Below are 72,089 nucleotides of genomic sequence, written 5' to 3'. Positions count from 1 at the left end.
TTCCTGTCTTGCTAATTTTGGCCATTCTAACTGGTGTAAGGTGATATCTCAATGTAGTTTTAATTTGAATCTCCCTGATGGCTAGTGATGATGAACATTTTTTCATGTGGCTGAGGAAGATGTGGTCCATATACACTATGGAGTATTATGCCTCCATCAGAAAGGATGAATACCCAACTTTTGTAGCAACATGGATGGGACTGAAAGAGATTATGCTGAGTGAAATAAGTCAAGCAGAGAGAGTCAATTATCATATGGTTTCACTTATTTGTGGAGCATAACAAATAGCATGGAGGACATGGGGAGATAGAGAGGAGAAGGGAGTTGGGGTAAATTGGAAAGGGAGGTGAACCGTGAGAGACTATGGACTCTGAAAAATAATCCTAGGGTTTTGAAGGGGCAGAGGGTGGGAGGTCGGGGTACCAGGTAGTGGGTATTATAGAGGGCATGGATTGCATGGAGCACTGGGTGTGGTGCAAAAATAATAAATACTGTTATGCTGAAAATAAAAAAATAAATTTAAAAAAATGACCCATATTGACATCTTAACATATAGATAATGAGATGTATTATACAAATTTGCCTCAATTTCTGAAATAGGTTTGTTATTGAAAACATTATTATTTATTTAGTAAATACTTTTATGGCAAAAAAAATGTATTTAACTAATTAAGAAAAATATGTAATTATTTTTCAAATAAAAGGCCACAAAGTAAAAAAATAACTTGTCTCTCTTGGGCAAAATAAAGAAGTATTTAAGAGATCCATGGGTATGAATTAAGATCATGTGTTTTAAGTTAAGGGAAAGCATCTTAGCTTTCAAAATAGATGTGTAACTTTCAAACTTGGCTTCCTGCCAAGTAGGGAGCCTGATGCAGGGCTTGATCCCAGGACTTTGGGATCACAACCTGAGCTGAAAGCAGATGCTTAATTGGCTGAGGCCCCAGGCACTCCAATTCTCAGTAAATTCTAAAAAAGAAATATGTGTGTGTTTTCCACATATGAACTATGATGCATGTAAATATTTTCTCTAACTGTAATGCTCTAAGGTTAGAAATTAATAATTAAAGAAAAGCTTTAAAATTACCAAATATCTCGTAATTTAAGAAGGTGTTACTAAATATGAGGTGAAGTATACTAAATAAACTTTGGGTTCAAAAGAAAATTGTGAGAGAAATTATGGAATAATTAAAAACAATAAAGAAATAATAAAGAGAAACAAACTATAAATCAAAAGCAGTAATAAAACAGATAGCTTTAGTTTTAAATAAACTCACCAGGAAAGAACTGCAGCTGGAACAAAGGATCTGAGTATTCAAATTAATAAAGTGGGAGACAAAGCAACAAGAGTAATCTTAAAGGAACAAAGAAAGGGAAGAAAGATAATGGCAGAAAACAGTAAAATAAAGAATTGCAAAGCAGCAGAGATCCTCAGCAAAGTATTATCAAATAGAACTTAGCAAATTGAAAGTTTGTATAAAAAGAATAATACATCATGACCAAGTAGTGCTTATTCTGAGAATGTAAGGCACATTCAACATTTAAAATTCAAGAATTTCAGGGACGTGTGGGTGGCTCAGTTTGTTAGGCATCTGTCTTCAACTCAGGTCATGATCTCAGGGTCCTAGGATCGAGTCCCACCTCGGCCCCCTCGTTCAGCAGGGAGCCTCCTTCTTCCTCTGCCACTCCCCCTGCTTGTGCCCCCCCCCCCGACAAATAAATAAATAATAAAATCTTTAAAAAGTGTAATATAAAATTCATGAATTTAGTTCCCTGTATTATCACTGAAGAAGTGCACCAGATTTGTATGTAAGATAATCCATGCGTTTTCACTCAGATCCGTAAGCTTCCCATTTCATTCATCTCTCGTTCTATATAATATGGGGGCTCCAGTTGTTGTTAAAATGCACCGAGCCTCGCTTATTCCCAAGTAGGGTAGGTAAACAACTCAATATTCTTCAAGGTGTTGGCCAGTATTAGCTGGAAAGTTTTAAGCAAAAGAGAAGTGAAACAAGTTACAGTCCCCCTTACTGTAGATTGTCTTTTTTTTTTTTAAAGATTTTATTTATTTATTTATTTGACAGAAAGAAATCACAAGTAGATGGAGAGGCAGGCAGAGAGAGAGGAAGGGAAGCAGGCTCCCTGCTGAGCAGAGAGTCGGATGCGGGACTCGATCCCAAGACCCCGAGATCACGACCTGAGCCGAAGGCAGCGGCTTAACCCACTGAGCCACCCAGGTGCCCCTGTAGATTGTCTTAAAGTTATAAATAAAGTTTGTCATCTCTACTCTCTGATACTCTTTCTAGATTCCTCTCACCTTCGCTACCAGTTTGGCAGGCCTGTGTTGATGCCTGGTGGAATATATAAGGCCTTCATGCCTTACTCTCCTCTTTTTGTGGTGGGTGACTGAAATTGCTCATTAGCATTCATTACTGTTCATAGAAGCACTAAGAAATACCCAAGAGAAACTCTAGGTTTAAGACGTATTATCTCCTGCCCCTACATGGAATAGCAAGCATAAGTCTTCATGCTAATCCTTGTCAATCATCCTAGTTAGAAAAATGACACCCGTCTTTCCCTGTGGGCTTGCTGCACAAAATGTCAGAAGGCAATTACAGATTTTATTTAGTGGATACTTCAAGGGAGTAAGGTTTTTATACTTTGTTCAAACTGGTGAAAAGGACAAAGGACTAGTATCTAGAATGTATAAAGATTTCTCAAAAACTAAACAGTTAAAAAATTACAATTGGGAAATGAGCAAAAGATATAAACAGTTTTTTACTGAAGAGGATACACAGATGGCAAATAAGCACCTGAAAAGATGTTCAACACAAGACACCATTGGGGAAAGGCCCATTGAACCACATTTGTCAGAATAGCTAAAATAAAGTGACAACACCAAATTCTGGTGAGGATGTTGAGAAGCTGGATGACTCATACTTTGCTGGTGAGAATGTAAAATGTTACAGTCAGTCTGAAATGTAGTTTGGCAGTTTCTTATAAAACTAAATACACAAGCACTCTACAACCCAGCAGTTGCACTCCTGGGCATTTATCCTAGAGAGATGAGAACTTATGTTTACTCAAAAACCTGGACACAAGTGTTCATAGAAACATTATTTTAGGACCAATAAAAGATTAATATCTAGACAGTAAGAAGCTTCTTCCAAAGAAAGGTAGAAAGGAAGTCTAGAACAAAGATGGGTGAAGTCTATGAGATGGAAATTTCATAAGGAGAAGCCCAAATTGTTAAGTAGATACAAAGAAATGTTAAACCTTACTGGTAAATCAGAGAAGTGATGAGATGATCTTTATATTGATCAGATTGCCAAACTATACCTGATGATGCCAAGTTCTGGTGAGAATAGAGAAAGGGAAAAGCATCATGTACTGTGATGAGAATATAAACTTGAAGAGACAATCAAAAGAACAGTCTATCAGGACATGACAAATATTAAAATTAACTCTATATAGAAAAATTAAAATTAAATATATAGAGATATATTTTTATATTTGGATAGATACACTTTTAAAAAATTAAAATGAACTATATATAGCAAAATTAAAATTAAATATATCTATATATTTAGATATATGTATATGTATGTGTAAAATTCTGCTAAGTACCAATAGATTGCTCTCTTGATTCCCTGGTTGTATTTATATACATATATGTATAATATATACACACATATCCATCTGTCCATCTGCCCATCCATCCATCTATTCATCTATACATCTATCTATCATCTATCACCTATCATCTATCTGTGTAGATCTTAGATAGATCATCTCTCCTATTACCTAGCAATATCATTCCTGGGCATATTAGAGAATGTCTTTTCTTTTTTTTAATGAGGATACACAGATGGCAAATAAGCACCTGAAAAGATGTTCAACACAAGACACCATTGGGGAAAGGCCCATTGAACCACATTTGTCAGAATAGCTAAAATAAAGTGACAACACTTTATTTATTTATTTGAGGGGATGAGTGGGGGGTAGGGCCAGAGGGAGAAGCACACTCCCTGTTGAGTAGGGAGTCTGACCCGGGGCTTGATCCCAGGATCCTGGAATCATGACCTGAGGTAAAGGTAGACACTTAACTGACCGAGCCACCCAGCCCCTAGAGAATATATCTTTTTTTAAAAAAAATTTTTTTTCACTGTTCCAAGATTCATTGTTTATGCACCACACCCAGTGCTCCATGCAATTCGTGTCCTCCATAATACCCACCACCAGGCTCACCCAACCCCCCACACCCCTCCCCTCCAAAACCCTCAGTTTGTTTCTCAGAGAATATATCTTAAGTTCTATAGAGAAACATACACAAGGCTATTCATTACAGTGTTGTTTGTAGCAGTATGGAGTTAAGTCTTCATCATTTGGGCAACTGGATAAATAAAACCTGGCAGATACCTACAGTGGACTACTATGTAAAAGAAGTATCACTCGGGCGCCTGGGTGGCTCAGTGGGTTAAGCCTCTGCCTTCGGCTCAGGTCATGATCCCAGGGGCCTGGGATCGAGTCCCGCATGGGGCTCTCTGCTCAGCAGGGAGCCTGCTTCTCCTCATCTCTCTCTCTGTCTGTCTCTCTGCCTATTTGTGATCTCTCTCTCTGTCAAATAAATAAATAAAAATCTTAAAAAAAAAAAAAAGAAGTATCACTCTAGCTATACATAGAACCACATGAATAGATGTTCTCTGTCATTTTTACAAGTGTGATTACAAATATAAGGACTGGCACATAGAATAAAAATAATTTTGTATCTACTACTCAGTTTTATTAAATCTTAAAATGTTATCCTTGCTCTGAAAAACAATCTGAGGGGTTTGAAGTGGCAGGAGGGTGGGAGGTTGGGGGAACCAGGTGGTGGGTATTAGAGAGGGCACGGATTGCATGGAGCACTGGTTGTGGTGCAAAAATAATGAATACCGTTATGCTGAAACTAAATAAAAATAAATTAAAAAAATGTTATCCTTGTATATGTGTGTGTATTTAAATAAAACATTACAGTTACAGCTGAGAGAACTCTTGAATTCCTAATTCCATTCCAATTTCTCCTTCCCCAGAGGTAACCACTATCATTAACTTTGGGTTTGTCATTCTTATGCATGTTTTTATAATATTACTTGAAAGTTGTGTAACCACAAAAGGATTTAGCATGGTTTTTTTTTTTTTAAGATTTTATTTATTTGACAGAGAGAGAGATCACAAGTAGGCAGAGAGGCAGGCAGAGAGAGAGGTGGAAGCAGGCTCCCCACTGAGCAGAGATTCTAATGTGAGGCTACATCCCAGGACCCTGGGATCATGACCTGAGCCCAAGGCAGAGGCCCAACCCACTGAGCCACCCAGGTGCCCCTAGCATGTTTTTCATATTTCAAAATTTTATTTCAATGGTATCATCCAGTGTGTATTCTTAAACTTAATTTTTTCACTCAGATTATGTTCTTGAGATTTGACCATGTTGATACACATACTCAACGTCATTATTTTTACCACTATAATAGGTATATGCTACTATTTGTCTATTCTCCTGTTGAAGAACATTTAGGTAATTTCTAGTTCTTCACCATTGTAAACAAAGTTGAAATAAACTTTCTTGTACATTTCTCTTTGGGTACATGAATGAAAGTTCTCTAGAATATACTGATAAGAATGAATTGCTGGAAGGCAGGCCAGGTGCACTTTAAATCTTACTGGCATATGCTGTTGGTGCTTTTCACTGGTTAGGTCTACCCCCAGCTGATGTGAATGTTGGCTGCTAATGGCTTATGACTGGTCTTTCTCTAGCTGGAGAAGTTAGGCACTCTCTCTTTACTGCCCTGGGAAGTGGAGGGGCAGCCAGTGGCCAAGGGCTAACACTTGGTAGACAAAGCTGGCTCCTTACCTTTGGATAGAATTGATTCGATGGATGCAATTCATGTTCTTGAGCTCCTTTCGAGACCAGGTTGGAGTTAATATGCTTACTCCCTACTTACCTCCATCTTCTTCTGAGGGTATGGTTTCAATAAACTGCTCTCACACTTTCATGGGCCATTCTGCCTCCAGGGAACCTGACCCAAGATAACAATAATGTATTGCTAAAGACTCTCCAAAATGGTTGTATTGACTTATACAGCTAAAGCTCAAAGGCTGAGAAAGAGAAAGCCATTCAAAGAGTTGAGGGAAGAGTGTTCAGGCAGAAGGAAAACAAAGGCAAAAACCCCGAGATGAAATAGCTCTGTGAATTCAAAGAACTGAGAGAAAATCAACATGGCTGAAGTTCTGGGAACAATAGGAAGAGAATGACAGTGTTTGGGGTTGCAGATATATGTAGGAGTGAGACTAGGTAGGGACTTATATTTTTATATCTATATCTACATATATACATATGTGTAATATATATTATATTACTTACTTTTTTCTTTTTTCTTAAAGATTTTATTTATTTGAGAGACAGAGAGAGAGAGAATGGGGGGAGGGAGGGCAGAGGGAAAGAAAGTCTCAAGCAGAATCCCTGCTGAACATGGAGCCCAGTGTGGGGCTTGATGCAAGACTCGATGTAGGGCTCAATCCCAGGACTCTGGGATCATGGCCTGAGCAGAAGTCAGACTCTTAACCAACTGAGACACCCAGGAACCCCACATTTTTTTTCTATTTGTGATAGGAAATTCTTGAAATGAGTTAAGCAAGAAAGTGATAGGAGCAAAGTTAAGCTTTAAGCAAATTACTCTGGTGTACAAGAAAAATGGATTGGAAAGAGGTAGGAGTAGCAGGGAGTTGTCTGCTGAACAAGGAAAATGAATCATAAAAAATAGTGCAAAAATAAGAGACATGATGGGATCTATAGTACAATACTATTTATGTATATAAAATACACTGACATGCAAAGACACGTATTCTTCCGGTTTACATGGGTATACTGAAGTGGTTGTCTATGTGGGGGAAGAGGGAGTGAGTGGAGATTGGAGCCTATAAAAGTCAATAAAGCCAGAGACACACCTGGAAAGGAATAGTGGTGATAATGGGCTATGAACTGAGGGTCTAAAATTTACTCAACTCTGGACTCAGAGGAAATAAAAATCAAGACTACAGCAACCATACACTTCCCCACCACTCTTCAGTTTCCTTCTGAAGAGCCCGGTTTGGGATGTGAAAGAGCAAACAAAGATGGTTCCTCTCTTTGCTTCAGAGAGTTGTAGTAACTTGCTGTTCTGAGGGTCTCCAGGACCAGCTTTTCAGAGAGACATTCAAATAATTCAACCTTTTACTTACTATGTGGACTTCACTGTGTTGCAGAGACCTTCCCTCATGACTGACTTCAGCATTGGAGTCAGAACCTGAAGGCCAGAGGAAGGAGAAATTCCCTGGAGTCTCATTAGTGAGGAAACAGATGCAACCCTGAGGATTCTGGAGGGACGCTCCTGATGCAACCTTGCAGGTTCCTCATTCCCCTGGGGGTGTCCATGGAGCGGGTCCTGTCTCTGGGCTCCAAGAGAATCCAGGCTGGGTTGTTTTGTTATTTCCTCTTTGCACAAGTTTATATCCTGGTCCCAGGAGACTGAATACTTAACTTCCACTAGTGTGCTATGGTTCTGTGCCTCAGTGCCCAGGGCAGAGAGAAATGCCTACTACGTATCAGCAAATGTCTGTGGATTAAAAGCAATTGCCTGAATGCTCGACTGAGGGCAAGGGCCTTGATGTTCTCCTTTAAGTGCTCATGGAAGCATACGGCATACTCTGCGGATGTATTTCTCCATTAGTGTTCAAAGAATTTGTTACAGTGGTTCCTTTGTTTCTCTGTGTAGCTTTGGGAGAGTTAAAGTCCTGGAACCAGAAAGCGTGTTTCAGAAGGAGTGTGTGTCCGTTTTACCCAATGTCAAGCTGCTCTGAGGGGTTTCAGAGACACCTTCTCAGACGCTGTTAAAGAAACTTCCAAACCTAAATCTGTGGAACAAGCTTCTGTGGGCCCTAGTAGTTTCTTAGTAATTAACATCTGAACTGAGGGGTATGTAGGGAGACAAATATTGCTGGATGGAGCCTTAACCAAGTAATCTCCCAATAGGCAAAGTCGAGTAACATCCTCTAGCCCCATGTCTTGGACTGGGCCCTGGGGATTTTTAGAGGAATGAATGATTTTTTTTAAATTTCTTTTCAGCGTAACAGTATTCATTGTTTTTGCACCACACCCAGAGCTCCATGAAATCCGTGCCCTCCTTAATACCCACCACCTGGCTCCCCCAACCTCCCACCCCTCCCAACCCCTTCAAAAACCTCAGGTTGTTTTTCAGACTCCATAGTCTCTCATGGTACACCTCTCCTTCCAATTTCCATCAACTCCCTTCTCCTCTCCATCGCCCCATGTCCTCCATGTTATTTGTTATGCTCCTCAAATAAGTGAAACCATATGATAATTGACTCTTTCTGCTTAACTTATTTCACTCAGCATAATCTTTTCCAGTCCCATCCATGTTGCTACAAAAGTTGGGTATTCATCCTTTCTGATGGAGGCATAATACTCCATAGTGTATATGGACCACATCTTCCTTATCCATTCGTCAATTGAAGTGCATCTTGGTTCTTTCCACAGTTTGGCAACCGTGGCCATTGCTGCTATAAACATTGGGGTACAGATGGCCCTTCTTTTCACGACATCTGTGTCTTTGGGATAAAAACCCAGTACTGCAATGGCAGGGGCATAGCGCAGCTCTATTTTTAATTCCTTGAGGAATCTCCACACTGTTCTCCAAAGTGGCTGCACCAACTTGCATTCCCACCAACAGTGGAAGGGGGTTCCCCTTTCTCCACATCCTCTCCAACACACGTTGTTTCCTGTCTTGCTAATTTTGGCCATTCTAACTGGTGTAAGGTGGCATCTCAATGTGGTTTTAATTTGAATCTCCCTGATGGCTAGTGATGATGAACATTTTTTCATGTGTCTGATAGCCATTTGTATGTCTTCATTGGAAAAGTGTCTGTTCATATCTTCTGCCCATTTTTTGATATGATTCTCTGTTTTGTGTGTGTTGAGTTTGAGAAGTTCTTTATAGATCCTGGAAATCAACCTTTTGTCTGTACTGTCATTTGCAAATATCTTCTCCCATTCTGTGGGTTGCCTCTTTGTTTGGTTGATTGTTTCCTTTGCTGTTCAGAAGCTTCTGATCTTGATGAAGTCCCAAAAGTTCATCTTCACTTTTGTTTCCTTTGCCTTTGGAGACATATCGTGAAAGAAGTTGCTGTGGCTGATATTGAAGAGGATACTGCCTATGTTCTCCTGTAGGATTCTGATGGATTCCTGTCTCATGTTGAGGTCTTTTATCCATTTTGAGTTTATCTTTGTGTATGGTGTAAGAGAATGGTCAAGTTTCATTCTTCTACATATAGCTGTCCAGTTTTTCCAGCACCATTTATTGAAGAGACTGTCTTTTTCCCACTGTATATTTTTTCCTGTTTTGTCGAAGATTAATTGACCATAGAGTTGAGGGTCCATACCTGGGCTCTCTACTCTGTTCCACTGGTCTATGTGTCTGTTTTTATGCCAGTACTATGCTGTCTTGGTGATCGCAGCTTTGTAGTAAAGCTTGAAATCAGGTAACGTGATGCCCCCAGTTTTATTTTGGTTTTTCAACATTTCCTTGGCGATTCGGGGTCTCTTCTGATTCCATACAAATTTTAGGATTGTTTGCTCCAGCTCTTTGGAAAATACCGGTGGAAATTTGATCAGGATGGCATTAAAAGTATAGATTGATCTAAGCAGGATAGATATTTTAACAATGTTTATTCTTCCGATCCAAGAGCATGGAATAGTCTTCCATCTTTTTGCGTCTTCTTCAATTTAATTCATGAGTGTTCTGTAGTTCCTCAAGTACAGATCCTTTACCTCTTTGGTTAGGTTTATTCCCAGGTATCTTATGGTTCTTGGTGCTATAGTAAATGGAATTGATTCTCTAATTTCCCTTTCTGTATTATCGATGTTAGTGTATAAGAAAGCTACTGATTTCTGTTCATTGACTTTGTATCCTGCCACGTTACTGAATTGCTGTATGGGTTCTAGTAGTTTGGGGGTAGAGTCTTTTGAGTTTTCCATATAAAGTATCATGTCATCTTCGAAGAGAGAGACTTTGACTTCTTCATTGCCAATTTGGATACTTTTTATTTCTCTTTGTTGTCTGATTGCTGTTGCTAGGACTTCTAATACTATGTTGAAAAAGAGTGGTGAGAGTGGCATCCTTGTCATGTTCCTGATCTCAACGGGAAGGCTGTGAGCTTTTTCCCATTGAAGATGATATTGGCTGTGGGTCTTTCATAGATAGATTTGATGAAGTTCAGGAATGTTCCCTCTATCCCTATACCTTGAAGCGTTTTAATCAGGAACAGATGCTGGATTTTGTCAAATGCTTTTTCTGCATCAATTGAGAGGACCATGTGGTTCTTTTCTCTTCTCTTATTGATTTGTTGTATCACATTGATCAATTTGCGAGTGTTGAACCATCCTTGTAGCCCAGAGATGAATCCCACTTGGTCATGGTGGATAATCTTTTTAATGTGCTGTTGGATCCTGTTTGCTAGGATCTTGTTGAGAATCTTGGCATCCATATTCATCAGTGATATTGGTCTGAAATTCTCCTTTTTGGTGGGTTCTTTGCCTGTTTTGGGGATCAGGGTAATGCTGGCTTCATAGAGAGAGTCTGGAAGTTTTCCTTCTTCTTCAATTTTTTGAAACAGCTTCAGGAGAATAGGTGTTATTTCTTCTTTGAAAGTTTGGTAGAATTCCCCAGGGAGTCCGTCAGGTCCTGGGCTCTTGTTTTTGGGGAAGTTTTTGATCATTGCTTCAATCTCGTTACTAGATATCGGTCTATTCAGGTTGTCAGTTTCTTCCTGGTTCAATTTTGGGAGTTTATAATTTTCCAGGAATGCATCCCTTTCATCTAGGTTGCTTAGCTTATTGGCATATAACTGTTGATAATAACTTCTGATGATTGTTTCTACTTCCTTGTTGTTAGTTGTGATCTCTCCCTTTTCATTCATAATTTTATGAATTTGGGATTTCTCTTTTTTCTTTTGGATTAGTGTGGCCAATGGTTTATCGATCTTATTGAATCTTTCAAAAAAACCAGCTTCTAGTTTCATTGATACGTTCTACTGTATCTCTGGTTTCTGCCTCATTGATCTCAGCTCCAATCTTGATGATTTTCCTTCTTATGTGTGGAGTTGGTTTGATTTGTTGTTGGTTCTCCAGCTCATTAAGGTGTAGAGACAGCTGGTGTATTCCAGATTTTTCAATTTTTTTTGAGGGAGGCTTGGGTGGCTATGTATTTCCCCCTGAGGACCGCCTTTGCTGTATCTCATAGGTTTTGGACTGAAGTGTCTTCATTCTCATTGGTTTCCATGAATTGTTTCAGTTCTTCTTTGATCTCCTGGTTGATCCAAGCATTCTTAAGCAAGGTGGTCTTTAGCTTCTAGGTGTTTGAGTTCCTTTGGAACTTTTCCTTTTGATTGAGTTCCAGTTTCAAAGCATTGTGATCTGAGAATATGCAGGGAATCATCTCAGTCTTTTGATATTGGTTGAGTCCTGATTTGTGACCCAGTATGTGGTCTATTCTGGAGAAGGTTCCATGTGCACTTGCGAAGAATGAGTATTCTGTTGTTTTAGGGTGTTTTAGGAATGTTCTGTATATATCCATGAGGTCCATCTGGTCCAATGTGTCATTCAATGCTCTTGTTTCTTTATTGATTTTCTGTCAATGATCTGTCTCTTACTGTGAGTGGCATGTTAAGATCTCCTACTATTAATGTATTCATATCGATATGACCCTTTAAATTGATTAATAGTTTTCTTATGTAATTGGTTGCTCCCATATTGGGGGCATAGATATTTACAATTGTTAGATCATCTTGGTGAATAGTCCCTTTAAGAATTATGTAGTGTCCTTCTGTATCTCTGATTACAGTCTTTAGTTTAAAATCTAATTTATCTGTATGAGAATCGCTACCCTGGCCTTCTTTTGAGGCTCATTGGCATGAAAGATGCTTCTCCATCACTTCACTTTCAGTCTGGGTGTATCCTTAGGTTCGAAATGGATCCTGTCATTTTATCCAATCTGCAACCTTGTGTCATTTTATGGGCGCATTTAGGCCATTCACATTGAGAGTGATTATTGATAGATACGTTTTTATTGACATCGTGTTACCTTTGAAGTCTTTCTTTCTCTAGATGGTCTCTATATGTCTGTTCGATGATATTTTTAGGATTTTTCTCTTTTATAGAACCCCCCTTAATATTTCCTGCTGTGTTGGTTTTCTGGTCGCATAGTCTTTTAAGCCTTGCCGGTCTTGGAAACTTTTTATCTCTCCATCCATTTTGAATGTCAGTCTTGCTGGATAAAGTATTCTTGGCTGCATTTTCTTCTCATTTAATGCCCTGAATATATCTTGCCAGCCCTTTATGGCTTGCCAGGTTTCTGTGGTCAGGTCTGATGTTATTCCAATGGGCTTTCCTCTGTATGTAAGGAGCTTCTTTGTCCTAGCTGCCTTCAAGAGGGCCTGCCTACAATTCTAATTCTTCATTCTTTCTATTAAGTGTCTCAAGGACTTTTGAGAATCTGTAATGTTGGGGGGAGACCATCCTGCTTCTAGTACATGAACACTGGTTCCATTCATGAGATTGGGGAAATTTTCATGGAGATCTTGTTCCACTATATCTTCTAGACTTCTTTCTTTCTCCTGCCCTTCAGGGATTTTGATAATTCTTAAGTTGGAATGTTTCATGGCATCATTTATTTCCCTGATTCTGTTTTCATGGTTTCTAAGCTGTTTGTTCCAGGCTTCCTCCTGAGCCTTTCTCTCTATCTGTCCTCCAGATCACTAATTATATCTTCTGTCTCAGTTACCCTAGCTTTGAGAAAACTTAGATTAGATTGGAACTCATTGAGAGCATTGTGAACATTATCCCTGGTGGCTTTCAGTTCTGCCCTAACATTGTGAACATCATCCCTGGTGGCTTTTAGTTCTGTCCTAATCAATTCCTTTTATCATCCATGGCTTTCTCCAACCTAGGTATTGCCTGGATAATTGTTAGCCTAAATTCCCTTTCTGACATATTATCTATGTTGATAGCCATTAGCTCTGTTACAGAAGGCCTATCCTCTGTATTTTTCTTCTGTTGGGCATTCCTCCTCCTAGTCATTTTGGTGAGAGATGGCTGAATCGATGTATGCTTGCAACATATTGGTATATTTACTTCTAATATTTTTTGTGTGCATGTAGAAAGAGTTTTCCTTTTGTCATCTTATTGCATAAGAAATTTCCCTTGCCCATAAACATGCTGCATAATATTTCACCTGTTATAGGTGGCATCATAGGCTTAAGCATTTCCTAACTGATGGGCATTTAAGCTGTTTTTATTTTAAAAAGTATAAATAATATTGTGATGGATTTTTTTTTATAAAGTTGATTTCATTTTGGATGATTTATTAGGACATGTATTCATAGCAGTAGAATTATAAGGTCAAATTATATGTCCCTATGGCTCGAGGTATCTTCTATATTTATGCCATATCAAATCCATGCCACCATCTAAGAGGTCTTATACCTAAACATCTTCTTGCCTGTCGGGGTCACGCCCCCAAGATGGCGCCGGTCGCACCCCTAAGATGGCGCCGGAACAGTATGGACAGCCTAAAAAACATCTGCCCTGGCCACACGTAACCTCGTGCTCGTCACATGAGCACCGTATGCCACCACTGCCTATGAGCCCCAGATACCTCCTGTTCATGTGAACACCTCTGTGATTGGCTGTTATGCCCTATATAAGGCAAGGAAACTTCCCCGCAAGGGGAGGAAAAAGATCGACTGTTATGCAGTTTATGTTAGTACCAGTTCATGTTAAAGACAGCTTAAATAATTGGTATATGTGATACTATAGACTTTTAATCTAATATTTAAATTAAACAAGAGCTTGTGCATCAACCTGTGTGTGTGTTGGTGTTGCGTCATCTCCGCAGGCAGGGAGGGAACTGTGAGTATATTTAAAAATAGCAAAGATACAGTGAAGGTAGAAATTATGATACTGGTTGAGATATGTTCTGATTTACTGATAATATTGAGGTATATTTAACTTTTTAATTTTATGTGCATTGATCTCACATTGAACAGTTTTGTCAGAGTGAAATACAATGTTTCCATTTTGTTTACTTGATTTTTAGAAGAGGTAGTTCTAACAGGAATAGAAGTTGTGCAGCTTTTTAAACTTAGCATTTTAGGGAGAAGGTGAGAGAAGGCAATACATGAGTACCTTTTCCCCTTCGTCATATTGCACGTTCATCCCTAGGATGACTACAAAGGAGAGGTTAGAAGTTTGCTGAAGAGCAACCACAAAGGGATTGCAGCTGTATGTTCGCGGGTCGCGACTGTAAAGGTAAAGACAATGGGGTCGGAAATTTCTAGACTCCGAATGGAGAGCCCCTTGCAGGCACTTTTGAAAGCTAACGGAACCCCTCTTGAGAGTTATTTAAGAAGTTGTTTTTCAGGAAGTGGGAATTTGAGTAGTAAACCTGTGTCATCTCTGTGAAATGATGAAATAGAACCTTTCTTTGTTCCTATTTCTTTAGTTATCACTGTCTTATCGAACACTTTGAACCAGTTAACTTAGTCAGAGCATGGTGCTAATGTGGCTAAGGATGGGAGTTCAATCCTTTTATAGGTCCCTTAACTTTACACACTTACACAGAACTCTTCATAGCTACAGATTGCCACTTCTTGTAGGTATATATCTCGCAATTCAGCTCTTAGTCACAGGGAAGTAGAGGAGTATAGCTTAGCATAAGCCTTTCATCTCAAATGGAAAGACAGCTTAAATAATTGGTATATGTGATACTATAGACTTTTAATCTAATATTTAAATTAAACATAATAATGTAATATCTAAAATATGTGTCACTATAATTTTCTCTGGGTAAGACCATTTTCTAAATAGTATCTTTTAAAAATTAAATTTCAATAAATTAAGTTTCAGTAAAAATTAGGTACAAATACAAATAAAACATAGTAAGAAAAGGTGAAATCTTGTTAACACTGAGTTCTTGTGCCTAAGTTTGGGCTTATCAAAGGAAAGTATACTTGGTGCTATACAAGGCAGCAGAGTCTTCAGTTCACATATACTATTCAGTATCACACAACTCCTAATTTCTGTTCTTGGCCTTTGCAGTTTATGTTAGTACCAGTTCATGTTAGTATTTTTCTCAGTTATGAGTTATGATTAGTATTATTTTTAGTTCAATTTTTTGGTAAAAGATGTTAGATAAGTAAATATTGTTAAACACTTCAGTTGCTCTTAAGCTCCTCACATGCTGTTTAATCAGAAGAGTGTTGATTTGATCTCCAGAAAGAACCAGAGAAAGAGTTTACAAAGTATTTTGGCTGTTGTACTGACCTAGATTAGGATAGTTGCTGTCTGTCATTGCTCATTTGATATTGCGCTGCTAAGCAGTATCCAGAACTGAGGGACTACCCAACATCTCTATGCCTTTTTACCTCTTCTACCATCTTAGGTATTCTGTACTTGACTTTGCTAACCAATCAAAGGGTAGATCTCCTCCAGGAACAAATGAACCTAATTTTGCAAATTCTCTCTACCAGTTGTATCCAGCCCTTATCGGGCATATGCATCACATCTAACTTGTATTCTAATCTCCCCCAAGCAGCGAACCTCTCCCGAGAATTATCTCAGATGCTCAACGGCACCTGGTCAGCCAAATTCCACAACAGCCTCCCTCCGGATGGAGATTCTGCAGATCAGTGCCGTGAGAGTCAACCCTCTCATGGCCTCCCAATTCCTACAAATTATGCAGGCAGTGGTGGCTTTTGGGAAATCCTGGTTTGGGACTATTGCACTCCGCTGTATTGTGCTCTTTGTCCTCCTCCTGGCGCTGCATTGGATAAGGGCCCTCCAACGCACATTAGCTAGAGACCGGCAGGCTGTACATCAAGCCTTGGTAGCCACAGAACATGGTAGCTCACCCCAAGTATGGCTTAGCATGCTGGACCAGTAGTCAATGACGGGTAATGAGGACGATAACAGCGTACCAACCTAAGACAGAAGCTGCAGCATGCTCTGCAGTATTTGATGACGGGTAAGGGCGCAAGTTGATCATCCCAACCTAAGACAGGCATGGTCCCTTATCCATACAAATAAATAAAGAAGGGGGAGCTGTGGGGGTCACGCCCCTAAGATGGCGCCGGAGCAGTACGGACAGCCTTAAAAACATCTGCCCTGGCCACACGTGACCTCATGCTCGTCACATGAGCACCGTATGCCACCACTGCCTACCAGCCCCAGATACCTCCTGTTCACGTGAACACCTCTGTGATTGGCTGTTATGCCCTACATAAGGCAAGGGAACTTCCCCGCAAGCGGAGTAAAAAGATCGACCAGGGAATAAACAAGAGCTTGTGCATCGACCTGTGTGTGTGTTGGTGTTGCGTCATCTCTGCAGGCAGGGAGGGCGTGACACTTGCCATCTCCCCTGCCTACCTCTCAGAAGTTCAAACTCTTCCCTATGTTAATTTATTATGCTCCTTCCTCAGGTCCTCCAAGTCAGAAATAAGAGATCATCCTTGATTTTACCCTTTCTTATTCTTTTTTCTTTTCTATTTATTTTTTGAGAGAGACAGAGAGACCAAGAGAGAGAGCGAGCGAGCAAGCAAATTGGGGGTGGGGAGGTTGGGGAAGGACAGGCAGAAGCAGAGAGAGAAGTTCTCTGCTGAGCTGGGAGCCTGATGTGGGGCTTGATCCCAGGAGCCTGGGATCATGACCTGAGCAGAAAGAAAGAGTGGGATGCTCAACCAACTGAGCCACCCAGGTGCCCAGAGTTTATTACCCTTTTTTTAATATCTCTAGGGCCCAGTCCACTATTGAGCTTCATGATTTCATCTCCAAAGGTAGCTAGATTATCTCTTTTCCTCTCTCTCCCACTACCATCCCAGTGTAGTCCAGCTCCCCCTACTCGCCTGGGCCACTGCTATTCCTGTCTGCCTCTAACCTTTTATTCTCATGGCAGCCAGAGTTACCCATTCAACCTAAATCCAACCAGCCCACTCTACCAGCTGAAAATGCTTTGCTGACTTCTTGTTGCAGTTAGACTAAAAGCAAGAATGACTCCTTGGCTTCATTTGCTCCTGTGTACCTCCCTACCCCCCAACCTGTGCCATTCATGGATTTGCTGACAGAGCACTGGCTTTCTCTCAGTCCTTGAACACATATTTTTGTGCTTTTGCAGATGCTGTTCCCTCTCTCTGGAAAGCTCTTTCCCTGACTCACTGAGGAGCTGGAACACTCTCAGCCTCTGGTCTTGGCTTGAATGTCTCTCAGGGAGATGTTCCCTGACCAGCCAATGAGAAGATGCCCATTCCTCCCCCAGTTGGTCCCTATTTCAGATGACTGCTTCCTTGGGACACTCATCGTTGTGATTGCTTTCTTTTCTGGGTGTCTGCTTTTAGAAGATCTCTCCTGTATTGGTCTGTAAGCTCCATGAGGGGAGGCACCTGTGTCCTTCCTGTTCACAATGATTTCCCCAGTACCTAACCCAATACCTGCCATCAATAAATAATACAGGAATAAAGCAAGAAGGAAGGAAGGTAGAATCACAGGCATGAGTGTAACTGAGGTTGTTTTTGATGAGAGTTGGGGAGGGTGTCCGTGCTGCTTCCAGAAGGGGATCCAGCTTGTAAAGATGGAGTGCAGGGATTTCAGCAGCAGGAGAAAGGCCAATTATACAAACTGACTCCCTGGGGTGGCTGGGTGGAGGCACCGAGACACCTGTGACCACCTCATAGTTTGACCAGCGGAGGCTTTGTTATTCTTAGATTTGAAAAGTGGGGAAACTGAGGCCTAGAACAATTCAATAAATTACCCATGGCCCACTGAGTAGTGGAACCAGATACAATCTGGATCATTCATCCTCTCCTCCAGCAGTGGGTCTGTGTCTCTGTCCCAGATAAGGACTGCAAATGGAGACATTTGTTTTACAACTACCTACTATGAGACTGGAAGCACTTTTCTTGAAATTTGTTTTAAGGTAGTGAGCTTGCGATTAGAGTGGAGATACAAAGACAAGACAAAGTGTTCTCTGGACAGGGATGTTAAAATTCCAGTTCCTCTATTTAGAGGGTGTGGAGGGGGTAGATAGGCTTGTATGAATCTGGAATCCTTTCATCTCTGAGTCAGTGGTGCTAGGAATTTGGTCAGAGAGAAGATAGGCTGAAGGGATCTGTGGCTTGGGACATCCAAATTCATCTTATCCACCTAAAATAGGGAGGGAGGGAGACGACGGGGGAAATAATAAAGTGAGAGAAGAGGGAAGGAGAATCTGGCTTACTCCTTGTAAACAAGACTCATTTCCCAAGATCCTTGTTCACTGGAGTGATTACACATGTTTGTCAGAAGCAGCTGCCTTGGGATTGCTTCCCTGAGGCCTCCCCAAAATTAACAAATAGGCCTGAAAACAGTTCTGACTCAGCCACTTCCTTTCTGAACCTAGGGCTCAGGCACCACCTCTTAGGCCCCCCAGCCTCACGGGGGTGCCCACAGACTTACAGTTTGTCTCCTCTGCTAAGGGATCAAAGATCCAGGTACCAGCTTGCCTGCCTTTCACCTTTACACTGTTCCAGCCCCGAGTCCCACAGTCTTACTTAAGATACTTTATGTCCTGACTCTGAATTTTCGTTGAATGGAGGAGAGAAGTGGAGGCAACAGAACAGAGTGAGCTCTAAGACCAGCACAGAGCAGTGAGTAGGGTTTGGACGTCATAGCCTCTCTCTTTCTTCCTCCCTTTTCTGATCTCTTCTCTCCTGCATTTTCTCAGTCACACAAACATACTCACATTCTTTGAAAATTCTTCATATAATATAACCCTCTAGCATTTTTTTAAAAAGATTTTATTTATTTATTTGGCAGAGAGAGACATAGCAAAAGAGGGAACACAAGCAGGGGAGTGGGAGAGGGAGAAGCAAACTCCCCGCTGAGCAGGGAGCCCGATGTGGGGCTTGATCCCAGGACCCTGAGATCATGACCTTAGCTGAAGGCAGATGCTTAACTGAGCCATCCAGGTGCCTCTAACCCTTTAGTATTTAAAGGTAAATAACAATCCCTCCAATCTTTCTGGCACTCTCCAGTTTTCAAAGTGATTTCATGTGCTCTGTTGCACATGATTCTCAAACCAGCAGGAAGGGGTCCCCTGGTGGGATAAGCCTCCTTACAGTCCTGCAAATAGGGAGCAACACAGGAGGTACCAAAGGACACTTTTCCAACATTAAGTTTGGAACACGTTTCCATACCACCCTTATACTCTCTGCCTTCACTGCAGAAGTGTTTGTGTCTCTAAGGGCATCTGACCACACAAGTGTTCAGAAACCATTGAGTCTTACAGACTCAGAATAGCATTACTGCACAGTGAGAATCACCAGGTGACTTCTAAAAAAGACTTCGTCCTCAGTGCAGAGCCATTGAATCATCTTAAAAAGACCTGAACATCTTTTTTTAAAATCTGCGTCACAGGTGATTCTGATGCACACTAAGATGTGGGGAACACTGGCCTTGAGGGCAAGAAAGCAGATGGGCCAATGTTCCTGAACGTGGTCTGGCTTTCCCCAGCCTTGTTACCTGCCTCCGACCCTTGTTCCAGTGGGGAGGAGTACCAGAGGGCCCTGAGTCCAGGCACCAGGCACCCGGATGGCTGGGGAGGGGGCTGAGACACAGCGAGCCCTTGCCATACTTTCCCAGTTCCTCCTCCTCATAGTCACAACACAGGGCCCGGCATCACTAGCTCAAGTCAGGGTAAACCACACATTTTCTAGTTTATTGTGTAAGAGTAAACTAGAATTTTAATTAAGCATCTTTCCACATACAGATTAGAAAAATTTTAACATCACTTATGGTCTTTCTAATCTCTGATTTAATGGGTTATGCAATTTTTTAGAACAGCTTTATTTTTTATTTAATTTAATTTTTAAAAAGATTTTATTTATTTATTTGACAGAGAGACATCACAAGTAGGCAGAGAGGCAGGCAGAGAGAGAGGAGGAAGCAGGCTCCCTGACGAGCAGAGAGCCTGAAGTTGGACACCATCCCAGGACCCTGAGATCATGACCTGAGCTGAAGGCAGAGGCTTAACCCACTGAGCCACCCAGGCACCCTAGAACCACTTTATTGAGATTTAAGTCAATACCATTAAAATTGACTCATTTAAAGTATACAACTCAGTGGTTTGAATATACTCACAGAATTGACAACTGTCACAATAATCAAATTTTAGGACATTTTTGTGACTCCCAACAGAAGTCTTGGCCCATTAACAGTCACTTCCATTTTGCCCTTCCCACAGCTCCTGGCAACCACCAGTTGATTTAATGTCTCTATGGATTTGTCTATTCTGTAATTTTTTAAGCTAAGTTTCTTTTAACTATTATTAACAAGGCTCTGATAAACATATATACATTTTTTACATTTTGCCTAATAACATCTTTCCTAAGATAAATTTCTAGAACTAAAAATTGCTTGATCAAAAGCATGTCCTTTTTGTTTGTTTGTTTCCAAAGTCACAAAATGACATTATTGAGTGTACATTTTTCTCCTTTTGGTCTGTGTGGAAAATACCCAGTAATGTGGAGAAAATATTTTTCAAGAGTAATTGTGTATGTATGTGTTTGTGTATATGAAAATGTGCTTTAGAGCATACTTCTATGACTTTCAGGAAATATAAAATTAAATTTACAAAAAAATGGGAAAACTGAGTATAAACAGTCTGGTATTTGCGTCAGTGCCCAGCATGATCACAGTGATTTCTTACATAAAAGCAGGAAGTTCCCGGATCTCAAGTATCTTCAATAACTGCCAGTTTAATTTATGACCCTTGTCTTTCCTTCTTTAAGAGACAATTTTCTCTTGTGATTTAGCTCCAAAAAGTCCATTTTGATATTTCCTTGAGGTATTGAGTTAATTAAAAAATTTCTTTCTCTTGATTTACCTGTAATGAAAGCTGTGAAAATTAAAACATGTTTCACAAATGAGATTGGCAAAGAATGAATGAGCCTAGGACACTGGCAATATGTATGAAAATGAAAAGTATGTGTCTTTTTTACTATAACTAAAAATATGTCCAAACTAAATGTACAAAAGTATTCACTGGTGTATTTTTGTAATGGGGAAAACAAGGAAAAAAATCTAAATATCCATCTGTAGAATATTTATAAAAATGTGTATAATATAATCATAAAATGCAATAGTATGCAACCATTAAAAAGGATGAAAATATTGATTTAGAGAATGTTCTCCAGGATGTTGTTGAGTGAATAAAAATGATTTAGTGAAAAAACAAAACCAAAAGAATTCACCAAATGTTAACAGAATGTGGGGTAGTTTTCACTTTTGTTTACATTTTTCTTGTATTGCTTGAATTTTTCATAATGAATTTTTTTGTTGATATTTAATAGATTGCAATATAATAAAAAGGTAATTTTATTTGGAAAAAATCCACGGAATATCTTTAAAAATTTATATTTAAGTGTAGGGAAGACATTTCAACAAATTTCAAATAGAAGTTAACACTAAGTGAATACAAGTTTAAGACGGAAGTTAACACAGATGCGATGATAAAAAGGAAAAAGATTGGCTCATACAATAAGAAGATAGGGCCCAATCTTTCTCATAAATAAGAAAAGTATGGTTTAATGTCAGTGAATAGGCACTAAAAAAGCTTCAGATCAAAAATGTCACACCCATATCCGATTATTAAAATACTGTCATAAAATACAAAAAAGATAATTGCTAAATATATATATGTTTAGATACACACACACACACACACACACACACACACACATCCTTTTTTACTTAAAATCCTTTAAGGCTTCCTAATTGCACTTATAGAATAAAGTTTTAAAACCTTAACAAGATTGACTGCTCAGGACCCTGCTGACCTGCATGACCTCACATCTCACCCATACCCTTCTCATTCAACCACACTGGTCCTTATTCATTACATAAACATGGCAAACCTTTCCTCAGGGCCTTTGCACACACATCTCTACCTGCAGAGGACTTTGCTTAGGGCTTCATAAGACTGACTGCTTTTTGTCCTTCATGTCTCAACTAAAAAGACATTGAAATTTAGAAAATGGTGAATTAAATCCAGTCTAGTTATATTCTCTCATTTTTAATTTTCAAAGTTTTCATTCCATGTATGGTAGATTTTCCAAAGGAAAGAAAGACAATAAGCTGTTTTAATCTTAAATATTTTATAAAAATGTTGTTGATCTAATGTTTTCCCCTAAATAGACTGTTATCCCAATACCATTTATTGAATAATGCAACCTTTTATATGCAACCTGTCATTTTAAAGTACTACCCTAATAATCCACTCAGTCCTGCCTGATTTGGCTCTGCTTCTAAAACTCTACTCTTCACTCAAGCACCATTACCACACTGGTTCATAATCCTTTATAGTTGGTAGACAAAGAGTCCCATTCTTACACTTTTTCAAGAATTTTCCTGGTTTATTTTCATATAAAATTTAGAATAGTCTTTGTTTCCTAAAAATCTTGTTATGATTTTGACTTCAACTAGGCTAACTGAACTTCGGATTAATTTAGGAGAATATGCACCTTTACAATATTCCATCTTTCTATTTAGAAATGAGTAAGTCTGTCCACTTATTATTAAATGGAAAAAAGGATAATTGGAAGGTCCTGGACGATTCTTAATATCTTAATGCTTCGAATATTGTATTGATGATGTGAATAGAATTGTTTCACATTGTATTTTCACCCCATGATTGTTTACATATATTTATTTATAGTAGTATAGGCAATATGTATTGAGTGCACACTAAATGCCAACTCTTTGTGTTAAGCACTTTATTGCTTAAATTTATCTTTGCCACCACTCACCTTTCACAGGAAGAGAGTGAATTTTGAGGAGCTCAGGTCACTGGCCTGAAGTTTCACAGCAACTAGCGGAGTTCAAACACGGATACCAGCATCTAATAGCCCAGTCTGAATCATGGCGCTGTATGGCTTACTGGGAGCATTCTTGGTTTGGGGTCTTCTCCCTTGTGTGACTGACCACTTTACAAAGGCTGCTTTGTATTTCTAATGGCATTTCAGTTGATTGTCATAGGTTCCCCAGATAGAACATCCTATCAGCAAATAATTTTACCTTCTCCTTTCCAATTGTTTTATTCTCTCCCTTTGTCCAACTGTATAATAGCCATTTCTTATAATACATACACTGGTTTTAGATATCCTTTAGGAATCTATTTAATATCATCACATAGAGATCTTTAAACATTTCTCATGTATTATAAGATGATAGAATTTTAAATAAGACATAGACATTATTCCTGTAATATTGAGTATGCCAGATTAGAAATTGCTGGAATGACAGAGTTGCATAAAGATTTTCAATGTTATGTGTTTGTGCCTATTATTAGTTTGTTCTTAACTTAAAATATTATATTTTTAATTTTTGGAGGAGCCTCCATACTGTTTTCCACAGTGGCTACACCAGTTTAAATTCTCAGAAGGGTTCTCCACATTCTTGTAAACACTTCTTGTTTCTTTTTTTAAAAAAAGATTTATTAATATATTTTAGAGAGAGAGAGAGTACAAGCAGGAGGGGCAGAGGAAGGGGGAGAAAGGATCTGAAGCCAACTCCACATTGAGAAACAAACAAAAACCAAACAGACCCTTAAATGTAGAGAACAACCTGGTGGTTGCCAGGGGGGATGTGGGTGGGACCTAGATTAAGAAATATCAACTTCCATTTACATAATAAGCCACATATATGAAAAGTACAGCATAGGGAATATAGCCAATAATATTGTAATAATATCATATACTGACAGATGGTGACTACATATACTGTGGTAAGCATTGCAGAATGCGCAGAATTGCCCAATCACTACTGTACACCTGAAACTAATACAACATTGTATATCAATTATACTTTGATAATAACATTTTTAAATTATAAAATTTAGTCAGGTATTTTAATGCTAGGAAAACAATTAATTTTGCTTACATGAATGTCTATGTTCAATTGAGGACACTTAATAAACAAACATTTATTGGTGCCTATGTTGCAGACAGTTGAGGAAATGGATGGAGTCAACAATAGTGGAGTCTCTGAGTTTCTGCTCCTGGGGATCTCAGACAGTCCTGAGCAGCAGTGGGTCCTGTTCTGGATGTTCCTGTCCATGTACCTGGTCACAGTGGTGGGAAATGTGCTCATCATCCTGGCCATCAGCTTTGATCCCCGCCTGCACACACCCATGTACTTCTTCCTGGCCAACCTCTCCTTCACTGACCTCTTCTTTGTCACCAATACAATCCCCAAGATGCTGGTGAGCCTCCAGTCTCAGAACAAAGCCATCTCCTATGTGGGGTGTCTGACACAGCTCTACTTCCTAGTCTCCTTGGTGGCCCTGGACAACCTTATCCTGGTCACAATGGCATATGACCGTTATGTGGCCATCTGCCGCCCCCTCCACTACACCACGGTCATGAGTCCTGGGCTCTGTATTATGCTCCTCACCTTGTGTTGGGCACTTTCTGTTTTCTATGGCCTCACCCACACCCTCCTCATGACCAGGGTAACATTCTGTGGTTCCCGGAAGATCCACTACATCTTCTGTGAGATGTATGTGCTGCTGAGGCTGGCATGTTCCAATACTGAAGTCAATCATATAGTGCTGATTGCCACAGGCTGCTTTATTTTCCTCACCCCTTTAGGGTTCATGATCATGTCCTATGTCCGAATTGTCAGAGCCATCCTCCAAATACCCTCAGCCACTGGGAAGTACAAAGCCTTCTCCACCTGTGCTTCCCATTTGGCTGTGGTCTCCCTCTTCTATGGGACACTTGGCATGGTATATCTGCAGCCCCTCCAAACCTACTCCATGAAGGACTCAGTAGCCACAGTGATGTATGCTGTGGTGACCCCCATGATGAACCCTTTCATCTACAGCCTGAGGAACAAGGACATGCATGGGGCTCTGAGAAGACTCCTCCTAGGAAAAGTTTTCCAGAGGTTGACTTGAGATATTTTGGGTATCGAAGTGGAGACTGGGAATTTCCTCTACCATGTGCAAGGCATTATCCTATGGGAGACAGAAGAGTGATTAGGACATGTCTCCAGCTCAGAATAAGCTTACATATCTGTGATGCAGAAAAGACACTTCCATGTAAACCAGTGTCCCCCAGACCTTGCTAGCCTTGGCAATGCCAACACTCATACTAGAATTTTACAGGATCATTCTTTCAACTTTCCTGATCACAGGACCACCATCCCAGCTTTTCAAAATATGCCAAGTAATGGCCTGTGGAAGAGGTGGTGTTCTCTATACACATCAATTCATGGTCCTGAGTTCTGGCCCTCTCTAAGGGGCCTGCTGCCTACAAGCCACCTGGAGAAGACAACTTGCCCTACTCCCATGGCAGGGGCACTGGATGAGGTTGCCCATTTCCAACTCTGCTGGGCACGGCCCCCGCTGTTTTCATGCTAACCCACATTCCCTCTGAACACAGTCCCTGCTATTCAGGAAAGATTTGTAGACAAACTTTTCTCCTTTGCTCTGGTCTGGTTTTCATCTCTCGGGCCTCAGGACAATACTAACTATGCTTTTCTCCTGCTTTCCTTTTCCCTGTGGGAAGACCTTAACCCTGGTCAGCCCATCCTGTCCTTCATCCTGTGGCTCCTCACTCACTTGCCCTGTCTCTTCTGTTTGCTACCACTCCATCCTTCACTCAAAACACAACTCCCCAGCCTGTCAACACATGCTCGTGAATAGGAGTGGCAGTGGAGGTAGTAGAAGGCAGGAGGTCACTGTGAGACTCAGTCTCTACTTAGGTTCAACCAGCCATGTACAATGCGATGAAGAGACACTGAATAGCAACTGATGAGAAGGTTAGTCACTGGGCGGTGGCATTTCCAAACAGAGAGCAGTCCTTTGCAGATCAATCCATGGAGCCAGACAAGAGTTTGACAGATGAAGAATTGAATTGATCTGAGGTTCAATTTAAGTAACTGATAAGGACTGAGTGCCTTTTAAGGGCCTCAAACTGGGTTACAGATCTGAATCAGAAGCTCACAATAGACAATGAAGAAGAGTATTTTAATGCAATGTCTGAAAGCAATGGTTATACTCTGGGCAGGAGGATTGGAGGGCACAAAGGAGGAAAGCCTAGCTTGGCTTGTTCGTGAGGGAGGATTCAGGGAAGGCTTCCTTAGGGTGGTGACAGCTGAGCTGAGCCTTACATAACACCCTGCCACATGAAGAGTTACCCAGGAAAAAGGGCAGGGCAAAGTAAGGTCACTGCAAGAAAGGAGGGACACGGTGTGGAGTAGAGTCTTCCTATCTGCAGTAGCCAGCCAGCGTTTTCGTCCCAGGCCTACCTATCCCTTGTGTGGTCATGGTCATCCCTGGTTAGGCCTTGTGTTCTCATCTGAACGTTGAGTACAATAGCATCATGAATTGCTATTAGGTGATTATGTGAACTAGTCATTGGCCCATAGTCAGTGTGGTTTTTACTGAGCAGGGACAGGTGGACAAAGAACAGGAAACAGTCTGATAGGTGAGGGGGATGTCCTGCTTGAGTGTACCTGCTGAGACAAGCAGCAGCTAGTGATGAAGCTGAAGGTGGAGGTGGGAGGGATCTCAAAAGGCCTCCAATACCTTGTAGAGGAGCTCCAAATAGAGTCTGTGGACAATGAGGTACCTCGGGATGTTATGAGTTTTAAATTTTATTGTTTTTAGTAAATCAACAATGTGCATTTCTTAAAGAAACATTAAAATAAAAATAACCCCCAAATACTCACCTGTATGTCTGTTACCCAAAGACAACTCTGGTATAAATTCTAAAACTCCGGTATAAATTCTAAACTTTGATCTCTGCTCTCCCTCTCATTTCAGAATGAATTCAAATTGTTTTTAAACTTGCCTTTTCGATTAATAATGCCTTTCTATGTTAGCAAATATTCAGCCACATGACAACTTAATGCCTACACAGTATTTTATGTGCCATTTAATGATTACAGCAGAACTTATATAACACACTTGTTCCATATTTTAGTTGCTTTCAGTTTTCCTACTCTTTGCAACATGGCAATAGTGTCTCCATATGTACATCTTTGATATTGTTTCCTTAGGGGAAATTGGTGAAATGGAATTATGGAGCCAAATATTTCCATTGTTCAGAGCCTTTGATACATTTCCTGAATCATGCTCCACAAAGCTCATGATGACCTATACTTTAATAAGAGGGGTCACAAGTTCCTGTTTATGTATTGTTTGTGTTTATTAGCCTTGAGGGATGTGGGAAGGAGAGGAAGCCCTAGAACTTTTAAGTACAACAGGTAAAAGCAAAAGCAATTTTATACTTCGTTGGCAACATAGTTCTACAAAGATGAAGCAGGGTTTCTGGTGAGCTCAGCTACTGACCTGTCACTCTCCCCAAAATTGTGTCCCTGAGAAAAAAAGCCTCCCCCTCTTCTGTCCACAAGCAGGCACTAGAAGGCAGGCCCTGGAGTTTATCACTCCCTTCGGAGTAGGGTGGTGTCCCTCAGGAGCCACGTTCTGCTCCACAACAATCACTTCTTCCTCAACCATCCAGAAGGATGACATCTAGAACATGGGATACACATTTGGATACAGGAGGTGGAAGGAGGGGGAATGGCAGCTGGTGCCTCTGTTCTCTTTTTTTGTCTTCTTCATCCCAATAAATATCTTTTATTTAAAATCCTGAGTGTTAAGGGGACTTAATTTGGCCTTTTGAGCTGTGGTAGATTGTGGGAAACTGTTATTACTATGGGACATTTAGGCATTTTCCCCATACCTAGTTAATAGTTCTGGGACGTAAGCTCTGATTATACAGTAGTCCCCCCTTAAGTGTGGTTTGGTTTACTGTAGTTTTGGTTATCTGCGGTCAACCACAGTCAGGCAGCAGACGGATCTCCTGACACATCCTCAGAACTTCAAAAGTGTCCTAAGGCAACATCACAGAGCCTATGTCATCCATCTCCTTCTATCTTCTCCCTCAGGCAGCCATTTTGTCATCCTTACACCATCACAAGAGAAGCTAAGATATTTTAAGAGAGAGAAAGAACACATTCACATTACAGTTCATTGTTATCATTGTTTTATTTTATTATTGTTGTTAATCTCTTACTGTACCTACTATCTAGTTATGTATGTGGAAAAAACATAGTATTCATACAGGATTCAGTACTACCCTATGGTTTCAGGCACATATTTGATGAGAGTTGGCCTATTTCCTATTATGTGTTACTTCTAGAATGTAACATTTTGGAAATCCCAGTTGAAAACCTGGAGTTTTCAACTCCTTCCCTCTGACAGGATTCTGCCTCCACTTTTTGTCTCCATAAGACTGCTAACGCTTGCCTCACAACTCAGTCTCTCAGCTGCACCTTCTGCTCCCAGCCTCTCAGCCCCTGTCTTGAAATCAAGACAGGCTTGTGGGGAAAGCAGAGCAGCTGTCAGCAGTGTCATTCTGGGGTTCCTTGTTTTCCTGCATTTTGCCCCCCTAGTTCATCTGGTAGCTCTTTGAGGCCTCCCAGACTTCTGAGGGCAAGGATGTTTCTTTGCTTGACCAGGAGTGTTGACACAAAATGAACAAACTTTTTAAAATTTCTAAAAAAAAAAGGAAGAGAGTTTTAAATTTTATTTGAGGCCAAGCAAGGACAGCTGCCTGGGATACACAATCTTTACAAAGAAGGGAGTGCTCTGGAGAAGGAATGTTTAATACAGGATCTTATATGTTTTTGTTACACCAAGAGTTACAAATCATCGTGAGGAAGAGCATTTCAGAAAATTACAGGCTTTATCATATGCTTTTAGTATGAGCAAGATTGCAGACTTCAGAGGTGTGGGAATAGAATGCCAGGGGGGATTTTTATTTATTTATTTTTTATTTATTTTCAGCATAACAGTATTCATTATTTTTGCACCACACCCAGTGCTCCATGCAATCCATGCCCTCTATAATACCCACCACCTGGTATCCCAACCTCCCACCCCCCGCCACTTCAAAACCCTCGGCCAGGAGGGATTTTTATTCTTAAGTCTGAAATATTTCTTTTTAGGTTATTTGCTAATGAAGGAGATGTACAATGAGTGCTCAGGGCAGAAAGAGCTTTTGCCCTTTGAAGTGTGGTTAAGTCATTCTGACCTTGGTAAAAGTGTATCTTCTCTGAAAACCCAGGAGCAGGGCCCACAAACATTAACAGTTGAAAGTTTCCTTTATGAGGAACAGGTTTAGAGTGGCTCTTCTCAGCCAGTTCCAAAGGGAATTGAGTTCTAATAACTAAGGTAATTCTATGCAGTAAGTTAACTTCTGTCCTGTGCATCTAGAATGTGCTATGGAGCCTTGGGAGAATTGAGAACATCATCATTCTGATAATTTTGTATAGGGCTTAATTCTGTCATGGAAACCCAGTTGTGAAAGGCTAGCATTGTCCCTGGATCGCAGGGTTCTTGTCTCACAGAGTTGAAGAATGAATCTCACGTACACAAGTGGGTGAAGTGAAGTGAAAGTTTATTAAGTGAAAGTGAAAGCAGAAAGCCAAGAAGAAGCTCTCTAGAGTGAGAGGGTTCCCAAAAGAGCTGCCACTGAATGGATGTAGAACTGACTGGGAAGCTTGTGGCCTTGAGATTCTTGTGCCATCTTGGTTTGAGCAAGAACCATTGATAACACCTTTAATGACTTAATTCTTTGAGGTTTGGCTATTTTCTATGATCACACTGTAGCCACCAAAGAAAAATATTCCCTGACATCAGAGGCCTGGTGATCTGTTTCTTTATCTCTTGTTCACTCTGGCTTATCAGATTCTGCCTGCCAGGAATAGTTTCAGAGCCCAGCCAGGGGTCTCCTACCTCTCCCTGCCTACACCTTAACCCTTTCCTTACTCACTGTGAAGAATTGTATTAAACTAGATTAGGCCCCATGCCCACAGAGAACCATCATTCCCAGGAACAATCCGGATGCCAAATAGAAACTAATAGCTGTTAGAAAAGGGGAAATAGAAGTCAGAAAGACTGTAAGTGTTCACTACATGCAATTATCAGGTAAAATACATTGTAGTTTTTTCTGGCTTCCTCTCTGACATCATTACTCTCATACTCAAAATAAGAAAGAAGATGAACAATCAAAACAACAGCAACCTTTCTAGAGCTATCAAATAATTGAGGTCACATAAATGAGAATTTAACATTTGCTGTAGAAAACCATGAAGATTTTAGAGGATGTTTGTTAGCACAGTGTAACCTAGCCTATCTAATCAGATGGAGATGGAAAAAATCTTTTCCACTCAATGCGAGACATAAAATCATAAAATTATAAGAAAAGATTGTCAATCTGAAAATAAAGAGCCACAGCGAGAGGCAAATGAGCATTGATTTAGGATTAAAGAATTGCACTTCTGAGAGCATGGAGTCTGGTAGACACCCAAGAAGTGCCCTGCTTACAGGATGAAACCAAGGGGCTTTTTATGAGGAAAAGGAAGGGGCAATTACATGAGCCGAAGAAGAAATGTTTTCTATGAGGAGGGAAAAGGGTGTCTTTTAAACAAAGAGAGGTGGGGATTTATTGGCACTGACACACTTGAAGGTCATGCTTCTTCATGTGTCATATGTGTAATTAGCATGTTAAATATCCATCCCAGGCATGATTTTCAGTATTTTAATGAGAGAGAAAGTTGGGGAAAGGTCAGCTCTGGTGTTGGTCTTGGCACAGACTGGTTTGGTCCCATCCATGCCAGTCTTTGTTGTTGAGTTCCTCCTTTGGTAGACATCCTGCTTCTGCATTCTTAAAAGATATGCTATTCAAGAGGCATAGAGTTTCAGCTATCAAGGAATGCTGGATTTTGCAGTTAGGGCTGAGAGGACCAGAGTCCAGTCCCTGCTCTGTCTCACCAAGGTCTGGGGATCTTTGATGGGTAATAGATAAGATTAGTTGGGGGCAGAGTCAAAGGCTCATAGGGTAGATGGAGTTGTGGAAATAGTGGTGATAATGTTCTCAAAAGGTTTTCTGGGTTCAGCCCTAGGAAAAATTTCATCCAGCCTATTGTAATAGAGGGTCATTTAATGTGAAGAGCTGTGGAGATGACCTTGTCCCAGTTCTTTATGGTGTAGGTAGGAACAAGCCCAGTCACAGAAAGGAAATTTCTAAGGTCTCAGAGCAGTGGATATAGCCCACATTCCTGATTTTTACTCTTAAGAACTTTGCCCTTTGGGAGAAGCTAATTTTCTTTAACACTGAGGTGTCTGGAGACTGAAAGATATCAGGAAAAAGACATACATAATTTCTGTACCTCAGACTATATTGCCAGGCACTGTCCCCAAAGGCAGGGGGGCTGACAACTTGAGTGGGCCAGTGGGGTTGTGGGGAATGAACTCTGAGTACATACATCCACCCTCCTTTTCCCTTATCAGCTCAACTCTCTCTTCTCCCAGGTATGGTTTCTAGCCAGAGGAAACAGAAGAGAGCACCTAGACCACTTTTCATTATTATACCTTCAGCAAAACTTATACTTTATTTTTTTTTCCTAGTTAGAAGGAAGCGGGTTTGGGGGGAGCCTGCCATAGGGATGGGAATTGATTCCATAGTATGAATTTTATTCTCATCTCATCATCATTCATTTTTCATTTTCTCCATACTCATCTTCAAGCTCAACATTCCTGAGGCATCTTGTTTGATAATTCTCAATTATCAAATTGATAACCTCAATTATCAATTTGATAATTCCCAATTATCCCACCCTCTCTTATCTCCTTTTCCTAATTTCTCCTTGTGTCCTTTTCCTAATTTCTATCCTTCCTTCTTACCCCTTCTGCTCACCATCATCTCCCGTCCCTCCCTATATCCTCATATTATATCTTCGTTCCTCCACTCCCACTCCTGTCCTACCACCCACTCTTCTGTGTTTTCTTTCCATTCTCATCTCAACCTGGCCTCAGTTCTGTGGCTTCAAGAAGAGACAACAGGAAAGCCAATGTCCAGGTGTAGCCATAGGACAGATTTAGGAATGATACAGTGGAGGGGTAGTGGAATTGCCAGGTGAGGGTAAGTAGCCTTCCAAGAGAGGCTGAGGAAAAGATGCAAATCAGAAATGGATGAGCTGAAGACTGAATAAACATCAGGATGAGAAAATTCTCTGGATTGGAGCTGTACTGATGTATTTATAAAGTTAGAAAGAGGCATTACTACCAGAAACCTCATGTATGGGGATTTTTGGAGCTAAGAGATTTGGGAGGAAAAAATAAGACTTTGAAGGAAAAAGTTATATTTTACATTCTTCACTGAAAAAAATCAAAAGACGTGGTTGGAGTATAAATGCTTATTCTTCCAAAAGCTTTATCACATATGTGAACAGGAGGATTCATCCAATAACAAAGGGGTGAAGATGGAACATTCTTTTTTGACATGAAGATATATCGTGTGTGCATTAATGCAGTTTTAATTTAGTGATCTGTTTCTCTCTACAGACCTTGCGTGTCCACTAAACATCCTATTGGGTTCTTGTGTGGCAGTGAAGAGAAGGAATTGATTTTTTTTTTTTTTTTTGGAGGTGAAAGGTTAAGTGTAGAATAGAATAAACTTGGCACTGGACCAATGGTTTTAAACTGTTTTCTGCACTCTGATCTAGGTGGAATCTTATGTCCCCACCAGAAAAAAAAAAAACTTCACCATGATATTCCTGGTTACTTAGGTTAATGGGTTACATATTAGCCAAATAGCCCTTCCCTGTAGGACATTAGTGTCCAGAGCTACCCAGCCCCTAAGGCTTCAACCTTACCTAGAAAATGAGCACAGCTATATACAAGGCAGCAACTTACCCAAGGCACTTGCTTATATCCTCCTATCTTTGTTTTTCTTTATAGCCCTTACTGATATGTGATATTCCACACATGATGCTTATTTATGATTTTGTCTCTCTTAATTAGAATGTGACTTGCATAAGTTCAGAGACTTCTACTTTGTTCACTAGTCCCCTAGGAGAGTGTCTGGATCATAGAAGCAATTTAATAAATATTTGCTGTATGAATCAGTTATGTAGGACTTCTTTGCTGGACAAATACATCACACAGATCTTCAGGCAGTGAGAGATATGGTTTGGGACCATTTTCCAAGGTTATTGCCTTCATGAGAATTTTCCCTTAAACCAGAAAAGGCAAGAAGGAAGGGATGCTATCAACCTTTAGGTCAGTGACTGCCTCCCCACAAGTACTCGCCACAGGGCACCCTGGACATCAGGGTTTCTAAGGCTGTAGATAAGTGGATTCAGCATGGGATTGATAACAGTGTTAAAGACCCCAACCCCTTTATCCTTGTCTGAAGACTCCTCAGAACCAAGACGCATGTAGTTGAAGATACCAGTACCATAGAAGAGGCAAACCACAGTGAGGTGGGAGCCACATGTGGAAAAGGCCTTCTTCCTGCCTTCCACTGAGCGGATTTGTAGGACTGCAGCTGCCACATGTGCGTAAGACACAGTGATGAGGACCAAGGGGGTTACAGCCATGAAGGCTGCTGCTACAAAGAGCAGCAGCTCGTTGAGTTGGGTGCTGGAGCAGGAGAGCCGGAAGAGCTGTGGGAGGTCACAGTAGAAGTGATTGACTGCATTGGGACCACAGAAGTTGAGGGTATTTAGGGCAATAGTGTGATTTAGTGCATTAGTGAAACCTAAAGCCCAGGACATAGCCACCAATATTTTCTGGACTGTCTGGCTCATTCTGGTGTTGTAAGTAAGGGGCTGACAGATGGCCAGGAATCGGTCATAGGCCATGACGGTCAACAGAAAGCAGTCCATCCCAGCCAGAAGGTGAAAGAAGAAAAGCTGTGTGAGGCAGGCTCCATAGGGAATTGTACGCTTGTGGGACAGGAGACGAGCCAACATCGAGGGAACAGTGACAGTGATGCATCCAACATCCAGCACTGATAGGTTCCCCAGGAAGAAGTACATGGGGGTGTGGAGTTTAGGCTCCACCAAGATGGCAGCCAGAATGCTGAGGTTGCCTCCGACTGTGACCAGGTAGGCAAAGAGGAAGACTACAAAGACCACAGACTGTAGCTGTTCTGTTTCTACTAGGCCCAGTAGAATGAACTCAGTAACAGACGTCCTGTTGACTCCAAATTCTGGATCCATGAGTTTCTGTAAGGCAATGTCCCAGGAGGGGAGATAATCAGTCTATTCCAATGTATTTATTTATTAAAACATAAATGTTTTAACCCACCTATGTTCAGAGCCAGTTCTCAGCTGTCTAAGGGATAATATTTCCACTCCTCAGGTCATCTCTTACTCACTGACCTCCTCCTTCACCTCAATACCTTTACTCTGCTCTCAGCTGAGATACCCAAAACCATCACCACTTTGTCCCTTCTATCCTGTCCTACTTAGAAGGCTTAGAATACTTGGGAAAATGAATTAAGATAAAAGCAGACTTCCTGGGGCACCTGGGTGGCTCAGCCTGTTAAGTGATTGTTTTTGGCTCAGGTCTGGGATGGAATCCTGCATCAGGCTCCCTGCTCAGTGGGGAGCCTGCTTCTTCCGCTCCCACTTCCCCTGTTTACGCTCCCTCTTTCACTGTGTCTCTATCAAATAAATAAATAAAATCTTTAAAAAAAAAACAAACAAACTTCCTCTTTATATGTAATGAGGTTAAGATGGATTTCTCCATTTCACTTTGAGGGATCAACCCAAACAATAAGCAGATTTCAAGATAGAAAAATTAATATTTCCAGAGAAACCAGAAAGCATTTGAAAACCCAGGTTTTAATTTTTTATTTTTTATATTTTTTTTAAATTTTTTATTTTATAAACATATATTTTTATCCCCAGGGGTACAGGTCTGTGAATCACCAGGTTTACACACTTCACAGCACTCACCAAAGCACATACCCTCCCCAATGTCCATAATCCCACCCCCTTCTCCCAAACCCCCTCCCCCCAGCAACCCTCAGTTTGTTTTGTGAGATTAAGAGTCACTTATGGTTTGTCTCCCTCCCAATCCCATCTTGTTTCATTTATTCTTCTTCTACCCACTTAAGCCCCCATGTTGCATCACCACTTCCTCATATCAGGGAGATCATATGATAGTTGTCTTTCACTGCTTGAAAACCCAGGTTTTAAAGCTTCTAGAGATATTGAAGATCAAACAAATATATAGCAAGACTCAGACCCATGATTGCAGATACCAGGTAGTTCAGCCAAGCACATTTATCCAAGGTGAGGGACATACTCTGAAGTATAAGTTCAAAATCCTATGTCAATAAATTGCTGATGTTCTTGGAGCCAACTACTTGGAGCCTTTACATTAGACTTCGAATAATTTAATTTAAAGTTATTTATTCTTTCTTAAAAAGATTTTATTTATTTATTTATTTATTTGTCAGAGAGAACAAGAGAGATTGTGCACAATTAGGGGGAGAGGCAGGCAGATGGAGAAGGCTTCCTGTTGAGCAAGGAGCCCAATGCGAGAATCAATCTCCGAACCCTGGGATCATGACCTGAGCTGAAGGCAGATGCTTAACAACTAAGCCACCTAGGCACCCCTAAAGTTATTTATTCTTTTTATGGTATCTGTTGCTTGCCTCTGAAAACAAAACTGAAAGCATGACCTGTGGGTGGGCTACAGCTGGGTGCAGCTGGGTTTGTGTATTTCACAGCCACCACTGTTTCACTTGTCTTTGACTCGGGCATAATGTTTTGATCAACAGATCTAAGGAGAGATCTTCAAATGAAACAGGCACATATATACAGAGCCAGACTGAGCCAAGTCTTGGCTATAATAAGATATAGATAATAATAAGATCCTGATGAAATAAGATATAATAAAATCCTGATGAAAAAAATATCACTGTTTCTTTATGGCCCATGGAATAAGCAGAGCTAGAGCTTCCTAAGGGTGTTGCTATTCCCTTGCAGAGAATACACTGGAATCAGAGGGAAGCATTTGGAGTCTGGTGACTCTAACAGAAGGCAAAGGTTGATGGGCTCACATGGATGAAAACTTGGACGTGGTGATCTCTAAATACCCTTAAAATTCTAGGACCATATGACTGGTGAGATGGAGGACCATTCTCAGGCATACTTATCATCGATGAAATTCGTTAAGTGCTTTGCAAATGGACAAATCAATGGGTGGATAGCGCTCTCTTTATATATACTATATTAAATGACAATTAATTACTCTCCATTTCCCTTTTTGGGCCTTTTTAAATATAAGTATTAGATTGTGACCCTGTGATTTTCTGCCTCCTTGCTCATACTGTTTTCTCTACCCGCAATGGCCTCCTTCCAATCCCACCCCCCCATGTATTTCAGGACTTGACTTAAGCTGGTTTCCTGAAAGTTCAAAAGTGTCTTTTTCTCTGTCTCTGAAGCTCTTACTAAACATTATTTAATGTAATTTATTACTATTTATCTTCTTGCTAAGTCTTTTTCCTATAGAGCAAATCTCCCCTACTGCTCTGTAGAAGATGTGAGGACCCAAAACATGTTTCATTCAGTTTACAATAACAATACTTATCATAATGCTTGGCACATAGTAGGTACGCAATATTTATTACATAAATGAACTAATGGTTGCAGTGTTCATAGAATTGCAGAGAAAAAGAACATCAGCATGACCTAGAATTGTCATGGAAGACTTCCTGGACAAATTGGAACTTGGGCTAGACTTTTGTTAATTACCATGATTTACTTGGCGGGGAGTAGGGGGGTGTGTAGAGGCAAATGCAGGGTGCATGGTTGCTGCAGAGACTACTGCTTTCCTTGGTTTTATGGGACAGTCAGGTAATGTAGCTTAACACACACTAACATGTTTCTTTTCAGGGAAACTACACAAAAGAATAAGGCCTTTAGAAGGGGCATACCCTACAGAGAAATAATTGGTAGCCAGGGACAGAAGAGCAACAAGGGACAGAAGAGCAACAAGGCAGCTGCCACCAACTTGCAAATAGTGAGAGATGCAACTTCCTTGAAATCAGTGGGATTCTGGAAGACCTCTGATCATCCAGAGACATCCAGTGTGCCTAAGGGTAACCCCGTTGCCCATCATGAGGAGACTTCCTGCATCACGATTCTCAAATGTTTGTTATGAGTTCCAGGTTCTCTCTACTGAGCAATTACAGCTCCCCATCCTGGAACTCTAAATAATTCCTCCATGTTCCCTGTGATGAAAAGGCTCAACAAGACCTGGGATTGAAGTGAAGGTTCTAGGCTGCTTGATACAGTGGGTTCTGGGCAGTGAACCAGACTCAGTAAATAGCTTCCTACTCTCTCCTAGGAGTAAGAAAGAACAGGCTTCCAAGAAATGGAACCTTGGGCAAAAGGGCACAGCAAAGGAACCAGGACCTTTAGGTTGTGTCTTCTGATCTTCCCTTAGAACATTTGCTTTCCCCAGGGGCTTCAGTTGCAGCACATGAGAAGTCAGGTTTGAGCTAATGGCAACAATGGAGGCTCCACCTCTGTTTTGTAAGGGCAGGTTAGGACCCCTGAACATACTCACCTGGGCATGGGCATACAAACCAGTGAGGCTCTTCAGGAAGGAAGATGAGGAGCTATGCAGACCTCTTTACTCACCAGAAAGAAAGTTAATGAAGGAAACAAGCTGACAATCTCTGAGGAAGTGCTATCTTCTTTACAGTGTGATCCCTCCCAGAATGGGGGAGACAGATGGGGAGAGAGACAAGTTGTTTTGTAAACAACGCTTCCTGAATATAGCAACCATGATTTACACCTTATGGTATTTAGAATTTCTTTAAAAAAGAAGGGGAAAAAAGGCTTTCTCTCTAGCCCTAGCTTTATAGGAGGTAGTTAGGGAAGGTGATAAAGATTCCACTAAATGGTGGTGTCACTGAGGTTGACAGAACTCGTTCAAATCCTCAAAGCCACCCAGGAAGCTAGTGTAAGTGGACTAGATATAGGTTTGCTAAGGGAGGAGTTCATTTCTCAGATGTCAACCCCAGGCAGAGCCTTTGAGCAGAGACAAGCTAATTTCCAGACTTGCCTTGGACCTGGGGATGAGCAGGAGGCCCCAGAAGAAAGACAAGAGGGAGAAGCTTTCTTCAAACTCAGTTTTCTAATGAGTCCTCAGGAATGTGGTGCTTTCTCCCTCAGGACCTTGTTAGTTGGGAGCCCCTGGGACTGTATCTTGGCTATGTTTAATGACTCTGGATGTGGGGGTAGAAGAGCTAGGAGAACTCCTGTGGAGCTGCCTGCCAATATGACTGTCTAGGCCAGGCTCTGAGGGATTGAGAGCCGTGGTGAAGGCCACACAGAAGATGTGGGAAGGTTGAGGGGTGTGTTCCTCTGACTCCTATACTCATCACTATCTACCTCAACACCCTTCTCCAAAGAGGGGGTGCTCTGTCTTCTCTCACCAGAGAACCAACTCTTCTACAGGAGGAAATGTACTGTAGACAGATGTGTTTTCTTGTTACTAGTGGTTGACTTTGGACAAGCTGTTGTACCCCCTTTGAGCCTCAGTTTCCTCATCTGTGAAAAGAGTGTATCCTCTATCATAGAGCATTTTTTCAGATTAAATAAAGTAAGAGTCACTAAAATGCTAGTACAAGTTTGGCAACACATCACCATACCCACTGATAACATTTACAGGTGTTTGTTAAGCACATGGTAATATGCTAAGCACTTTACGAGCCTGGAGTCTCTACGAATCCTCATATTTGTAGGAAGCATGTTGTGGTAAACATTTCAGATGTCTGAGTCACATCTATCTTCTGATTTCAGCTGTGGTCGGGTCAGACAGTTTCCTGTGGGCTTCTGCTTGTGGCTGGCTGGCAGATGGTAGCCTCTTCCTGGGGATCTTCTGATGCCATGAATAATGGTCGTGGGGGTGGGGTGCTCACTAGATGTGAGCATATGTACCTAGAGTGCAAGGAGTACCTTGACTATATGAAAGGGGAGCCAATGAATAAACACCCCAACACTCCTTCTTCAGACAATTTCAGGAAGCATTGCATATGCTCATGCTCAGTCAAATCTCTGCGGGATGTCCATAGCAGAGACTTTTGTGCGGAAGCCCTCAGTCATGTCCGCTTCTTCCTTCATTGTCTCCTCATAACCTCAGTCTTCCTCCCAGGGACCCCTGCTCCCTGAAATGACTTCCCAGTTAGGCCACATAAGCATCTTGTCTCAAACTCTGCTTTCGGGGGAGCCCGACTAAGACAGCTGCTACTAGGAAGCATGGCCTCCAGATGGGATTCTGAAACTGGACCATTCACTGTTTAGGGAAGTGGGGTTGGTGAAAACCATAATTTCATTACTGAGACCCAGCTGTGGTATGCTGGGATGAGGTACAGGTTAAAGGTGAACCCCTGGGTCATGTGCTGGCACAAGCATATTAATATGGCACTAGCATATTAATTATAAGAATTATATTATATAATTAATTATAAGAATTGTGGAAGTTTTAAGAATTAAGGGTAGGGGCACCTGGGTGGCTCAGTCATTAAGCATCTGCCTTCAGCTCCGATCATGATCCCAGGGTCCTAGGATCCAGCCCACATCGGGCTCCCTGCTCAGCCAGGAGCTTGCTTCTCCCTCTCCCGCTCCCCCTGCTTCTGTTTCCTCTTTTGCTGTCTCTCTCTGTCAAATAAATTTAAAAATCCTAAAAAAAAAAAAAAAAAAAAAAAAAAAGAATTAAGGGTAGTTTCTGTTAACTTTCCTAGATGCCTGAATAAACAATAATAGGCCCAGGTCAGGCAAGAATCAATTTAGGATTTATTGTCAAAGCCAGAAAACTTCCCTGACAATGTCCCATGAGGCAGGCAGCATTGAAAATCAGCTCTTGTACCTAATTTAAGAGTCTCAGAACTACAAAGGGGCCGAATATGCTGCTTAAAGGGAGGGGTGCCTCCTATGCTAAATCCAGGGCCCTGCTATGGAAGGAATGAGACCCTGAGTCTTGGGATGGGGATATTTGAGAGGTTGAGCAGGAGAATTATGAAACCCCAGTCCCTCTTGTAGCCACTTGGCAAAAGCATCCCTTTCTCTTTGCCGGTGGAAATCAACCTCCTTTGGTGTGTTGGCCATACAAAGACCTGCTAGGAAGCAGATGCCTTACAAGAAGACTCTTGTCCTCCTCAAGAACATTTCCCATATCTCCTCTGTGCCTACAGAATAACTGAGATTAGGTCTCAGTATATTCAGAGAAAGGCAATCTCACCCATGATGCAAGAGAAATAAATAATTTGCTCACTGAAAAGAATCCCATCCCTGACTGTGAGAGACTGAATAATGCCCCCCGCAACATAGCCACATCCTAATCCCTAAAATCAACTTTATATGGAAAAATTAAGACCTTGTAAATGTGATTGCTGGAGGTCTTCATCTGGGGAGATGATCCTGTATCACTCAATGGGCCCTCTCCGTCACCCCGAGAATACTTACGAGAGAGAAGTTGAGGGATATTTGATTACAGAAGAGAAGGCAATGTGAAAATGGAAGCAGAGAGGGAGTGAGGGGATCATACGGCAAGGAAGGCCAGCCACACTGGAGGGGCTGAGGGGGACAAGGAATGCATTCTCCCCTGGAACCTCTGGAACAAACTTTCTTTGCTGACACTTTAAATTAGCCTAGTATGGCTCATTTTGAACCTCTGGCCTCCAGAGCCATGACTGAATAAATTTCTGTTGTTTTAAGTCACTAAATGTGTGGCATTTAGTCACAGCAGCAATAGGAAGCTAACACATGTGCCAAATTACCCTGGCAGGAAATGGAAGTTCCTCTTGTTTATAGAGGAGCAATGTGGGAGTGGGTCATGGGGACCAAAGGAGTGGATGGAATGTAAGGCTGAATAGGGAGAGTCAATTGAGAAGGAAGCACTTTTCATGATTCATGATTTAACATCCTGGCAAGGATGCCTGGAGCTGGTCCTAATAAACTGGAGACATGTCCCTTTGAAACTGGATGTTGGTTATAGGGCTTCTTCAAGATCTATAGGTTGGCAGGCCCACCTTTGGGAGTGTATCTTCCTCCAGGTCCTTGGGGGCACAAGTGTTCCCTGCCCATCACTTTGAGGTTATGGGGTCACTTTAATCTACAGTTGGATGGAGGTCAGTGGGGCAACCTCTGGGGGCATAGAAGAATGTGTCTTCTGGTGGGGTCCCAAACAAGCAGGAGTATTCCTGGTCCATGACTACGAGGTTCAGGAGACAAGTTATGGGCCTTTTTAGTGTCTTCAGTTGGACTGAGGTCAAAAGCCTGAGAAGTATGGATGAGCATGGGGTGTTTGTCCCTGGTGGGGCAGGACTGGCAGCCAAGAGGACTGGAGCTGGGTCATGGGCTCCTTCATTATCCACAGCCAGGGTCAATGTTGGCAGGGCTATTAACTGGGGGCACAAGTGGGCATGACTTCTCCTGGGTCTCTTGGCAGATATTGCTGGTGACAGGACCAAGGCCAAATGGGGCTGAAGCTGAGTCCACACAGGGACCAAGTTGCTTCTAGGTCTGTTACCAGACTACTGTTGGTTCACTGCCACCTGGGGATGGGTCCTACTTCTCAAAACAGCCCTCTTCATTCTTGGGTTCCACCAGGGTCTCACAGTCTCCTACCTAGAACCCCAAACTCCCACAACAGCATTTCTTGTACAAAATATTGTCATTGTAGGGAGAATGTGAGTGGGGGACCTCTTCTTCTGCATTTCGCTTGCTGCTATTTTGTGTGTGTGTGTATTTGTGTGTATGCGTGTGTGTATATATATATATATATATGTATATATATATATATATCCTATGTACTGTACAAACAAGCTTACATTTTATAAGATTGGGGCAACTTTTATCAGCTGGGGGAAAAGTTAGAATATACGCAAAAATAAATTCTTTATATTTTAAATATGTGACTTAAATATAAATGTAAATATACTAGAAAAACATCACTGACAAATATTTATACAACATTTAGATAGAAAAGTCATTTTTTTCTAAGCATGACAAAGCAAAGAAGATTAACTTTATAAAAATGACAGACTTCATTTGGGCAGGAGAAGCCTAAGCAACATAGAATACAAGTGGGAAATTGGGAATGTATTTGCAACATACACGGCAAGGAGATACTACCCTAAAACTGAAGTGTTTCCACCAATTGTTAATATAAACTACCTCCAAGGTGCAAAAACATGAACTGGCAATTTTGAAAGCATAAATACAAATAAGTAATAAATACATAAAAATCAACTGAGGGCACCTGGGTGGCTCAGTTGGTTAAGTGTCTGCCTTTGGCTGGGGTCATGATCCAGGGTCCTGGAACTGAGTCCCACATTGGGCTCCCTGCTTAGTGGGAAGCCTGCTTCTCCCTATGCCTGCCACTCCCCCTGCTTGTGCTCTCTCTCACTAAAGTAAATACATCAAATCTTTAAAAAAAATCAATTGAATCATACTCATAAACAAAGAAATTCAAATATAATTTGAATTTAAATATATAGTTAGGTAATAATATATATTTAAATATATAATTAAATAGAATGCAATATTTGATCTAATTATCAAAGATTAAAAATTCTATCTATAACAACCAGTTATAGCAAGTGAGGTAAGTAGCAGTCTCTACAAACTGCCAATCAAGATATAAAATGATTCTTGACAAATAGGCAGAATATTTACCAAGTTTTAACTTTTTAACTTTGCACTTCCATGTAAATGGATACACACATATACATACACAACTTTTATGAATTTAACCAGTGAAATAATTTTAGTATATGGAAACATATTCAAATTTATATTTATTTACAATAAACTATTATTATTGCATATATAAATTTATATATATTTACCCTAGTATTATTAGCAATTGTGAAAAGATAGGAAAGAAATAAAATCAATAGGGATTTATTAAACAGATTATAGTTAATACATAAAGTGGAATATTATGCAGCCTTTAAATGGATAAAATTGATTTGTAGGTTGATATGTAAAAAATCATAACATATAATGCAGAGAGGGGAACAGCACATTGCAAAGCAGTACAGCATTTCCACTTTCACGGGTGTGTGTTCATTTTTGTGGAAAGCTAAATACCAACTACTACCACTAGTTCTTGTTTTAAAAAATTGGATTACTGGGGGAATGGTATGGAAGAGTGACAATGACATTCTGTATTGTCTGAACTTTTACAACATGATGTGTTACATGTATGATAAACTTTTAAAGTAGCAAAAGATTGGAATAAAAAAACTAGGCAAATTCCAAAGGGAAGGTGAACTCTCAAATTTTTTAAAAAACCCTATGATCCTGGAGAGTAGACAAAGGGCCAGAAATTAGTGTCTTGGGTCATTATTTATGATGTTGAAACAGTTGATCTATTTTATAAGTGATTATTTATTATTCAGTGATTACACTTGAAATCAACCCTTGAGGCTTGAGATGAGTGTTCATATTGAAGGAAGGCCAGAGGCCCAGGGATTTTTGGAAGCAAATAGGCTCCTTTTTGCAGTGTGCTAAATGCCGTGGGTAGAGAAAGTGGTGGTGAAAGATGTGGTAACTCTTCAGGTAAACAGGGTGAGACAGACTATTCATTCTGGCTAGCAAAAGCAGAGGCATTACAAGTGGAAGAACGTTGATGGTTACCTTGTGCCTCTGTCAAGTAGACCCAGACAAGGTAAGGAACTTAGCCAAGGTCAAGAAAGTTGCCCAGGAGTGGAGGTGATGAAGTCAAGACCATGTTATAGATCTTCCTCAACAGTTTTCTTGACCCTTCCAGGAAGCTCATTGTGTCCCTGAAGTTTATTTGGTGGCTAAGAAAGAATCAGGAAAAAGCTATCCTTTCCCCATGTCTTTTGATAGTCTTGGCAGGCATGACTCAAAAAGCAGAGAGTGAGTTGATAAGTTGGATGGTTAGAAACAAATTCTGAAGACATTTTAGAGATGCAAGTAGATAAAATACCCAGCAGTCCCTTTCACTCTTTTGCCATCTGGTAGGCCTCCTTAATATTCTAGGAGCACTTTCTGTTCAGAAAAATAGAAAGTGAGTCCCTGAATAATTTTTAGCACTTTCAGTTAAACTTAAAATTTTTAAAGATTTATTTATTTATTTGACAGAGAGAGAGAGAGAGAGAGCTCACAAGTAGGTAGAGAGGCAGGCAGAGAGAGAGGGGGAAGCAAGCTCCCTGCTGAACCGAGAGCCTGATTTGGGGCTTGATCCCAGGACCCTGGAATCATGACCTGAGCCGAAGGCAGAGGCTTAACCCACTGAGCCACCCAGGCACCCCCAATTTTTTTTTTTTTTATCCTCCGTGGAGAGGATAGGCTACAATGATGATGTCAGGGTTGTATAAATGGGTTATTTCTGGACATACAGAACAAGAAGCTGCCCTGTACAGAAGCCCACATCTTTCATCCCTGACTCACTGATTTTTTTTTTTAATTTATTTTTTATTTTCAGCATAACAGTATTCATTATTTTTCACCACACCCAGTGCTCCATGCAATTCGTGCCCTTTATAATACCCACCACCTAGTACCCCAACCTCCCACCCCCCACCCCTTCAAAACCCTCAGATTGTTTTTCAGAGTCCATAGTCTCTCATGGTTCACCTCCCCTTCCAATTTCCCCCAACTCCCTTCTCCTCTCTAACTCCCCATGTCCTCCATGCTATTTGTTATGCTCCACAAATAAGTGAAACCATATGATAATTGACTCTCTCTGCTTGACTTATTTCACTCAGCATAATAATCTCTTCCAGTCCCATTCACTGATTTTTTTTTTTAAAAGATTCCATTCATTTGACAGAGAGAGATCACAAACAGGCAGACAGGCAGGCAGAGAGAGAGAGAGAGGGAAGCAGGCTCCCCGCTGAGCAGAAAGCCCGATGAGGGACTCGATCCCAGGACCCCGAGACCACGGCCTGAGCTGAAGGAAGTGGCTTAACCCACTGAGCCACCCAGGCACCTCCTGATTCACTTATTTTATTGTCCCTTTCCTTCCTCTTACCTTTTAACTGTCTCAAGACATCTTATTTATCCTATTTCTCTCTCTTTCTCATATCCACTCTCTCTGTACCCCACTGGGTCCTCTCCAGTGCCTTGATCCTTTCTTAGCCCATTTGCTTGCAATTCTCTCCTATTTCTCCCCAGTTCCCATCTTTCTTCTTCATTTCCCCAAAAACTCTCCACCTCCATTCTTGTTCTGCTTCCCTCCCTCATGTCCTTTCTCTTCATCTTCATCTTACCTGATCCTTTCAATCCTTTCAATGTATGAAAACTCATAGAGAAGCCATGCCACGGGGGCAGCTCAAGGGATGTTTTAGAGAAACAAATCAGGAAACATCGTGGCACAGCAGAGATGCCCAGAATGGGCAATTCTTCTCAAAGAGAGGCTAGAAGGAAAATACAGCCAAATACAAACTGAACAAAAGCCTGGGGAGCACCATGCAACATGAGAGAATATTCTAGACTGTTCTCCTACTGAGAAAGGAAATTTTAGGGGAGATATCACCATATCTTTATTTACAGATATGGATTATCTCAGCTGGAAGGTTTGGGGACTGAAAGTGAGGAGTTAGAGAAGAAGTTCATATTGAGTAGTTTGGCAGTTTTTCATGTTTAAATAATATTTACAGGGACCCCTGGGTGGCTCAGTTGGTTAAGCAGCTGCCTTTGCCTCCAGTCATGATCCCAGTGTCCTGGGATCAAGTCCCACATGGGGGTCCTTGCTCGGCAGGGAGCCTGCTTCTCCCTCTGCCTCTGCCTGCCATTCTGTCAGCCTGTGCTCGCTCTCCGCCCCCCCTCTCTCTGATAAATGAATAAAATCTTTAAAAATAAATAAATAAATAATATTTACATTACAAAAGATGATCTTTTCAAAAGATTTGAAGTACATCAGGAAAGTTAGATGGGGGAACATTCATTTTATAAGATTTATTGTATGTATTAACTGAGTTTTAAAAATTTGCACACAGGGATGATGTTCTTCGGAGTTACCGGACAACACATAACAACTAATATGACTTCTCCTCTGTTCCCTTTATATCCCATATTACCTTTGTATGATTGGAAAAGATAGAGGTGGGTGGTGTTGTTGTTTTCGCTGTTGTTTTGCTTTGTAGGAACCTGATGGGAAAAATAAAATGATTCTGATCTCTAGGTCCGTTTTCTTTAAAGATTTTATTTATTTGACAGAGAGAGATCACAAGCAGGCAGAAAGGCAAGCAGAGAGAGAGAGGGGAGGAAGCAGGCTCCCCGCTGAGCAGAGAGCCCGATGAGGGACTCAATCCCAGAACCCTGAGATCATGACCTGAGCTGAAGGCAGAGGCTTAACCCACTGAGCCACCCAGGCACCCCAAGGCCCATGTTTTATAACCAGACCACCCCTACCTGAAATTGAGGGAATCATATGACCTACTAGTGGGAGGGGTGGGGGAGATTTTTATTGGATATTTTTGGGAGCCCAGACTATAACCTTCCTGTGGGATATGAACCTGTAATAGTCAAAGCTCTGAGGTTCCACTTCTACACAGAAAAGGTAGCATGTGGCAACTGAAGTTGTAATTTGTCAGAGGGGCTGCCCTTAGCAGAGCTTAATACACCTACTGTCTATAACTGGGGCATGGCCTCAGTTAACTATTATACCTAACAAAAAAACCTCATGTTTTGCTGGAAGGCAGAAGCAATTAAGGACCATTTGTCTTAGTTACTGGCTTTAGAGTATTTCTCTTTCAGTTCAGAAAAAGAAAATAAGGGAGTGATGTTCCAGAACTCAAGCTAGTGATGGTGTCCCCTTGAGCACCCGCCAGAGGGCACCCTGTACATCAGGATTCCTGAGGCTGTAGATGATTGGATTCAGCATAGGGTTGATAACAGTATTGAAGACCCCAACTCCTTTATCCTTGTCCGAAAGCTTGGCTGAACCCAGTCGCATGTAATTAAATATACCTGAACCATAGAATATGGCAACCACAGTGAGATGAGAGCCACATGTGGAGAAGGCTTTCTTCCTGCCCTCAGTAGAGCGGATTCGTAGGACTGCAGCTGCCACATGGGCATAGGAGGTGATGATGAGAGCCAAGGGGGTACCTGCCATTATGAAACCCACAGCAAAGAGCAGCAGCTCATTGAGTTGGGTGCTAGAGCAGGAGAGCTGAAAGAGCTGTGGGAGGTCACAATAGAAGTGATTGATCACATTGGGACCACAGAAGTTGAGTGTGGCTATGGCTACTGTGTGGGTCAGTGCATTGGTGAAGGCTAACGCCCAGGACACAGCTACCAATATTCTCTGGACTGTCTGGCTCATTCTGGTGCTGTAGGTTAGGGGCTGGCAGATGGCCAAGAATCGGTCATAGGCCATGGCTGTCAGCAGGAAGCAGTCTACCCCAACCAAGAGATGGAAAAAGAAAAGTTGTATGAGGCAGGCTCCATAGGGAATTGTACGCTTGTTGGACAGGAGACGAACCAACATCGAGGCAACAGTGACGGTGATGCACCCAACATCCAGCACTGATAGGTTGCCTAGGAAGAAGTACATGGGGGTGTGGAGTTTAGGCTCTATGAAGATGGCAGCCAGGATGCTGAGGTTGCCTCCGACTGTGACCAGGTAGGCAAAGAAGAAGACTACAAAGACAACTGGTCGTAGCCCTGGTGTCTCCACCAAGCCCAGCAGGATGAATTCAGTAATGGCTGTTCTATTGGCCCTAAATTTTGACTGCATTAGTTCCTGTAAGGAAACATCCAAGGAGAAGAAGAATCATTCCTCTCAATATATTGATTCAAAACAAACAAACAAATGAAAAACAAACAAACAAACAAAAAAACCAGACTCTGTAGGGCAGCAAAATTTGCCATCCCAAATGGCATGTAGATTATTTTAGGCTGATTACTTTTTTTTTTCTTTTTTTTTAATTTTTTATTTTTTATAAACATATATTTTTATCCCCAGGGGTACAGGTCTGTGAATCACCAGGTTTACACACTTCACAGCACTCACCAAAGCACATACCCTCCCCAATGTCCATAATCCCACCCTCTTCTCCCAAACCCCCTCCCCCCAGCAACCCTCAGTTTGTTTTGTGAGATTAAGAGTCACTTATGGTTTGTCTCCCTCCCAATCCCATCTTGTTTCATTTATTCTTCTCCTACCCACTTAAGCCTCCATGTTGCATCACCACTTCCTCATATCAGGGAGATCATATGATAGTTGTCTTTCTCTGCTTGACTTATTTCGCTAAGCATGATTCGCTCTAGTTCCATCCATGTTGTCGCAAATGGCAAGATTTCATTTCTTTTGATGGCTGCATAGTATTCCATTGTGTATATATACCACATCTTCTTGATCCATTCATCTGTTGATGGACATCTAGGTTCTTTCCATAGTTTGGCTATTGTGGACATTGCTGCTATAAACATTCGAGTACATGTGCCCCTTTGTACTTTTAAAAAACAGAAGTGTCAGGAAGAACCTTTGCCTTCCCCCCATATAACTTAAAGAATTTAGATAGATGACTTGCTTGAAGAAGGGAGCTATCACCATTGATACAGTATCACTATGTATGATAGAGAGCATTATAGTGGCTTTCAGTCCACCATAGGATTAATTTGATGAATAAAGTAAGGCTGTAAAAGCTCTCAATATAATTATTCAGGAAGTAAAGCTAATTGGTATATATGCCTTTCCCAAATGCCCATGAAACATTCATCCCCCAAACAAAGAGCATGTTTGGACACCACGGTGGCTCAGTGAGTTAAGCATCTGACTCTTGATTTCAGCTCAGGTCATGATTTCAAGGTCGTGAGATTGAATCCCTTGTTGGGCTCTGCATTTAACAAGGAATCTGCTGGAGACTCTCTCTTCCTTTCCCTTTGCCCCTTCCCCTTCTTGTGCTTTCTATCTCTCAAATAAATAAATGCAATTTTTAAAAAGAGCATGTATAAACCTGAAATTCAGAAAATTCCAAAAGAATAAAGAATACAGGTAATAATACTTAACTGCAATCCAATTTAAGGAAAAAAGATTTTTTAAAAAATAAATCCCAATGTTGTAAATAATCTGTAAGAAACAGTTGGATCAGAGGGAATCAAAACTAAAACTAAAAAACGTCAGAGAGAGGTGAAAAGGGGATAGTGAAACCAGCACACACTAGAACATGTGGATTATCTCTAAATCAGTGTTCATAAGCAAAATTATAGCCCTAAGAAAATACAATAAAAATAAAAAATAAAGAAAGTGATTAAATATCAGACCAAGACATTAGAAAAAGAAATATAGGGGTGCCTGGGTGCTCAGTGGGTTAAGCCACTGCCTTTGGCTCAGGTCATGATCCCAGGGTCCTGGGATGGAGCCCTGCATTGGGTTCTCTGCTCAGCAGGGAGCCTGCTTCCTCCTCTCTCTTTGCCTGCCTCTCTGCCTGTTTGTGATCTCTCTGTCAAATAAATAAATAAAAATCTTAAAAAAAAAAAAAAGAAAAGAAAAGAAAAGAAAAAGAACTATAAGAAATGGGGAGAGGCTGGTTATGAAGTACAAAATTTCAACCATAAAAGCAATAAGAATGTGAGGATCTAAAGTATAATGCAATAACTGTAGTTTACTGTACACTGTACTATATAACTGAAATTTTCTAAGAGAGTAGAACTTCCATGTTTCACACACAAAAGAAAAGGTAAATATGTGAGGTAATGGATGTGTTCACTTGATTGTGGGAGCCCTTTCACAATGTGAACATATATGAAACCATCGTGTTGTATACTTCAAATATAATCTTATTTGTCAGTTATACCTCAATAAGGTTGAAAAAATATAAAATAAGATTTTTTTTAAGATTATTTATTTATTTGTCAGAGAGAGAGAGCGAGCGTGCACACCGGCAGGCAGAGTGGCAGGTAATAGAGGCAGAGGGAGAAGAAGGCTTCCTGCCAAGCAAGGAGTTCCATGAGGGGCTCAATCCCAAGATCATAACCTGAGCCGAAGGTAGACACTTAGCTGACTGAGGCACGCAGACATCCCAAAATGTCATGAACTTTTAAAAGAAGAGAAATGAAATGTCCATTACTAATGTAATACAAGTATTTAGCATATGATATAAGTGGCATGAATGGGAAAATATACTATTAGATAAGTGCTATAAGGGCAGTAGTATAGCTATCTGGGAAAAATTTAAGTTGTACAAATACCTTATATATTTTGCAAAAATAAATTCTAAACAGATCAAAAATTTAAATGTAAAAATTAAACTGGGAAGTTTTAGGGGGAAATGGAAGAACTTTAATAGTGCAAGGATGATTCAAAATAGAGAAAAAAAATTTAAATAACCAAAATTAATGATTCTGTTAAAATTCAAAAATTCTGGCAAATTAGCTATGCTGGACCTGCATTTCCCCAAATCTCATTCTCTGCAGGTTAGGTTTGGCTATAAGAGAAATTTGTAGGATAGTTGTAAGACAGAAATGAAAGTTTAAAAAAGGCAGTTTGACATTGTATTTCAAAAGGACAAATGTGTTTTCTTTTTACTTGGAAATCCACTTCTGAGAATTTATCCAACAGATATATGGTCGCATATAAAAGGTGAAATATGCATGAGGTCATTTGTTGAAGCATGGTTTGTAAGAGCAAATGATTGCTAATAACCTGTGTTCACCACAAAAGGGCTGAGTAAATTAATTTGGTATAGCCTTACAAAGGAATACTATGCAGCTGTAGGGAACAGTTCTGTCTGTGCTGACTCAAAAGATATCAAAGCCATATTATTAAATATAAATCACAACTGGTAGAAGGAATATAGTATTCTTTGGTTTGCTTTAAAAAGAAGGGAAAGAGTACACATACAGTTGCACACACATATGATTAAATCTTCTAGATATGGAGTGATTAGGTCATGAGAATAAAAGACACAGTATAAGGAATATAGTCAGGGATACCGTAGTAGCAATGCAATGGGACAGATGGTAGCTTTACATTTTTTTTTTTAATATTTTTTTTAACTTTTTTTTCAAGAAAAATTTTTTAAAGATTTTATTCATTTATTTGAGAGAGAATGAGTGAGAGAGAGCATGGGAGAGGAGAAGGTCAGAGGGAGAAGCAGACTCCCCAAGATGCTGGGAGCCCAATGCGGGACTTGATTCTGGAAGTCCGGGAACATGACCTGATCCGAAGGCAGTCACTCAATCAACTGAGCCACCCAGATGCCCAAGGTTTTATATATTTATTTGAGAGAGAGAGACAGCACAAGCAGAGGGAGTGGCAGGCAGAGGGAGAAGCAGGCTCCCCACTGAGCAAGGGCAGCAATGTGGAACTCGATCCAAGAATCCTGGGACCATGACCTAAGCCAAAGGCAGACACTTAACCAACTGAGCCACCCAGGCCTCCCTGTAGCTACATTTCTGCTAAACATAGCATAATGTATAAACTTGTTAAATCCCTGAGTTGTACATCTGAAACTAATTTAGCATTGTGTATCAACTATACTCAAATTAAAAATAATAAGAAAATGTAAGTCTATTTAAGTAATCAGATAGACGGTCATCTGGGCAAGAACAAGCAAGAAGAAGAAGGATGAATACAAACAATTAAGAATTAGGAATGGATATTGGGGTGCTTGGGTAGTGCAGTTGTTTAAGCATCCAACTGTTGGTTTTTGCTCAGATCATAATCTTGGGGTTATGAGATCGATCCCTGCTTTGGACTTTGTGCTCAGTGCAGCCTGCTTAAGTTTCTCTTTCCCTTTTCCTCTGTTTCTCCCCCTTGCAAGCTCTCACTCTCTCAAATAAATAAATAAATCTTAAAAAAAGAATTAGAAAGAATGATAGCCAGAAGTACACAAAGAAAAAATTAAATTTTAAGAGAATACTCCCAATATTGTTTAAATGAAAATTTTCAATAAAATAGATATAATTGTAGGAAAATATAAATTAAAATACATTCTAGAACAGTCTCAATATCCAAGTAAACCAGAAACAGGGAACAAAGTCAAGAAAATTATCAAAGAAATAATTACCCTAGTAGCAATCTCTAGCCTCATAAAACTATTGAGAGAAGTTTAATTTAACTTCAATAAATAGATTATTCTCATGCTATGTAAACTTCCTGCAGCACCAGAAAGAAATTTAAGCTTCCTGGTGTCTGTAAAACAATTGTAGTTGACAATGTTACATAAGTTTCAGATGTACAACATAGTGATAGGACAAGTATATATATTATGCTCTGCTCACCAGAAGGAAGTGTAGCTCCCATCTGTCACCACACAATGCTATACAATACCATTGACTATATTTTCTGTATCTTTCATCCCTGTGACTTACTCATTCCATAATTGGAAGCCTGTACACCCCACTCCCCTTTACCATCTTTTTTGTTTAGATTTATTTATTTATTTATTTATTTGACAGAGAGAGAGAGATCACAAGTAGACGGGGAGGCAGGGAGAGAGAGAGAGGGAAGCAGGCTCCCTGCTGAGCAGAGAACTTGATGTGGGACTTGATCCCAGGACCCTGAGATCATGACCTGAGCCGAAGGCAGCAGCTTAACCCACTGAGCCACTAAGGCACCCTCCCCTTTACCATTTTGTCCATTCTCCCAACGCCTGTTCTCTCTGGCAACCACCAATTTGTTCTCTGTATTTATGGGCTCTTTGTTTTGTCTTGATTTTTAGATTCTACATGTACGTAAAATCATATGGTATTTGTCTAACTTACTTTATTTAACATCATACTCTCTAGGTCTTATAGACTTTTTATGAAGTTAGCATACATTTAATACTAAAAATATCACATTTTTGGAAGAAATATATGAAATATCACTAGAGAGTAACTTTGGTTGTGACTATAGATGCAAAATGCCAAATATAACTGTAGGGAATTTTAAATATCAGAATATTTTTTAAAATCTATCATGATTGAGAGACCTCATAGAAAATTGAAGAAGATTTAATATAAGTAATTGTATGTACATAATATATCACATCAAGTGCCTAAAAGGTACTTTTTACAGGTTACAATCCATTCTTGATTTAAAAGAAAAAACATCTATGTGTAGCCATCTAGGAATAGAGGGATATTGCAGGATCATTTCCAAACAAACAGGAGTAAGAGAGGGATCCCCACTCTTAATGTTTTTTATCATTGTCCTATGAAATTAACATCAAGAAATAGAAAAATCAAGTTCATATATTGAAAAGGAAGACAAAGCAAGTTTTTTGATTGTCCATTAAAAAAATGAAGAATTATTAGAAAAAAGTAGCAAAATAAAAATCAGATATACAAAAATCTATGCGTTCCTATATACCATCAATATATATTGATGGGAAACATAATGCAAAAAAACTAATTAAAAACCGAAATTCTTATGATATGTTAAGTGACTCAAGCAGGATGCAAAACTGCACAATATGGTATTATTTCAATATCAACACAAATATATACACTCATTCTCTCACACTCTCACACACAGAAATAAGACTGGAAAGAAATACCAAACTTTATTAGTGGTTCGAATAATAAAATGGTTTTTATCATCTTTCTTCTACTCGTCTCTACCTTCTGGTTTGTCTACAATGAATACAGATTATTTTTATAATATTTGATGACGTATCATCTCCTGGGAATGCTCATGAAATTCTTACAAGGTCCCCATCACCATGAACTAACTTCACAGAAGACAAACAAAAATCCTTTTCCCTGTGATATATACAATTCAGGTTGTCCCAATATCTTTGATACTGACAAGATTTCCTCAGGGCAGTCCCTGACAACAATTGCAGCTAACAGGAGTTACGGGAACTTCCCTGGGTGAGGCACTATGCACAGTTCTAAGTGCTTTCTATTGTATTTCTATTTCTGTAGTCCTTTATTCCTCCCAACCCTCACTATGGGATGGATATCTTTTATAATCCAAATTTTATAGAAAGAATATGAGTCACATAAAGTTGTAGAGGCAGGATTTTAACTCAGATCACAAGCAGACAGAGAGGCAGGCAGAGAGAGAGGCGGAAGCAGGCTCCCTGCCAAGCAAAGAGCCCAATGTGGGGCTTTATCCCAGGACCCTGAGACCATGACCTGAGCCAAAGGCAGAGGCTTAACCCACTGAGCCACCCTCAATCTCTGGTGATAGTCCCAGCTCTTCCACTCACCTGATATGTCATCCTGAGCACGTCTCTTATTTTTGCTTTTGAGACTTTGGTTGCTGCACCTATAAAACCAGGAGGTTTGACTTGCTCAGTAACAAGTAAATTCCCTTCTATTTTACACAAAAGCAGAGGAATGACCATGAGAACACTTACCTGTAACCACACTTAAGCCAGTGAGATTGCATGGGAAGGGATGTTGGGGGCGGGCAGTGAGAATCTGCACAAGCTTGGTCAGCTATTCCAGGGGGTCAAAGGAGGTATATATATGAAAATTAGATTTTTAAAAAAGAGGTGGAGATCATCTCTGTCATGGGACTTCACCACAGGGCAATCCTCTTGTGTCCTTAAAATTGCCCAAGAGCAGGGAGGAGGAGGTGGGAGAGCTAATTAAATAATACAAGTCCTAATAAATAGAGCAGAAGTAAAACAGTGGTGCCTCATACCTCCGAGGTGATTTAGAATTTCTCCAAATCTTTATCTCCATCCCCCATATTGATCTGTAAGGATAAATGGGGTAGTTACCCTAATAACTCCATTTAACAGAAGGGGACATAAGAGGGATCTTTGCTTTCCCAAGGTCATTCCATGGAGTCAGCACTGAATCTGAGTCCCCAGCCTCGGTCTTGATCTCCCAGATGTCTGGTCCAAACAGGATTTGGGGGCAGAAACAAGCTGACTCTCCTAAACTGGGGATGAGAAGGAAACCTGCCTTGGATCTGGGGATGAGGAAGAAACCCAAGAGAAGAGGCAAAAACTGGAGATGCCCTTTCCAACTTGAAATTTTTTTTTTTAAGATTTTATTTATTTATTTGACAGAGATCACAAGCAGGCAGAGAGACAGGCGGGGGTGGGGGGGAGGGGGGAGCAGGCTCCCCGCTGACCAGAGAGCCTGATGCGGGGCTCGACCCCAGACCCTGAGATCACAACCTGAACCAAAGGCAGAGGCCCATCCCACTGAACCACCCAGGCACCCCCCAACTTGAAATTCTTAATGAATCCCCAGGAACAAAATACTTTCCCCACTAGGGCCTTGTTAGTGAGGACCACGGGCACTGTGTCTTGGGAGTCCCAAAATGATCCTGAGAGAGTTGGTTGAAGCACTGTGCTGTGCTGGGAGGGGCAAGGAGAACCTCTGGGAAGTTGTCCCCACCATGATTATCTGGGCCAGACCCTTAGAAAATAAGAATTTAGTGATAGAGATGATAAGAGAGTAAATCAGAGAGGTTGTATAGTGTAACACTTGTACTCTTATGTCTTCCTCATTAATAATTCACCTAAGCCCGTGTGATAGCATACTCTCCAGGGAAGCCTCCTGGACCTTCTAGATGGATACACCTGCTCTTCCAGCTATTAGTAACTATGAAACCCTTTGAACCCCAGTTTCCTTATTTGTGGAATGAGAGAAATATCCTTTTGAAAGGTTATTGGGTGGATTAAATGAAGTAACACATGTAGAGTTCCTAGTAGAAGACGACCAATGTTATTAACATGACAATAATTGATAACATGTACATGACCCCACACTGTAAGAATTATATGTACCAAACCCCAATCAACCCTTACAACAATTCTGTGAAGTAGGTATCTTTACTATTCCCATTTTAGAGATAAATGTCTGAGGTTCAGAATGACTCATTAATTTGCCTACTTAAGGGTTTTGAGGAGTTGGGGTTCAAACTTTGTCTGGTTCCAGGGTATATGATATCAACAATTATGCTATGTGATTGACTCTTCCACCCCTGTCCAATTAATCCCTGTACTCCAAACAATATACTTGTTCATGCCATTGCTTGTGACCAATATTGCTTCTAATATGCTATGGACTATGCTCCAGGATGAGCCTAAGGCATACTACTCTCTGTAATAGCAGCCTCTCACCACCCAATAGCTTAGTCCATAGCACTGAGATTGACTTCCAGCTGCTGCCTCCAGCATAACCATCTTGCTCTCCAAATGTCTGCTTATTTTCACTGCAAAGAATTATGACCTTGACTCAGTGCACTTGTGCCTCAGGTCCTGAGTCAGAGTTCTCACCCAGCATCACCAGGATCAAACTGTTGCTGCATGTTGCCACATAGGCCCAAGCCACCATTGCCCCTTGTTATTCCTGGGCTAGCCACTGCAACATTTCCCTTCCCTCTCTGAGCCTGAGTCACTGTGAGCCCCAGAAACCCAAACCCTAGTTCTATGGGAGAGCTGCATATGTTCATATGTCAGGCCTCAGCACTATCACCACAACAAGTGCACTTGATCCCAGGACCCTGACCCTGTGGCCACCATGACTGCCAGCCCACCAGACATGGTGCCAAGAGGGATCCACTCAGTTTCAGCTTACCCCCATGGGCAAATCGGAGAGCAGGAAAATGCCAGTAGGCATTACCACCAAGGACCCCAATAACATTTGGGCCACTAAGGACTCCTGTGGTCTTTGCCAATGTTGAACTAAAAAGCATTTGCATAACAAATGAAGCCATTAATAAATTGAAAAGGCAACCTATGACATTGGAGAAAATATTTGCAAGCCTTATAATTGATAAGGGGTTAATATAAAAAATATATAAAGAACTCATTCAACACAATAAGTAAAACAAATAACCCAATTTTAAAAATGGGCAAAGGATCTGAGACATCCAAATGGGCAAGAGGAAACTTGAAAATGTGCTCAACATGACCAATCATCAGCACATTAAAACTATCATGAGCCATTACCTCACACCTGTCAGGATGGCCATTATCAAAAAGGAAAAAGATAGTAAGTGTTCATGAGATGTGGAGAAAAAACAAACCTTGTGCTCCCTTTGTGGCAGGGTAAATTGGTAGAGTCACTACTGGAAAACAGTATGGGATTTCCTCTAAATATTAAAAATAGAACTACTGTATGATCCAGCAATCCAACTTCTGGCTATAGACATGAAGTAAATGAAATTACTATCTGAAAAGAATATCTGTACTTCCAAGTTCACTGTAGTGTTATTCACAGTCACCAAGATATGGAAATGACTTAATATCCTTTGACAGAGGAGTACATAAAGAAAATATGATATATAGATAGATATTGATATACATGCACACACACACACATAGTGCTAAAAAATACACAAATGGAACTTCTGACACTTCTTACAATGAAGATGGAGTTTGATAGCATTATGCTAAGTGAAATAAGCCAGAAAGAGAAAGACAAATTTAGTATGGTATCACATTTACATGAAATATTTTTTTTGAAGATTTTATTTATTTATTTGACAGACAGAGATCACAAATAGACAGAGAGGCAGGTGGGGTGGGGGGCAGGTAGGAAGCAGGCTCTCCGCTGAGCAGAGATGTGGGGCTTGATCCCAGGACCCTGGGATCATGACCCGAGCTGAAGGCAGAGGCTTTAACCCACTGAGCCACCCAGGCACCCCTACATGAAATCTTAAAAGCAGAAAAAGTAAGCTTCATAGATACAGAGAATAGAATGGTGGTTGGTAGGGACTAGCAAGTAGGCAGGGCAACATGGGGAGAGTAGAACATAGGGCACAAACTTTCAGTTATAAGATGAATAAGTTCTGGGGATCTAATGTACAATACGGTGATTACAGTTGATAATTCAAGTATACTTGAAATTTGAGTAGATATTGAGCATTCTCACCATACATACACATACATGAGTTAACTATGTGAAGTAGAGGGTGTGTTAATTATCTTGTTCTTGGTAATCATTTCATGTGTGTGTATACATATCATCATGTTGTACACTTTAATATATACAATTATAGTTATCAATTATTCCACAATAACCTTGGGGAAAATTAATTCCCAGTGAAGAAGTACTAATGAATTGTATTGGTTAGCTCAAGCCTCCATAACAAAATAACATAGACTGGGGTTAAAAAAAAAGATGGTTTGGGGCGCCTGGGTGGCTCAGTGGATTAAAGCCTCTGCCTTCAGCTCAGGTCATGATCCCAGGGTCCTGGGATCGAGCCCCACATTGGGGCGCTCTGCTCAGCAGGGAGCCTGCTTCCCCCTCCCCCTCTCTCTCTGCCTGCCTCTCTGCCTACTTGTGATCTCTATCTGTCAAATAAATAAAAAACTTTATAAAAAAAAAGATGGTTTAAATTAAACAACAGAAATTTATTTTTTCACAGTTCTGGAGGCTAGAAGTCCAAGGTCAGGTGCCAGCATGGTCAGGTTCTGGTGGGGCTTCTCTTCCTGGCTTGCAGGTGGCTGCCTTTCCACTGTGTCCTCACGTGGCATGTTTCTTCCTCTCTTACAGGGTCAGGGCCCCAACCTAATTTAGCCTTAGTTACTTCCTAAAATACCTCATTAATGCTTCCTAATTAATCTCATTTTGCCGTAATTATTTCCTGAACACCCTATTCCATATATAGTCACACTGGGGGTTAGAGCTTCAACATAGGAATTTTGGTGGGACACTGTTTAGTTCACATCATGGAAAATAAACATTTGAAAATGTATTAAACCTTATGTGATGTCAAAGATACCCATATTGAAATAATAATTAGTTTTTTTCAACCATTACAATTTCAAAATTAGGAGAATTTATTTTAATAGTTACTGTTTACAAAGCTGTGGGGAACAAGAAGTTTTACTTATCATTGTAACAATAAAAGAGTGAATTTTTGTGAGGGATCAGGGGAAATATATATAAAATATAATTACATATTAATAATATATATTATATATACTACATATATAATATAAAAATCTGTTTTATTTTTTCAACTCAGGAATCTTACTAATTAGAACTTATAGAAATGCTTGCAAGATAATAAAAATCACATCTTTGAAGAATATTATTTCTATTACTGATCATAATTATAGTAAATCAAGAAACAATATAAACTATCAGAAGAAATATGGTTTAGTAAATTATGGTTAAATCATAAATTAACACTAGGCAGTTATTAAAATAGACAAGGTAAGTTTTTTAAAATATTTTGATAAAGAATAAAGTCTATCAAGTAATGTATAAACAAAAAAGACATGGCATAACATGTCCCTATAAATATGACATACCCCTATATATTTTTATATTGATACAAAAATATGTAAATGTATTTATATATGTATAAACAGCTAGATGGGAGGCACCAAATTCTTTTTTTTTTTAATTTGACAGAGAGAGAGAGAGATCACAAGTAGGCAGAGCAGCAGGCAGAGAGAGAGGGAAGCAGGCTCCCTGCCAAGCAGACAGCCTGATGTGGTGCTCAATCCTAGGACCCTGAGATCATGACCCAAGCTGACGGCAGAGGCCCAACCCACTGAGCCACCCAGATGCCTCCAAATTCTTTTTTTTTTTTTTTGTACCAAATTCTTAATAGCGGTTTCTTCTGGAAATTGAATTATGAAGGGTTTGGGTAGAGAGGGTGAAGATTTGACTTTCATTTTCTACTGGCAAAATTTTGTTTTGTTTTCATTTTTATAAACATAATTTCTAATGGGAAATTAAAATCAATGAATGGTGTTTCTATTTTAGGAAAAAAAAAAGTCCCAAAGGAAGTATAAGCTCTCACTCTTAAATACCCTAGAATCTTGCAATGTAGACAGAGTACTCAATGTCTCAAATTATACTGTACTAGGTCTAGAATCTTGTGTGGGATCCTGGTGTCAAAGCAAGTTGGGGAAGCTGTTTCAGGGAAACCCGGACAGGTGGATGCACTAATACGTGGTACTAAGCTGTGACTTTCCATATCCCAGTTTGGAGAGAATCTTTGCTGGGGTCTTTTTGGGGTCTTCAGCAGAAAATAAACAAAGGTTCTACCTGTAGGACCATGAGTCTCCCAGCTTGCAGAACTTCCTGGGTCCCACCTCCATCTGGTGTGGAAAGGGTATCTAGGACCAAAAGGCAACTAGCCAAGGATTCTGGTCAACAGAACCTGCACACATATTATTAGGTAGAGCCTCCCTGGGGAACAAGAAGTCTTACTTCCTAACAGAAGTCATTTTGCTCACGGAGCTAGGAGAGAAGGAAAAAATTGCTGCGGTTCTACCCTCCTAAGTCACTCCTCATACAAGGGCTCGTTTCCCTGTGAGCACCTGCCACAGAGCCCCCTGCACATCAGGGTTCCGGAGGCTGTAAATGAGTGGGTTCAGCATGGGGCTAATGACAGTGTTGAGGATGCCGATCCCTTTGTCCTTGTCTGAGGCCTCTACTGAGCCCAGCCTCATGTAGCTGAAGACACCTGTCCCATAGAATATGCCCACTACAGTGAGATGGGAGCCACATGTAGAGAAAGCTTTCTTTCTGCCCTCAGCAGAGCGGATTCGTAGGACTGCAGCTGCCACATGGATATAGGAGGTGACAATGAGAATCACAGGTGCACCTGCCATGAGGATGCCCAGACCGAAGAGCAGCAGCTCGTTTAGCTGAGTGCTGGAGCAGGAGAGCTGAAAGAGCTGTGGGAGGTCACAATAGAAGTGATTGATCACATTGGGACCACAGAAGTTGAGTGTGGCTATGGCTATTGTGTGGGTCAGTGCATTGGTGAAAGCTAAAGCCCAGGACACAGCTACCAATATCCTCTGTACTGTCTGGCTCATTCGGGTGCTGTAGGTTAGGGGCTGGCAGATAGCCAGGAATCGGTCATAGGCCATGGCTGTCAGTAAGAAGCAGTCCACACCAGCCAACTGATGAAAGAAGAAAAGCTGTGTGAGGCAGGCTCCATAGGGAATTGTACGCTTGTTAGACAGGAGACGAGCCAACATCGAGGGAACAGTGACAGTGATGCATCCAACATCCAGCACTGATAGGTTTCCCAGGAAGAAGTACATGGGGGTGTGGAGTTTAGGCTCTATGAAGATGGCAGCCAGGATGCTGAGGTTGCCTCCGACTGTGACCAGGTAGGCAAAGAAGAAGACTACAAAGACAACTGGTTGTAGCACTTGTGTCTCTACCAAGCCAAGCAGGATAAACTCAGTAACAGCTGTTCCATTGGTCCTGGATTCTAGGTCCATGGGTCTCTGAAAGAGATCAGCGTTCTCAACTTAGTTATTTAAGAAAAATATATCAATTCCCTCTCAAATGCCTAGCCCCAGGTAAATTCCTAAGTGTCTCTAGTGAGTATGAGTATTTTCCCACTCCTTAGGCCATACCTAACTCATTATCCCTCTTTCTTCACCTCAATGTCCTCACCCAAGTTCCCGGTGAGTTACACCACTACTACCTTGGTACTCCCCCTTCTTGTGAAAGATATATAAAACCTGTCTTTCAGTGTTCCCTGGAATCAAGGAATAAGGTCCTCCCACCAACAACCTGTATGAAGAGATTTGGAGAAATATGATGCTAAAAGCAAAAGTGAATAGTTAGTAAATAGAAACAACAGAAGAATGTATCATAAGTCCTTGTAAGTATATTGCAAAGGAATAAATGTATGGCAAATAAGTAAGAAAAATACCAAGATAAACACAATTAAGAAGTGAAAGGCAGCAGGTCAAAAATAAATCAAATAACTTTGGTATACTATCTGCTCCTAAGTCTGAACAATCGATTCAAGAACAGTCTCCAAACCAAATAAACCAACTACAACTGAAAAAATAAAAGGGGGCAGGAGTTCGTCAATAATGTACTTCCTGGTGTAGGCTCTAGGCTCAAATAATTCTTGTACAAATTATTTTAAACTGTCAGTGTAAATATAGCTTTCATGTAATATAAAATTTCCTTAACTTAGGAAAAAATTGTGATTTTTGCCTTCCAATTGATTAAAAAAAATTTTAAACTTATTTTAATTTTTTATTTTATATTATTAAATAATATTATTAATATTATTTTTAATTTTTATTTTTTATTATTTTTGAAAGCAAGAGAGAGCACACTCTCCTTCACAGAGGAAGAGGGAGAGAGAGGGGCAGTGGGAGAGGAAAAGAAAGAAACCTAAGCGTAGCATGGAGCCTGATGCAGGGCTCAATCCTTGGGATGGTGACCTGAGCCAAAATCAAGAGTCAGATGCTTAACGAACTGAGCCATCTAGGTGCCCCTCCAATTCACTTTGCAAAAAAAAATGGGTATTATTCTACACTACCCCCATTTGATAATATGTGTGCAAAAATCCTAAGTACAAAAAAATGAAGTCCATTATCTTTTTAAAAAACTAACATATAATGTATTATTTGTTTCAAGGGTAAAGGTCTGTGATTCATCAGTCTTAGACAATTCACACTGCTCACCATAGCACATACCCTCCCCAATGTCCATCACCCACCCACCCATCCCTCCCACCCCCCTCCACTCCAGCATCCCTCAGTTTGTTTCCAGGGATGTCCTCTATCATCACTGATGTTCAGCATAGTACTAGAAGTCCTAGCCTCAGAAATCAGACAACAAAAAGAGATAAAAGGCATCTGAATTGACAAAGAAGTCAAACTCTCACTCTTTGCAGATGATATGATACTTTATGTGGACAATCCAAAGACTTCACCACAAAACTGCTGGAACTTATACAGGAATTCAGTAAAAGTGTCAGTATATAAAATCAATGCACAGAAATCAGTTGCATTTCTTTACACCAACAAGACAGAAGAAAGAGAAACGGAGTCAATCTCATTTATGATCACACACAAAACCATAAGATACCTAGGAATAAACCTAAGCAAAGAAAAAAAGAATCTGTTCTCAGAAAACTATAGAATACACATGAAAGAAACTAAGGAAGACACAAAGAAATGGAAGAATATTCCATGCTCATGGATTGGAAAAAAAATATTGTGAAAATCTCTATGCTATCTAGAACAATCTGGACATTGAATGTAATTACTATTAAAATACCATCAACTTTTTTCAAAGAAATGGAAAAAATAATCCTAAAATTTATATGGAACCAGAAAAGATCCCAAATAGTGAGAGGAATGTTGAAAAAGAAAACCAAAGGTGGTGGCATCACAATTCCAGACTTCAAGCTCTATTAAAAGCTATCATCATCAAGACAGTATGGTACGGGCACAAAAACAGACACATAGATCAATGGAACAGAATAAAGACTCCAGAAATGGACCCTCAACTCTATGGTTAACTAATCTTACACAAAGCAAGAAAGAGTGTCCAATGGAAAAAAGACAGTGTCTTCAATAAATGGTGTTGGGAAAATTGGACCGCCATATGCAGAAGAATGAAACTGGACCATTTCCTTATACCACACACAAAAATAGACTCAAAATGGATGAAAAATCTAAATGTGAAACAGGAATCCCTCAAAATCCTTGAGGAGAACACAGCAACCTCTTCGACTTCAGCCACACCATTTTCTTCCTGGAAACATCACCAAAGGCAAGGAAAGCAGGGCAAAAATGAACTATTGGGACTTTACCAAGATCAAAAGCTTTTGCACAGCAAAGAAATCAGTCAACAAAACTAAAAGGCAACAGGCAGAATGGGAGAAGATATTTGCAAGTGACATAGCAGTATCCAAATCTAGTATCCAAAATCTATAAAGAACTTATCAAACTCAACACCCAAAGGACAAATAATCCAATCAAGAAATGAACAGAGGTTTCTTCAAAGAAGACATGCAAATGGCCAATGGACACATGAAAAAGTGCTCAACATCACTCACCATCAGGGAAATACACACCAAAACCACAATAAGAAACCACCTCACACCAGTGAGAATGGCTAAAATTAATAAGTCTGGAAACAACAGGTGTTGGTGAGGATCTTACACTGTTGGGAATTCAAGTTGGTGCAGCCACTCTGGAAACACAGTATGGAGGTTCCTCAAAAAGTTGAAAATAGAGCTACCCTATGACCCAACTATTACACAACTGGGTACTTATTTACCCCAAAAATACAAATGTCATGATCCGAAGGGGCACGTGCACCCCAATGTTTATAGCAGCAATGTCCATCCATGATAGCCAAACTATGGAAAGAGCCCAGATGTCCATCAATAGATGAATGGATAAAGAAGATGTGGTATATACACACGATGTAATATTATGCAGCCATCAAAAACAATGAAATCTTGCCATTTGCAATGGCATGGATAGAACTAGAGGGTATAATGTTAAATGAAATAAGTCAATAAGGGAAAGACAATTATTTATGATCTCACTATATGTAGAATTTGAGAAATAAGGCAGAGGATCATAGGGGAAGAGAGGAAAAAATAAAACAAGATGAAATCCATTATCTAATAGATTTTATGTAGGAGAGGATGATTTAACATTAGTAAATCTATTAATATACTTAGTATATTTGTTGGCTTAAAATGGAGAATATTTTCTAAAGGATAGTTCATAAATATCTACATCCTTCTTTTTTTCATGGCAATTAATTTCTTTTTTTAAATTATGTTCAATTAGCCAACATATAGTACAGAATTAGTTTTTGATGTAGTGTTCGCTAGGTATTATATGCAACTAATCTACATACATTCTTGAGAAAAAGGAAAAAGGAAAAAAAAAACTGTTTGCAGCAATTAAAATGGAAGTATACCATTTTATGTGAGAGGTCATATCCACTGCAAATCTGTATCATTCATAATGGTGAAGTAGTAGTGATATATCTATCAAAATCAGGCACAAGAAAGTATGGTGTTTGTTACTTCAAGTGTTTGTCATTACTCTAACAAGTTTTAGGCAAAGAGAAACAAAAAGCTTAGATAATAGAAACAAGAAAGAAAAGAATAAATTGAAAACAATTAAATTGAAAACTAAAGAAAGGAGAAAAAACTGGGAAACTGAGAATGATTTAGGTAAAAAAATAGGTAAAAAAAAAAAGATTAGGTAAAAAATAATTAAGCACAAATCAATAGATTCCTTATATGCCAACAACAATTAGCTATAAAACCCAAAAGTCCCAACAGTGAGGTGAAATCTTACACAATGAAGAATGAAGCAGGAAGTGAATTTATACCTGAATCATATATGTAGGCACCTAGAAAAAAGACCCCAAATAAACATCTCTCAGTTCCACTGACTGGTAAAAATATGGAAGAATTTTAATTCCTTTTTCACCACTTTGCTTTGCTTTTAAGTGATCTACAAAGTCTCTGATTACTTTTATAATACTAAATATATTTTTTTCTTTTTTTTTTTTAAAGATTGTATTTATTTGACAGAGAGAGACACAGCAAGAGAGGGAACACAGCAGGAGGAGTGGGAGAGGGAGAAGCAGGCTTCCCGCCGAGCAGGAAGCCCAGGACCCCAGGATCGTGACCTGAGCAGAAGGCAGATGCTTAACGACTGAGCCACCCAGGTGCCCCTAAATATATATATTTTTTAATAGATTTAAATGATCTGTTTCCTCCAGATCACAGAGCTCTTTAAAGGCTGGCAATAGAAGCTCAAGGGCTCCTCCTCTTTGTCATGTTTCTAGATGCTTCAGGGAGCTGCTACCCAGCAGATTAAAGGTTGAGTATGGTACACCCACCCATATTGATTTTGCCTCACTGCTCCACGAAGTAATGAAATAACATTTGCTCCATTGTACTTCCTTTACAATTACAACCCACTTGTAATGAAACAGCCAACTTGCTTACCAGTTTCTGCCCACATTAATTTATGTGGCATCCATCAGTGGAAGTTCATGGCCTCTTTTATTCTTTATGTGCATGTTTTAGCAGAAAATGAATGTTTTAAGACTATATTTACCTTCTCCTTATTAAACTAGTTCCTTTGACTTTTTTCTGTCTTTTGATGGACCTTTTAAAACATAGTAAGTTGGTAACAGTGATACGTGGAAATATGTAGGGATTTTTAAAATTATAATTAAACACATCATAGATAATTATAAAAGCCATGATTTCTACAACTGTATTCTGATATAGGAATTATGAAGATAAGTTCCTAAATACCAGGGAATACTTTAAAATTCAAGACACAATGTCACTTTTCCATCAGTAATGTAGATCCTGAGTCATGGTGGGAGCCCCACATCCAGAGTAATATTCAGCTGGAACCCACTGGCAGAGATTACCATTCTGGTACTCGTTAAATATTTTGACAATAACCCTCATCCACACCGTGGCCTCAACAGTGCATGAAGCTGTATCCAGTATACTCTGTATATAGCATCACTGAGTCAAAGAAGTACCAAGTTGGCTGACATCTTATAGAGTATCTACTTCCTCATTTTATTAAAAAGGAAATGATGGCAGAGCATTGTGGGGCTGAAGTTGCTGGGATTAGAATACTGCATATACTTATAAACTTTTTTTTTTTTAATTTTAGAATAGTAACTCATCCTGGGCCAGGCCACTCACTGTATGCTTGCTGCACCAAATAATTGAGGCTATCAGAGAAAGGATTTGTATGAGGACACAAGAAATTTGTCCACTGGTTTGATCAGCCCAAATTGGCTGTTTCCAACCAAGCCCCCAATGGGCATTTCTTGACACTTAATGAGGGATAAAAGAATCCATGTCTCCAGGGCTGCTCTGGATGCACTCTTCTTTTTATTTATTTATTTTTAATATTGTACTTCTTTATTTTAGAGAGAGCAGAAACAAAAACAAGAAGGGACGCAAAGGGGGGAGGGCAGGCTCCCCACTGAGGAGGGAGCCCAATGTGGGGCTCAATCTCAGGACCCTTAGATCATGACCTGAGCAGAAGGCAGACACTTAACCAACTGAGCCACCCGGGCACCCTTGGGTGCATGGTTCTGACAAACCTATTCTCTAGCCCAGCTGTCCCTTGTGGCCCTTACGCTTTCAGGTGCACACACCTGTGGTAAGTAGCTCGCTGACAAGCAGGCTCTGTGGTCACGGTTTCAGTCAGCACCTGCCTCACTTCATTCTGCATCCTACTAACCACAGAGTTCATTCTGGAGCTCTCCTCCCTCACCTATCTTATGAGGGTCTTTTCTTTAGTAGGTCTTCCTGATTCAGATTTTCTGAATCTCTCACCAAATATAACAGAACCTCAAGTCTCTCATGAGTGCAGGTTTGTGAGGGTCCTTCTCAGTCACCAACAGTCTGCCTCCCGGCCCTCTGCTTTTCATTTCACCCAAAGACAGCATGTTTTGCCCAAAGGAAAATAGCCTGCTTTCCACACCTCTTCAATGCTATAACTTATGGTCTTCCTCTAGCTGATGGCAGGTTACTGTAAGGGCCTACTTAGTTAGAGTGAGCCATTTTGTTGTTTATGCAGTAAACTTAGATTGAACCTGCCCCTTCCCCCCAAGAGGAAAGCACTTAGAAACAGAACTGGTGAAATACAGACAAATAGCCCCAATAACGGAGCACAGATACCAGGACATCTCAGGCTGGGTGGAAATAATGGATCCCAGATACAAAAATGTGTCCAGCCAGGTGAAAACACCCAATCAGGAAAGCACCTCTCTAACCACCCAAAAATGTAGGCCCTGACTTTTGGGCACCAATTCTGACCAGAGTGATAGGCTAGTTCAAATAACCACTATAGGGTGAATTGTAATTCAATTGGCCACCTGTGTGTGGCCAGGCTCAACCACATGGCCTTTACTCTATAGAAGTTAGTCTGTGAGACTGGGAGGGGTCGCCTCTTTGGTGCGAAATAAAGCTTTGCTTGACCTTCACTTTGTACCAGTCTCGTCTTTTTGTCCACGAACCCTTTCAGTTACCATTGTCCCAACCCCAGCTTCCTCTCTGTCATCACCCATTATTCCTATTCTCTCAAAATAAGAACTTGGTTCCTTCTAATGTTAAGAGTTTTCCTGATAATTATAGGTAGTATGTAAAAACAATGACAAATATAGGAAAATTACTAGAGTTTAGAATATCTTGCAACATCCTTGTCACACATGTCCTCTTGCCCTGTCTGAACAGTCCCTGGAAACCACCCTAATGACCTCTCACTCTCTCTTTCCATCTCAGGCTCTCTTGACCCCTTTAGATCCTGCAGAAATCCTCTTTTCTATACAGGTTCATTTTATATGTGCGATTAAGGCAGAGCAGCACCTGCAGACATGCAAGGATAGTTGGTGAAAACCTGAATGCCAGAATCCAAATTAGATCTTTATATTGGTGGCTGTCAGTTTTAGGGGATGCTATAAAGAAAATTGTATGTGGGTGAGAAATTTGATGCAGAGTCTCCTAAGTGATGTGGTTTTGATGAGGGAGCAGGAGGCTGGCTGAGGACAAAGCAAAATCTGGCGCCTTGCACCCCCTCTTCACCCGCTCCCCTCCATATGTGTAGCATTCCTCAGGCACCCCTGACTGCCATAAAACAATAAATAGTTAACTTGCAGGGATCACAATCCTGCAGAACAGGAATCTCCCTTGCCCTACAAGATGTCCTAGAGACCTGAACAGGGAGGTTACCTTATCAATAGCACAAATTTCCAGAGGCGAATAACTCTTGGTTCCTGAAGCCCTAATGTCCCCCTCCCACCATAAACTGGAGGAGACTGGGGTAGAAAGGAATGTAAATGATAGCCAGATCATAATGCCCCACCAAGAATCCCCCATTATCTTGATGTTAGTGCTTGACCTAGGGATGACATTAATCAAGTCATAATGTCAAAGACTCCCCCCCCCGGCACCTTGTAGGCCCTCCCTAGCATGTGAGAACTCTGTCGAAATCCCCCATTCCTTCACCACCTTCCCCCAACCGTGGGGTATATAACATGCCCAACTTCACAACCCAGGGCAGCAGCTCTTCCTGCCCACGGGTTCTGTCCCCGTGCTTTAATAAACCACCATTTTGCACCAATGACGTCTTAAGAATTCTTTCTTTAGTCGTCGGCTCCGAACCTCCTCACCACACCGAACCTGACTTAAGGTTCTGGGACTTCATCATTTTTGGCGAGCCAGCCAGGAGATCTGTGAGTCTTTACATTTGGACTCTGAGCTTCGGTGCAAATTGGTGAGTACTTTCTCTCCTTTTCCTGTACTCTCATTCCAGGGCTTTTCAAGGAGTATGGTCTTATTGGAACACTTACATGTCAATTGCTCAGGCTGTAATCCTCTAGCCCGTGGCTACTCCACGGGGAGGAGAGCGCCTGCCTTTTGGCTGTAAGCTAGTACCCTGGCCGGAATGGCAATAAGACCCAGAAACTTGATGGCCTCACTTTATTCCTGTTCTTATAGAAAGTTGTCTCTCTTGGGCACGGGACAGCCACCTAAGTCACCAGGACGGCTGCCAATCTTAAGACTCCCGTGTGAGGTTTCCTCCTGATTGATCTAATGTGATCCCCTCCACATGCCCGGTCTAGCCACTTCTGGCCGCGGGACCTCCACTGGGAGCCGGCCGAAACCAGTACCCGATTGAATTAAAACGCAACCGGGGAACGTTTCCTAGGGAAGTTGGCTGTAAGGACCACATGTGTTGGAATGTCGCATAGACCATGATGGATTTCAATCTTTACTGTTTCTCGTCAGTGTCTTCTGCAAACCGCCTAAAGCTATGAAATTGGGTAATTTCCCCTTGCCAAACTTTTCTAGTACTTCCATGGGTTAATATGGCAAAACAGTATGCAATCTTCAGAATATATGATGGCATGGCACAAACGTTTTAGTCCATTCACCAGGCACCCATTGGCAGCCTAGGATGCGATGGGGAAGCGGAGGGACGCCGGCACCCCTTCCAGGGCCTTTAACGGCAGGAATGCCTTCCCAGGGAAGGCAAAACGGTGATCAATAGCGATTTTTGTTGAGGGACGCCTCCGGTCGCTTTTGACACAGGAACCTCTGACATATCCTGCGTGGGACGCTACCCAGGAGTCAGGGGGGATTTGGTAATGGACCTTCATTACTTTTCTGGAAGCATGGCCTCAGTAGGCTTCCTCAGTTCCCAAGGACTCTACCTTGGGGTGCCTTTTAACCCACTGGAAATAATTTGGATTGCAAAACTTAGGAAAGGACTGAGCTCCTGTAACACTGCATGGCCTCAGTGGGATCTATCAGTTAGATCTCTGCAGGAAACAGGGCAAATGGACCTAGGACACCTTCACTGCTCATACCTAGGCCTTTATTGCTCTACACCAGGACCCCAGACTAAGGGGCTTTTGCAAAATGTGTTTGCCCAAATGAGTCAGCTGTAAACTTTCTCCTGACATATTCGATGATAATTACGTAAATAAGCCTTCTTCTAGTAAACCCAGGTTGCTGGGCCATCCCTAGCAAAGGGGACTCTGGCTTTATTTCTTTCTGTTTCTCCTAATAGATGTGGGGGCTTCTCCCTCACTCACTTCCCGTGTTAATGGCTATAACTGGAGCCAACTGGGTGTTGGTCTAACTCGAGACAGAGACCATAAGGAATATTCCCAAGCAGCTGCCGAAACTCTCTTTGTTTCGGGGAAGTTTCCCTGTGTTCTCTGGCCTGACTTGGACTGCCTAACCCCTTCCCCCTTGCTGGTGGGAAAGCATGGCGTCTGCTCCTCTGTTGGGGCTTATGAGCTCCGAAACCGGGAATCTTTTCTCTGCCTCCTGGCAGCACTTTGTTTCTTCTGTTTCCCCCTTACGTGTTTCTGTACCAACGTGTGTGCAGCCTGCATGACTAGCTTCTAGATTATGCACCACGGCTCCTTCTCTCTTCACTGTCAAGGAGCGAGAAGAGCCCCCCTGGACCTAACACCCCCACTCCAGATCTTCCCACGCATGTCTCAGGTAAACATTCAAAGTGGAGTGGGTCCAGGTGGAACATAAATCACTATTGGAACTAAGTTAAGTTTGTTGGTTTAATTAAGACCTGTCCTTTAAGTTTACAGCAGTAAATGTGAAGCTTTTATTCTATCAAAGTTTACTGAAGGTCAAATAAGCTTGTGTTATTTATTAAAATTTGTTAGCAAAGAAATGACTAAACTGATGGTTAATTGTCTGTCTCAAATTTCTAATGGGTAATTGCTGAAGTAGCTTTCAAAGTCTTTGGTAACCTGAAAGTTTTAAAGTTTTGCTTGGATGACAAATGGAATTAAATTGTGGACATCTAGGTCTTAACCAAACAGGATAAAATGCTAAGTCGTTAAGTACTGAATGTAGGTTTGTGCTTTTGACTTCTTACTGCAAAGAAACTAAGAGTATTTAAATCTGCTGGTAAACTTGTTTTCCACTTAACTGATTCATAAATTGCCACCTGAAGAATTCTGTTGTAACAGTTCACAATTGGTTAATAACTAAAGGTGTTTCTAAGAATACAAAGTTCTGCTTAGTGTAACTAAGACTGATGGAAATAAAGGGAAACTCTGTATGTAGGAAAGTAGGAGGTATGTAAGAAAGATTTAAGGAATGGGAATACATTTTGATGAAGGTAAAGGAAGGTAATTTTGTCCTAAATGAGATGGTTGTTTAGAAGGAAATGGCTTGGGACAAAACCTGAATGCAAAGGAAAGTTGTAGAAGGTTTGTGAAGGGAAATCTTCAGAAAAGAAATTTTAGCTATGGTCAAGAATGGATTAAGATTGAAATAAATGGTTTTTAAAGGTACATTGGTACAAGACTGAAATTGTCTCTGTTCAAAAGGACAATGTTTTCTTAGATCAATTGATCTGCTGTTAAGAAAATGTAAATGGTTTTTTCTTTGCCTGCCCAGAAAAACGAGTTTCTATGTTCAGTTTTATCAGGTGTTTAACATCCCTAATTATATTTAGGCATGTGCTTTAAAACTTTCTAAGATTTTAGCAAATGTTGACAAGATTTAAATTGTAAATCTATTTAACTCAGGCTTTTCCTTGGTATGCGAAGTTGCTCATGAAGTACTACTGAACCAATGATAAACCTTGGGTTACATTTGGGAAAATGCTATAACTATTCTAGAGATTCTACGCACTTCCTAAAGTTTTAATGTTTTGAGAGATCATCGCTTGATACTGTAATTATGGAAAAGTTATGTATCACAGAAATAACCTGATTTCCTTGCAGCTAAATTGTAAACTCCTGTGTCTCTTTAGCTCTAACCATATCCATTCTGAGTTTTCATCATTTATAATTGTTTTAATTCTCTGGTAAAATGAGTTTTATCTTCAAGGAGATTCCTATAAAGGACTTTCAGGACAAATAGATATTTGATATACTTGAAAATCCTAAAACTGAAATGGGTAAGAATTTCCAAAACTGA

General features: G+C 40.6%; 4 protein-coding genes across 4 annotated transcripts; 1 reads left to right on the top strand and 3 right to left on the bottom strand.

Annotated features, from left to right (window-relative positions):
- Nucleotides 1-24,110: 24,110 nt before the first annotated feature.
- Nucleotides 24,111-25,073, top strand: LOC309851631 (olfactory receptor 1D2; the record flags this gene model as incomplete). Its single annotated transcript, XM_082707216.1, has 1 exon — nucleotides 24,111-25,073. One exon carries the CDS (start codon nucleotides 24,111-24,113, stop codon nucleotides 25,071-25,073), a length of 963 nt encoding a protein of 320 aa, XP_082563342.1.
- An 8,174-nt stretch (nucleotides 25,074-33,247) lies between these two features.
- LOC309851664 (olfactory receptor 3A2) lies at nucleotides 33,248-34,222 on the bottom strand (the record flags this gene model as incomplete). Its single annotated transcript, XM_082707283.1, has 1 exon — nucleotides 33,248-34,222. Exon 1 carries the CDS (start codon nucleotides 34,193-34,195, stop codon nucleotides 33,248-33,250), a length of 948 nt encoding a protein of 315 aa, XP_082563409.1. The 5' UTR covers nucleotides 34,196-34,222.
- A 12,547-nt stretch (nucleotides 34,223-46,769) lies between these two features.
- On the bottom strand, nucleotides 46,770-47,717 carry LOC309851636 (olfactory receptor 3A1; the record flags this gene model as incomplete). Its single annotated transcript, XM_082707223.1, has 1 exon — nucleotides 46,770-47,717. One exon carries the CDS (start codon nucleotides 47,715-47,717, stop codon nucleotides 46,770-46,772), a length of 948 nt encoding a protein of 315 aa, XP_082563349.1.
- Nucleotides 47,718-59,227: 11,510 nt separating this feature from the next.
- Nucleotides 59,228-61,080, bottom strand: LOC309851635 (olfactory receptor 3A2-like; the record flags this gene model as incomplete). The annotated part of the gene is made up of 1 exon (XM_082707222.1): nucleotides 59,228-61,080. The coding sequence occupies one exon, from the start codon at nucleotides 61,078-61,080 to the stop codon at nucleotides 60,133-60,135; it is 948 nt and encodes a 315-aa protein (XP_082563348.1). The 3' UTR covers nucleotides 59,228-60,132.
- Nucleotides 61,081-72,089: the final 11,009 nt, after the last annotated feature.

Source organism: Mustela nivalis (genome assembly GCF_964662115.1).
Source record: "Mustela nivalis genome assembly, chromosome: 17".
NCBI classification, from domain to species: Eukaryota; Metazoa; Chordata; class Mammalia; order Carnivora; family Mustelidae; genus Mustela; species Mustela nivalis.
This window is presented reverse-complemented; position numbering and strand designations above follow the sequence as displayed.